Raw genomic sequence first — 68,114 nt, 5'->3', positions numbered from 1 at the left:
TAACACCAACTCAATCATATAAGATACATATAAAGTAAAGTTACATATAAAGGTCTGTACAGGTCTGTTATAAAGAATGATTAACTTTGGTCGGCAATAGAGGAGAAAAAGGGAAAAAAAAAATTGTTGAGAGAAATTGGATGTTGTGCCAGCCTCCTCGGTTATTGCTATTTTGCAGTATTTGCATTCTGCATAGTGCTCCCTTTTTATTTGATTTCTTGACAGAAGGGATTTTAACAGATCTTTATGTTTTCACATAAAAATACTTAGTGATGTTTGTTAACAAATTTCAGGAGGAGCTCGCGCAGATAATTAACACGGCCAATTCTCCATCAGCAATCACACTCCCTATCTAATCACTACAGTCCCTTTAAATAGCCAAGCAGTCTTACTAAATTTTTTTAAAATGAACTATTAGTTTAATTAACTATTATAATTGAGTTCTCTCAGCTTGGTTTTTTTTTTGTTTTGTTTTTGTTTTTTGTTTTTTGCTGAACAACTTAAGTTTCATATAAATTATATGGAGACAAATACTTAAATGTTTTCCTCAAAAAACGACTGAAGAAAGAAAGGCATGAATATCTTGGATGACAAGGGGGTAAGTACATTATCTGAAAATTTTTGTTCTGGACGTGAACTAATCCTTATACATGTGCTCATATGTTCAGCAAACACATGCCTGTTTATCATTGTCAAAACACAACAGTATATGCATTTAGGAAAATTCTTTAGGAAAATTCTTTCTTTATGCTGATTTCATCCCCACAGGAAACAGACTTTTCAAATAGAAATCCAAAATGCCTCTCATCACTTTTGAATCAGATTATTATCACCTCCTCTTAATGGAATTTATATTTGTTTAATACTTAAGAATAAAAAGGAGGACACACGATGATTGCACTGTTTTAAAAAAAGACAGCCACAGAGAAGTATTTACATACATTTAGAAACTATGGTGTTACAAAATACAGGAAATAATAGTAGGCTACTAATCTATGTATAAGAAACTATGTCTTTCTTACTCTATTGTTCAATTATGACGCCATTTTATTGCCACGCTAAAAAATGAAAAGAAAGTATAAACTTTCCTTTTATTATTTTACTATTTTAACACCCAACAAGTAGAATTAAATACAGTGTATTGTAGTGTACATTTGCTCATAACAGGTCAACAGAGGATTTAATCAAAAATTAATTAGTTGCATTTGGAAATTCTGCTCTTACAGCACCTGTTAGCAAAAACATACTAGATGTTTCAGTTCATACCTCTTATTTTACTTTGTCCAGCAAGAAAGATCTCAAATGAAAATGATCTGCGTGACTATCTCTTTGCACTCTGTCTTGTCATCACAAAAATCAACATATCATTTGATTGTGTTTGACCTGCATGTATAGGCAAATGCATGTAATTCTATAACATCTAGATGTAAACATTTTAGTCTTTTGGCATCAGAGAATATAACATGTTTTGGTGAAGACTGATGATCTTCCTCATCTCATTGTGTTTGGAGGGGAAAACATGTTTGAAAACAAGCATGTTAAATAGTTATTCAAAGAGTTGTATTGGTAGCTAGAAGCATTAACACATCTGTCAAAACATCCAATATACAAATCTGCCAGGGGATCTGTAAGGCTAAATAGATAAAGGTCTGGTAAACCCCCTAACTTAGACTGTTTAGAGGCGATCACACTTTTTCATGTCCGCCATCCTCCTCGGCTGTCATATTGTTAGTAACACTGAATATTCAATATTGCACAAGATTATGCTATTTAAATTGATGTGCTAAATGAGTTAGGTCAAAAGAATCTAAAAAAAGGGGGGTTGGTTAGTTTGTCAAACAAGCTTTTATATGTGTGTGTGCCTACACTCCGAAGAACCTTTGTTTCACAAAAGGTACTTTGTGGTGAAAGAAGGTTTTTTTTTGTTTGTTTGTTTTTTGTTTTTTGCTGTAATGAAGATTACTTGGTTGAACATTTTGTTAAGCAAAGCGTCAGAGTCTCTTCAAGTTAATCTGTTTAGGGTGAGATGTTCTGACCAGTGACAACATGCAAAGCCATTATATTATGGTGCAAACTGAACCTCATTTAATTTAATTCTAATGCTCATTCTTAAGTTTAAATGTTAATAGGAATGCAATTCATGCAATAAAAGCAAGTCATTGGTGCATGCAAGGGACAGGATTTGTTAGACTCATTGGCTGAAGGTCAGGTCGAGAGCTTATTCTGTTCTGGCTGAGAACTTTTAAGGGTGTGTTTATTGAAATATGGCGTGATCTATAACATCATTAGTTTAACCAATTAGAAACTAGATAAAGGGTTAAAATCACTCCTTTTCATGTCCTCATGTGACAGTAGCAGCTTGAAGTCTCCAAATCATTTACAGGGAAAAAAATTAATTTGAGGTAAGCAATTAAAATATCACATCTAGCCATAATTTGATCATGATCATATTAAAGGATCTGAATCTTGAATTTGATGCAGAAAAACCACACTTGTATTTAATCATTTCTTCAGTGTGAGCAGTCATGGACGGGAGTCTGTTTGTGCTGCTTCTGTTGTCAGGTTGGTGCACTCATTTGTAACATGTATTTATAATGATGTGTTCATGTATAAATGGTTTAACATCTGAATGTTAACAGGGCTCATCTGGAGACTTCAGGGCTCTACTGCTCTTTCTCGTCCGTACCACTATATAAATACAAGAATGTCGTGGCCAGTGGCTCAGAGTTACTGCAGAGAGAGATTCACTGATCTGGCAACTGTAGACAACATGGCTGATGTGAACAGGCTGGTAAATATAGTGGATGCTGGATACAATGGATCAGTGTGGATTGGACTGAAGAGGGGGACAGAGAAACGCTGGGGTTGGTCTAACGGAGATGATACAGTTGCACAGTTCAGTAAATGGTACGGCGGTCAACCAAAGAGTCCAAACGAATGTGGTCTGATTGGAATTACTAGTTGGACAAGTTGGCCATGCTCATATTCCACTAACTTTTCATGCTACAATGGTGAGTTAAGAGTTTATGTGAATAAAAACATTGTTTAGCTGAAAATAAAGTTGAGAAACGATTGTAATTTTTCCACTTCTTGATAGAAAGCATAGGATTCATCAGGATACCGTTGAGGAAAAACTGGACTGACGCTCAGAGCTACTGCAGAATGTATCACACAGATCTGCCCACCACCCGCAACCAGGAGGAAGTGACTCAGATAAGTCGACTTATTATATATCCAGAGACTCTCTGGTTTGGTCTGTTCCTGGACTCTTGGGAATGGTCTGACAACTCAAGCCGCTTCTTCAGACACTGGGCAGCAGGTAAACCATCCAAGACTGCAGGATCTGGTGACTGTGTTGGCATGACAAGAAATAATTCTGGGAAATGGGCTCACTACAGCTGTGATCTACACCAGCCTTTTGTCTGCCATGGAGGTGAGTTTCTTCAGTTCACAGAAAGAAGTTATTCAAATGAAAGGTTTGTAGATGACTCTTGAAACAAATATTACAAACAACTTTGATATCAGTTGATGTTTTCATGTATTCAGGTATTTTATATGATAAGAATGACTTTAGCTCTGTATTTCTCCAGATGAAAAGTTTGTGAAAAAACAGGATGTCAGACCGAAATTTTCCTGTAATGGAAAAATGCGCAGTGAATGATCGTTCACTACAGACGGTTATTCTGAATGAGGTTTGTATCTGCCTTTGACACTCATTGTGTGGGTTTTAGGAAAACAATAATGTGTTAAAATACATTACATTACAGCTAACCAGCACTACTCATATCATCAATATGTTTGCTGTTGTTGTCATTTGAGCTTAATGTTGATATGTAGCCTGTAAGTCTGACATGACTTTTCTTTCTAATTGATTTTCTTGCTGGTCTTCCAGATAAATGAAAAGCTGAAGAGCATGGGGCTGGGAAATGACACCAAAATAAGCTGGAGAAAGGGTGAAGGTGAAGAGGCGTTTCAACCGTATGGCCAATTTTAACAATAAATGTAGAGGACCATAATCTTCATGGTAAATGTTTTAAAGAATAGACTTAAAGAATATAAAGTAGTTAAGTTTGAACTATATTGTTTAGAGGGAATGGGAAATAGTAGAATTGCTCATAATGGAAAAATCAGATTATGCAAGTTCTAGATCTAGTTTCTAACTTAACTTTAAGTACAAACAGTTGTAGTCTTGCAATTTGCAAGTCTTGCAAACTTTTCTTTTACAAAATGTATCATTTAATGCTTTACACTCTTAGCCTGAATTAGTAGATTTTGCTAGAAATTTGCATTAAGGTAAAACTAAACAGCCTTAGTTTAATTAAGTTTATGCAGTAGACAAATCAAGTTTACTTTGAAAGTCTTTAATCAGAAGCATTAGTTCACATTAATGATTATTATTTGGAGTATGGGTTGTATGAAATAACTATTTCAAGTTAAATGTGTGTGTGTGTGTGTGTGCGTGCGTGCGTGCGTGCGTGCGTGCGTGCGTGCGTGCGTGCGTGCGTCGCAAATAACATTAACAACTGTTTTTAAGTAAGGTAAAATTGTTATATTTATGTCATGTAATTAGATAGCTTTTGAAATTTACTGTATTGAACATTCTGTTTCAAATTAATTGGAAAAAAAGAAAATAAACAGATTTCAATGCACCAATGTTTTTTTTTTTTTTTTTTTTTTTTTTATTGTTCACCAAAGAAACGGTAATACTACAGTGCATTAAATTTGTCAGCCACAAGACAAATATTAAAATTACGGTTTCCGTTGATTGCTTTATATCAATCACCAAGGACCAAGCTAAGAATCTTCTTTAAAGTTTAAAATTTCATTTTTGGGTGAACTATCCCTAAAATTCTATTCCAAAAACCAACTCTTAAACAGTGATGGGCAAGCTACTTGGAAAATGTAGTGAGCTAAGCTAACAGTTACTCTTCATTAAATGAAGCTTAACTACACTAAAGCTACAGCCTTTGGTAATGTAGCAAGCTAAGCTACAGCATCATGGCAAAAGTAGTTCACTACATCTAAGCTATTTTTTAAAATTTCATTTTTCTATTGAACCAACATCATACAAAGTCAGTGCTCTCTCAGTGATCAATTAAATTGTCAGTCATACAGGCATGCAAGTTCAGTTTAATTGTTTATTCAACCACTCTTCCAAACCAATTTGGCAACAAAAATCTGTATCATGTACAGGGCTGGATTTATCTCATATTCTGGGGGGTTGAATTCTTTCTTGAAAAAAATAAAAACAAAAAAGCAATGGCACCAGTCTCACAATATTAAACGAATAAAACAGGGAAAACACAAAATTTGTAAATAAAATAATTTTATACATATTATTGAATAACATAGTCTATATATGGATGGGTGTTCGTCAACTGATTGCATGTCGTCAGAGTTTACAGTGTTGACAGCTTCGTAATAAATAGCCTAAAGGAAGCGCTGTAGATTTGTTGTATATAGCGACTAAAATATGACAGACCGCACAAAAACAGCACTTTAATTTACTGCCGTGTTTGAACAAAGATAGTGATTGATTTCATGAATACAGGAGCCTGATTTTTTTAATTGTCAGAATCTATAGTACATAACAAATACAAAAATAAAAACAAATCACAAACTTTTGCAGTCAAGACTGTGAATAAAAGACAAGTGTGGAATGTAAGCCAGATTTGGCCCAGACTCTGTTACTATCTGGGAAGCAAAGCTAAATTCTATTGTAAATTTGTTAACTGACAGTAAGAATATATAACCGAATCAAGCGGCTATTTTCGTTTGCAGAAGGTAAAATGCATTAACGTAAAAATTTAACCGACAGGTCACAGCGGCTAGGCCTATAAGTCACATTTGTGACCCTGGACCACAAAACCAGTCATAAGGTTAAATTTTACAAAACTGAGATATATACATCATATGAAAGCTCAATAAATAAGCTTTCTATTGATGTATAGTTTGTTAGGATAGGACAATATTTGGCCGAGATACATCTATTTGAAAATCTGGAATCTAAGGGTGTAAAAAAATCTAAATACTGAGAAAATCACCTTTAAAGTTGCCCAAATTAAGTTCTTAAAAATGCATATTACTAATCAAAAATTACATTTTGATAGGTTTACAGTAGGAATTTTACAAAAAATCTTAATGTAACTTGATCTTTACTTAATTTCCTAATGATTTTTGACATAAAAGAAAAATCAATAATTTTGACCCATACAATGTATTTTTGGCTATTGCTACAAGTATACCCCAGCGACTTAAGACTGGTTTTGTGGTCCAGGGTCACATTTTATTATATTCTGAAATAAACAGGCCTACAGCATAATGTTATGACATTATTTCCCTCACTCCACAACAAATCCTTTAACTTTAATCTTATTCAGAACAGAACAATGATGAAATAAATAAATAAATAAATTTGCCTAAACAATCCAAAACAAATTAAATGTGAAAGTAAAGATGGGCTTATGTAGACTACCTCTCTTGCCACAAATACAAATGTTTCCATATCTGCAATGTATTTGAAGCAAAATTATTATGCATTGGGTAAGCTTTGTACTTCATGCACGTCGACGGAAAATATCATGATGAGCAAAAATGTGCCACAGGACCGGTGGTCATGCTGAACTGCATGTTATACACACTATTTAAATTGACTAGTGTAACTTTTGGGTGACTGTGTTTTATTTTTCAAATGAACATAGTGTGCAGCGCGACCAAACAGCTGAATATCATATTCTGTCATGTTGGTCATAGTAAAGGCATAATTTGCTACTGCAAAGTCCAAAGCAGTTTGAAGTATTCAGAATATTAGCAAAGATTATTATAATTCGTTTAGACTAGAACACGGTTTCATTCTTATTTTGCTATGGAACCTGGACGTTTTTTGTTTGTTTGTTTTTACTAACGAACCGAAATATTTTGCCTTTCGCCATGAATTTGACACCCACTCTCTGCCCATCTTGTACTTCTGAGTTTGAGATCTTCCCAGAGCACTAGCCTGCTTCAAATACTAAAATCAAGGCGCCCATCACTAGCATTGCAGATTATACAGTTTTCTGTTGCTATGTGGGCGCTCAGTTTTTTTTTGACATTTAGCTAAAATATCGACAACAAAAGTCTCGACAACCAGTGCTAGACTAAGACACACTTTTCTCATATCTTCGAATGCAAAAAAAAACAAAAAAAAACATTAGCCTTTATAAATGTACTTTCAATCAACACTTCTTTATTTACCTCAAGTCTGCAAACACGCTGAGATGCTTCAAACTGCGTGCCGCACTTCATTCACGAGAGAGGCGGGAGGAATAATACGGTTTGACTGACAGTTTAATGAGCCAATGGCATCACGAGGTTTAGTGGCGGTGGCGTCGCTTACTGACCCAGGATCAGTGATCCGTAGCAGTTATATTTCCGATTTGAGCTTAAAGTATAGAACAATATATAGCTTGTAGCTTTTGTTGACGCTACCGCGTTACTTGATCAAAATAATAGCTTAGCTACTGAAAAGCTATTTGATTCAGAAAACAGCGACGCTACCACCACGCTACTGAGAAATGTAGTTAAGCTAGTAGCGTCACTACTTGTAGCGACGCTACTGCCCAACACTGCTCTTAAATTAATTCTAAAGGGTTTGTAACAACATGAGCAACATGAGCAAATCTTTAATGAACTAACCCTTTAAATAAACAGATCACCCAGAGAGGTTAAACGAGCTATTAAGTTAATGGTTTAAGCTTTATTCTCAGAGGTTTTATAAAACACAGGAGCTATCAATTAATGGTGCAATGATTATTTGTCCTTTTAGATATTCTGAGAGAAAACAGAGGCTACTTACAAAGCATACTTTGTAGAAATCTGTAGGGTTGTTGCAACAGACAATAGGAAGCCCTCTGCACACCTGAGACATAGCATCTGCTTTCACAAGAAAGTAGAACTAATCAAGCAATATTTTGATTGACAGTTATGGTTGTATAATACAAAGTTTTTTATTGCATTTTATTACATTACTTAATCTGTGAAAAGACACTGCAATGCAAGTCTATAATGGATATGAACCAGTCTTGATTTGTTGTGTTTAGTAATTGCAATGTTTTTTTACAAAAACAAGACAGGATAATTAATGATGACTAAAAACTTTTATTTAAAACATGTATTCTTCTAAAATCATTAAAAATGAATGGCTTGCTTAGTTGGGGACACTTTCCAGCAATATCGTATACTATTTGAACTGAACTGGATGATGGTATCACTGGATTCATTGATGAACTGCCTTTAACTTAAAAATGATTATTTACAATAATGCGTTACTTACACACTATTGTACTGTTTAAATACTGTGCAGTTGCTTTGACACAATCTGTATTGTTAAAAGCGCTATATAAATAGAGGTGACTTGACTTGACTTGTATGTTGAGTTTCTTGATTATACTCAAAAGGAAAATCTAATTTGCATTGTAAAATAAGAACTAAAGGATTGTCTTTTCATTACAGAAGTAGAACTTTTCAACTACTATGCAATAGTGAATGTATGTGGGAAGGTGTTTCTAAATATTAGGATTCTGCCCAATAAATTAGGCTACTATAGCATGGAGCATGAAATTATTTTAGATTTACTTAAGGTTAGATTATTCAGCATAAAAATATCTTCAAGATGTTCTACCCAGCAACAAGATGCAAAACTGTCTTGAATAAAAAGGAGATATTTGAATATTAAAATGAATCACGCCTTGTCGTCAAAAAAATCAGCATATCATTTTATTATGTTATACCTACAAAAGCATTAAATGCAACAATGTTCACTGGGTAAACAAATAAACATTTTAGTTTGCTCTCCTGTTTCATCAGACTTATATTTTTTGCATTCCTTTTACATTTGAGGGATTTTTTTTTTATTTAGATGTAAAAGCTTGAAAGTAAGTTTCATAGGGAAGGGAACGAGACGCTGCATCGAAATGCTTTGGGAACGCCTCCAGCATGACCGCGCTCTGAATATGTGTGAAATATGGATGGCGGAAGTATGGGCTCGAGACGCAGCGTCTCGTTCCCTTCAGGCAACATACGTAACCCAGAGGCGTTCCCTTCCAGGAACGTCGAGCTGCGTCAAAACGCTTTGGGAACGAGATGCCCACGCCACCATACTGAAGAAGTGTCCCTGCCCAAAATTATGGTGAGAGAACGAAGGAGCCGGGAGAGGCTTGGAAATCTAGGCTGTAGAACCTAACAAAGGTTAGGGGCGTGGACCAACCCGCGGCGTTACAAATCTCCTCCAGGGAAAGTCCCGAGAAGAAAGCTTTCGAGGCAGATACTGAAAAGGAGGAGGATGAAAAGCCTGTAGTACAACAGGCCGGGGTGCAACCTTGGGGACCTTGGGAAGGTATCCCGCCTTGGGATACAGAAACGCTTTGGCCATACCAGGCGCAAAATCAATAAAGGAAGGAGCCACTGAGAGGGCTTGAAGGTCCCCGACCCTCTTAAGAGATGTGATGGCCAGAAGAAAGGCAGTCTTAATAGTCAGAAGGCGATCAGAGATCTCTTCTAGGGGTTCAAAGGGAGGCTTACACAAAGCCTCTAGCACCACAGCCAAGTCCCACGTAGGAACACGAGAGCATACTGGAGGCCTCAACCTCAGTGCACCGTGGACTAACTAACTAACTAAGGGGTCTCTGCCCACAGAAGTGCCACCGAGAGGGGCATGGTAAGCTGCTCTGGCCGCCATGTAAACCTTCAGGGTGGAGTGGGTTAAACCTGCGGAGTGACGGGCCTGTAAGAACTCCAGCACTGTACCAATTGGGCAGTTAACTGGGTCAAACTGGCGGTCTCCGAACCAAGAAGTGAAGAGCCTCCACTTCAAGGCGTACAGTTTCCTCGTGGAGGGAGCTCTGGACTGGAGAATGGTCTGCTCTCAAGTTGGAACGCCCAGGGATGTGAACTGCTCTCAGCGAGAGGAGTCTACCCTGGGACCAGACAAGGATCTGGTGCGCCAGCTTGTACAAGGGGCACGAACGCCGACCTCCTTGGTGGTTGATGAAAGAGACCACCGCCGTGTTGTCGGTGCGCACCAACACATGGCAGTCTCTTAGGTCCGGAAGAAAGTGTTTCAGTGCTTGAAACACGGCCAACATCTCCAGGCAATTGATGTGCCACCTGAGATGAAGACCCCTCCACAGACCTGGGGCCGAGCGGCCACTCTTGACCGCTCCCCAACCAGTAAGGGATGCATCCGTCGCAAGCGTGACACGGCGACACGGAGCTCCCAGCACCGGGCCCTGAGTCAAGAACCAAGGTTTCCTCCACATGTCTAAGGCACGAAAGCATCGCCGCGTGACCTTGATCATGCGAAGCGGGTTTCCCCTCGGGGAGAACCCCTTTGGTTTTGAGCCACCACTGAAGGGGTCTCATGTACAGCAGGCCAAAAGGAATCACGTTGGCGCAGCTGCCATCAGACCGAGCAGTCTCTGGAACCGCTTTACAGTGAGTGACCGGCCTTCTTTCACTCTCGCGACCTCGGTGAGGATCAAATCAACACGAGCGGGAGACAAACGTGCCCGCATCGTGGATGAATCCCACACCACGCCTAGATAAGTGGTCCTCTGAACTGGAGAAAGTACACTTTTCTTGCCATTTAGTCTTAACCCTAGCACTTTCATGTGAGACAGAACAACATCTTGATGTTGAAATCAGCCAGTCGTCGATATAGTTTAGTATACGGATGCCCTGAAGTCGCAGAGGAGCCAGAGCTGCATTCACACACTTCGTGAAAGTGCGGGGTGAGAGTTCAAGGCCGAAAGGAAGAACCCGATATTGGTATGCTTCGCCCCCGAAAGCAAACCTCAGGAACCTCCTGTGATGAGGAAGGATGGAGACATGAAAGTAGGAGTCCTTCAGATCTATTGTCACAAACCAGTCCTCGGACCTGATCTGTGACACCACCTGCTTGATCGTAACCATACGAAATTTGAGGCGCATGACTGTACGGTTTAGCAAGCGTAGATCTAATATGGACCTGAGGCCCCCTTCCTTCTTTATATACTATTTAACCTAAAATGCTCGTTTTGTCTCATCTCTGCGATGCGCATTCATAGTCTCTGTTATCCGCGTCAATACAGTTAAGGTATGTCAAAAAACTCCCATATCGTTTGCATCTTCAACTTCAAAATCGTTATCTATCATATCTGTCATACTCTAACTGTATTGACCCAGATCACACAGATTATGCATGAGCATCTCAGAGACAAGACGAGCGTTAGGTTAAAAAGTATATAACTTGTAAATTTATTTTGAAAATAACCAAACATTTTGATAGATAACCCAGAAAACACGTAACGTCAGAGTGACGTTCGAATAATGTCTGTTTAATGTCTGTCAGTGCAGAACCACTTTTAGAAGTCTACTGGACGTGCAAATCTGGTTCAGTATCTAAACGTCTAACAGGAACATTTTTTGTATGTCTGTTGACGTGCAAATCTGGTTCAGTATCTAAACGTCTAACAGGGACATTTTACGACGTCTGTTGACGTGCAAATCTGGTTCAGTATCTAAACGTCTAACGGGGACATTTTTTGGACGTCTGTTGACGTGCAAATCTGGTTCAGTATCTAAACGTCTAACAGGGACAGTTTTTGTACGTCTGTTGACGTGCAAATCTGGTTCAGTATCTAAACGTCTAACGGGGACATTTTTTGTACGTCTGTTGACATGCAAATCTGGTTCAGTATCTAAACGTCTAACGGGGACATTTTTTGGACATCTGTTGTTGTACAAATCTGGTTCAGTATCTAAACGTCTAACGGGGACATTTTTTGGACATCTGTTGTTGTGCAAATCTGGTTCAGTATCTAACGTCTAACGGGGACATTTTTTGGACGTCTGTTGATGTGCAAATCTGGTTCAGTATCTAAACGTCTAACAGAGACATTTTTGGATGTCTGTGGATGTGCAAATCTGGTTCAGTATCTAACGTCAGACGGGGACATTTTTTGGACGTCTGTTGACATGCAAATCTGGTTCAGTATCTAAACGTCTAACGGGGACATTTTTTGGACGTCTGTTGACGTGCAAATCTGGTTCAGTATCTAAACGTCTAACAGGGACAGTTTTTGTATGTCTGTTGACGTGCAAATCTGGTTCAGTATCTAAACGTCTAACGGGGACATTTTTTGTACGTCTGTTGACATGCAAATCTGGTTCAGTATCTAAACGTCTAACGGGGACATTTTTTGGACATCTGTTGTTGTACAAATCTGGTTCAGTATCTAAACGTCTAACGGGGACATTTTTTGGACATCTGTTGTTGTGCAAATCTGGTTCAGTATCTAACGTCTAACGGGGACATTTTTTGGACGTCTGTTGATGTGCAAATCTGGTTCAGTATCTAAATGTCTAACAGAGACATTTTTGGATGTCTGTGGATGTGCAAATCTGGTTCAGTATCTAACGTCAGACGGGGACATTTTTTGGACGTCTGTTGACATGCAAATCTGGTTCAGTATCTAAACGTCTAACGGGGACATTTTTTGGACGTCTGTTGACGTGCAAATCTGGTTCAGTATCTAAACGTCTAACAGGGACAGTTTTTGTACGTCTGTTGACGTGCAAATCTGGTTCAGTATCTAAACGTCTAACGGGGACATTTTTTGTACGTCTGTTGACATGCAAATCTGGTTCAGTATCTAAACGTCTAACGGGGACATTTTTTGGACATCTGTTGTTGTGCAAATCTGGTTCAGTATCTAACGTCTAACGGGGACATTTTTTGGACGTCTGTTGACGTGCAAATCTGGTTCAGTATCTAAACGTCTAACGGGGACATTTTTTGGACGTCTGTTGATGTGCAAATCTGGTTCAGTATCTAAACGTCTAACAGGGACAGTTTTTGTATGTCTGTTGACGTGCAAATCTGGTTTAGTATCTAAACGTCTAACGGGGACATTTTTTGTACGTCTGTTGACATGCAAATCTGGTTCAGTATCTAAACGTCTAACGGGGACATTTTTTGGACATCTGTTGTTGTACAAATCTGGTTCAGTATCTAAACGTCTAACAGAGACATTTTTGGATGTCTGTGGATGTGCAAATCTGGTTCAGTATCTAACGTCAAACGGGGACATTTTTGGACGTCTGTTGACGTGCAAATCTGGTTCAGTATCTAAACGTCTAACTGGGACATTTTTTGGACGTCTGTTGACGTGCAAATCTGGTTCAGTATCTAAACGTCTAACTGGGACATTTTTTGGACGTCTGTTGACCAGGCCTGTGCACAATTCAGAATTTCAGAATTGGCCGCCATTCAACTCATGATTTGGAATTTGAATTGAATTGACTCCGCCCCACAGGAAGTTGAATTTGAATTGGCGTTGGAATGACAGGAAGTGGAATTGAATTCATGGCAATTCAAAGACATTCCACACAGTCATACAACAGAATGAATTTGTTGAATCTCACATGCAATTACATTAATTTTGTAATTTAATAGCATAATTTCATTACACATAACTAGTCACTCCTCAACCCTGCATACATTTTGTTCCAACATATAGATAATAATCAAATTCTTGAAATAAATTACTCCCTCAATGTTTGATTAGTTTTGTTCAAAATGTTATTTTCATTTCAAAGTAATTAAATAACACAATGTAATCTGTACAAGTAGTTCAAACTAATATCATTTATAGAATATGTAATGAAATCAGATCTGACATATATTGTAAAGCTTCATTGTTAAACACTTCACTTATGTATATGAATTTCTTTGAATTTGTATTGAATTGCAGTTCTGCTTCCTTTAAGTCAAATTCGAATTGTAAGTCTAGATCCTGTTTTTGACATCAATTCAAATTCAAGAACTGAATTGGAATTTAGGAGTCATTTTCAATTCAATTCTGAATTGTGCACAAGCCTGCTGTTGACGTGCAAGTCTGGTTCAGTATCTAAACGTCTAACGGGGAAATTTTTTGTACACCTGTTGGCATTCAACTTTAGTCCAATATCTGAATCACTAACAGGGACCCTCTTGGATGGCTTATGGATGTACAAAACTGGTTCAATATCTGAACGTCTCACTAGGACTCTCTTGGATGTCTTAAGGGTATATAAACTTTTAGTAATAATTCTCATCCAGGACACATATGTGTGTTGTGCTCTTCTCCCTGTAACGCACATCTACTGACCCCTCTGTCAAATTGACAGATGACATCACACTAAGCCTTATTCAGAAAAAGAAAGTCGGCTTAACAACAGAAGTTTGAAAAGCTAGCTGTAAAGTCTGGTGGAGTCACAACAACCTGGAGCTGAACATGCTCAAAACAGTGAAGATGATCTAGGACATCAGGAGGAATAGCTCAGCACTCATCATCATGGACAGCACTGTAAGTGGAGACATTCAGGTTCCTGGGCACCACCATGAAGTGGGACATTCACATTACCTCCATTGTGAAAAAGGCCCAGCTAAGGTTGTACTTCCTTCGCCAGCTGAGGAAGTTCAATGTGCCACACTGATCTATGCTGCAGTCATCGAATGTGCAACTACCTCAGCTACCAAATCAGTCCTTAGGAGATTGCAGTGCAGTCCGGACTGCTGAGCAAATCACAGGTATGACCCTACCCACTCTCCAAGAACTGTACTAATCCAGAGTGAGTAAAAGGGCTGGCAAAATCACACTGGACCCCTCACACTCAGCACACTCCCTATTCAAACTGTTGCTGGGCTCTGAGCACCAGAACGACTGAGCACAGGAATTTTTTTTCCATCAGGCAATCAATCTCTTGAACAGTTTTACAATAGATAACGCTTTATTACAGTGTATATATAATGCCGAGTTCAGACTGCATGATTTTAGTCTCGATTTGGACTCGCCAACAGGTTCTGAGAAATCGCAGACAAATGCCCGAAATCACAGGCAAATCGGTGCTCGTTCAAGCGAGTGACAATCACACAGTGTGAACTATCAAAGATGCGATCTGAGAGATTCAAAATCATGCCGTGTGAAAGGTGATCGGACTGAAAATAACATTGGCGATTACCTACAGCAATGAGACAGCGACATCCAGGCCAGCGGGAAGTTAGGGGAGTTATGAAGGTATAGACCACAATATCAACAAGCATAGCTTCGCCGCCTTTTCTTTTCGCTGCAAATGAGTGTATATGCAATTTGTATGACAAGCTTCTTGCGGGCTGCCATTTTTTTATAATAATCCCAGTCTCACGTGAGAACTTGCACGCCTGACCTCGTATTGTTTCCATGTCACTTCTCGCGTGTGTTTGGTTGTGAGACGTAGTTTGCGGACCGGGACAAAGTTGTCAGCAATTCTTACTATTGTAAAGTCATGCAGTGTGAAACCCCCTGTCGCCGATCCATTGTGCAGTGTGAACACAGCAGCGACGGAACGCTACCCCAGATAGTCATGCAGTGTGAAAAGATCTGTGACGTGATTGCTTTGAAAATCGTGCAGTCTGAACTCGGCATAACACACATTATTTACATTTCCATGCATATGTACTTAATATATTGTGTTTTCTATTTTGCTTTAAATATTTTTGTATATATTGTAATGCACTTATTTTTATTATTTTTTTATTATCTGTAAATCATCTTGTCACTGTCATTCTGTTTGTGGAAGCTTCTGTCACCAAAACATATTCATCATATGTGTAAACATACCTGGCAGTTTACTTCTGTTTCTAGCCTAAATGTCAACACCCTTCATTAATTCCCATGGAGTCCACCTGAATATTTCCAAAATTGTGCAACCCTATGTAATTACTTATTCATATAAGACCCGGATTATAGAAGACATGAACAAAAGTGTTATGCTGCAAGATGTAGGTGTAGCGTACAATGACAGAGGGACGGTGCCACACAAAGAAAGAGTGTAAAGATGATTTAACGAATCTAGTGGAACAAAACAGGTAAATCAAACTATATACATCAACAGAAAAAACACATAAAAATGACAACAGGATTCACAACTCTAACCGACCAATAACTGAACAAACAGACAGACTTAAATAGTGGAGGATAACAGGGATCAGGTGCGGGACAAATGAACTGGGGATTGCAAACAGGTGTGGGGCAAATCAAAGATGGTGGGAAGCAATACAAAGGATCGTGGGAGATGAAGTTCGATTAAAAGTCCAGAGGGAAAACAGGGTAAACAAACAGGGGAATGAACAGAAGTGTTACAGTAGGCCAAATGTCCCTGGTATGATTTACAAGACAAGAAAACCTTTCTTATCACAGAGTAATTTTCAGACAGTGATCCATGCCTTTGTAACAACTCGATTAGATTATTGTAATTCTCTCTATTTTGGTGTTTCTCAGTCCTCTCTTTCTCGTCTACAGCTAGTGCAAAACGCTGCTGCTAGACTGCTCTCTGGCACCCATAGGTATGAGTCAGTAACTCCTATTTTATTCTCACTACATTGGCTCCGTGACCTCAGTGCCATCGTTGTTTTATTACTCTTTTTATTTTGATACCTTTTTGTGTGTTAATTTTATGTTTGCAAATTTATTATTCTACAATGTGGTCATTAGCACTTTGCCATAGCACTTTGGTCAACTCTGGTTGTTTTTAAATGTGCTTTATAAATAAATATTGTATTGTATTGTATTGTATTGTATTGTATTTTCTAACATGACAGGAATATTACCCCCTCTCTTTAAAGGTGTTGCAACTTGCAAGAATTGGAAGGAAAGATGTTAGGGATTGTGTCCACAAAGTTCTTGACAGGTATTTTCAACAGTATCCCTACACACAGAACTTGACAAACATGTTACATTTCTTCTCACAGTTTGTCTTTTTTTGTGGGGAAGAAAAAAAAAATTAAGTGTGGGTAACCAAACAGCTAAAAGGGGAAAAAAATACTAAGGAAATCACTAAGGACCAGCAACTGTTTGATTACCTACATTCTTCAAAATAACTGTTGAGTCAAGTCACCTTTATTTATATAGCGCTTTAACAATACAGATTGTGTCAAAGCATCTGCTCAGTATTTAAACAGCACAATAGTGTGTAAGTAAAGCATTATTGTAAACAATCAATTTTCAGTTAAAGGCATTTCATCAATGAATTCAGTGATCTCATCGTCAGTTAAGTTCAAATAGTATACAATATGTTGTTGGTTTAGATGTGGTGATAAGTTTATTTAATTCTTCCTGTTCTATAGTTGTAAAGCACTGCAGTTTTTCTTTGGGTGTAATGAATAATGTTGAAGTACCAGTTGCTGTAGTATCTATATTTGTTATTGTATTTCTGATGTTCTCTATTTTATCAGTAAAGAAATTCATAAAGTCGTTACTATTAAACTGTGCAGGAATATTTAGGTCAGGTGGCGTTTGGTTATTTGTTAATCTAGCCACTGTGCTAAATAAAAACCTTGGATAATTATTATATATATATATATGTATGTGTATATATATAATATATATTTTTTTTTCTATGAGTTGGTTGATGTACTCTGCTCTATCAGCTTTTAAAGCCTGTCTATAGCTGGGCATACTGTTTTTCCATGCAATTCTCAAAACTTCGAAGTTAGTTTTTCTCCATTTACCCTCAAGATTTCGAGTTTCTTTTTTTGAGAGAATGGGTATTACTGTTGTACCATGGCGCAGTACATTTTTCGCTAACCTTTTTTAGCTTGATGGGGGCAACAGCTTCTAATGTATTAGAGAAGATAGTGCCCATGTTACTAGTCATTTTGTCTAGTTCATGTGTATTTATGTGTACGCAGAGCAGTTGAGATAAATCAGGCAGGTTATTTGTGAACTAGTCTCAGCCTCAGACGTCACGCCCACGGAACGTTGGCTAAACGTCTGATGCATATGGTACACTTAACTGGAAACACTTCAGGAATGTCGAAGTCGTGATCTGATTAGTTGAATTTGATCGGATTTCCGGAACACGCGAGTGTCGCGTTTATTTTCGGTCCGCCGGGAAACAAAGCGCAGACTGATTTACTCGCGTTTTGCTAAAAAGTGCTTATGCAGACGCCGTTGTTGTTATACACATTTGCGACGTTCGCGAACAAATTACTGACTTACTGCTTGTTCTCCCTCTTCTTCGTTAACTTTCAATGCTGGTTATTTCAGTGACTGACTTGTTGCATGCCCGTCTTTTGTTGTGGGGGCATTTCTACGCCCCGAAACGTGACGCTGAACGAAACGAACTGTGATTGGTTGTTTTACATGTCGGTCATACGGCCTTATGGGCGGGCCTTGGCCAATGAAAGCTGCCATGAATACCAGACCTTCAGCCGTCAGTCTGAAGGTCTGGCTACGCGAGACTATTTGTGAACCTAACTTTGGTAGCAGGAACAATAGTTTTGCCCAGACGATAGCGCGGAGCTATATAGTTAACATCAGTAATACACAGCATGCACGATACAAGGAAATGATCAGTAACATCATCGCTTTGAGGTACGATATCTATAACATTAAGATCAAGTCCGTGCGATATAATTAGATCTAGTGTATGATTAAAACGATGAGTGGGTCCGGTGACGTTTTGCTTGACTCCAAAAGAGTTTATCAGGTCAGTAAACTCAAGTCCTAACGCATCATTTGTATTTTCAACATGAATGTTAAAATCCCCAGCAATTAATGCTTTATCAAAATTAACCAATAGGTCTGAGAGGAAATCTGCAAATTCTTTTAGGAAATCTTTATACGGCCTTGGAGGTCTATATACAGTAGCCAGAGCAAGAGATAGGAGAGATTTCTTTTGCATATCTGACAGAGATACAGTAAGTAGAAGTACTTCAAATGGATTAAACCTGTACCCTGTTTTCTGAGTAACATTGAAAATATCACTATATATTGTTGCAACACCACCGCCACGACCAATCTGACGGGGCTCATGCTTATATGAGCGTTGTGGGGCAGCCGTGGCCTAATGGTTAGAGAGTCGGACTTGTAACCCAAAGGCTGCAGGTTCGAGTCTCAGGTCCAGCAGGGATTGTAGGTGGGGGGAGTGAATTACCAGCGCTCTCTCCACCCTCAATTCCACGACTGAAGTGAGTCCCTTGAGCAAGGCACCGATCCCCCAACTGCTCCCCGGGCGCCGCAGCAATGGCTGCCCACTGCTCCGGGTGTGTGTTCACGGTGTGTGTGTGTTCACTACTGTGTGTGTGCACTTGGATGGGTTAAATGCAGAGCACAAATTCCTAGTATGGGTCACCATACTTGGCCTTACTTCAACTCCTTTCCTTTCCTTTCCTTATAACAGTAGTTTGGTGGAGTAGACTTATTGAGACCAATATAATCGTTTGGTTTTAGCCAAGTTTCAGTTAAGCAGAGTACATCAAAGCCATTATCCGTGATCATTTCATTTACAATAAGTGCTTTGTGTGCGAGTGATCTAATGTTTAGGAGCCCAAGCTTTAAAAATTGTTTTTGTTCATTTATTGTGCATTTTCTGGTTTAATCACGATAAGATTTTTTCTAGATCCTGCATTAAATTTTTGTTTTGACCTCACTAATCGAGGAACAGACACAGTCTTTATAGATTGGACAGCACCAATACTATTGTTTAAATGTGCATAACAAAAGCCATCATCAGAACTATTTGAAGAATTGCTTACTAGTCAAATGGAGCGCAGCGTCCTAGAGATGTTGTCCGACAGGAGTTCTGCTTCGACTCTGCTGGGGTTCAGGCCATCAGCGTGGAAAAGCCTAGGGCGCTCCCAGAAAAGATTCCAATTATTAACAAAGAGCAGTTTCTGTTCTTTACACCATGACAACAACCATTCATTTAGAGCAAAAAGTCTACTGAACCTTTCGTGTCCACGTAGATACGTGGGAAGCGGTCCTGACACGATGATCTTCGTCGCGGGCGATGTGGTGCGGACAGAGCTTCAACTCAAGTCATGCACTATACGACAAACAGGAAGTGACGTGATACAGTGACTATGTTCTATTGAACTGTCATGTTCAATAGAAAAAATAAACTCATTTCAAACTACTTAAGACGAAAAAGATGAGAATCGTATAATTTTTGGGTGAACTATCCATTTAATGTTAATTTAAATGCATTTGTTTTTTTAGGCTCTTTACCAACCAGTTGATGGCAAAATTCAATATGAAGGGGAAGGGAAAGAAGCAGAAACTTCTTCTCGAGACGACTAAAACTTATAAAGCAATTAAGGGTACTCAGCATTTTCCCCATTTTAACCATTTTCCCCATGTCATTTTAACACCAACTCACTCATATAAGATACATATAAAGTAAAGTTACATATAAAGGTCTGTACAGGTCTGTTATAAAGAATGATTAACTTTGGTCGGCAATAGAGGAGAAAAAGGGAAAAAAAAAATTGTTGAGAGAAATTGGATGTTGTGCCAGCCTCCTCGGTTATTGCTATTTTGCAGTATTTGCATTCTGCATAGTGCTCCCTTTTTATTTGATTTCTTGACGGAAGGAATTTTAACAGATCTTTATGTTTTCACATAAAAATACTAATTGAACATTCATACTGCAGTGAAATGTACACTGGTTTTCTTTACATTTTTGTAATTTTTGTTTTCGTTCTATTCTTGCAGCTGCAGTCATGACATGGAACAAAGTTACAGAGGCTACAATAAAGCATCATGCCTCAGAACATCTTCCTCCAGGGAGGAATGGTGGTGGATGGCATACAGGGGTGGACACTAACTAAGGACTGTTGCATGACTTTACACTCCCTCCCCTCTCCCCATGTCAGACCAAATTTTTTTTAAATGAACTATTAGTTTAATTAACTATTATAATTGAGTTCTCTCGCTTTTTTTTTTTTTTTTTTTTTTGCTGAAGAACTTAAGTTTCCTCTTGTCAAAATTGGGGGAACCATACATATAAATTATATGGAGACAAATACTGAAATGTTTTCTTCAAAAAACGACTGAAGAAAGAAAGGCATGAATATCTTGGATGACAAGGGGGTAAGTACATTATCTGAAATTTTTTGTTCTGGACGTGAACTAATCCTTATACATGTGCTCATATGTTCAGCAAACACATGCCTGTTTATCATTGTCAAAACACAACAGTATATGCATTTAGGAAAATTCTTTATGAAAATTATTTCTTTATGCTGATTTCATCCCCACAGGAAACTGAAAGACTTTTCAAATAGAAATCCAAAATGCCTCTCATCACTTTTGAATCAGATTATTATCAGCTCCTCTTAATGGAATTTATATTTGTTTAATACTTTAAGAATAAAAAGGAGGACACACGATGATTGCACTGTTTAAAAAAAAAAGTATTTACATACATTTAGAAACTATGGTGTTACAAAATACAGGAAATAATAGTAGGCTACTAATCTATGTATAAGAAACTATGTCTTTCTTACTCTATTGTTCAATTATGATGCCGTTTTATTGCCACGCTAAAAAATGAAAAGAAAGTGCAAACTTTCCTTTTATTATTTTACTATTTTTATACCCAACAAGTAGAACTTAAATACAGTGTATTGTAGTGTACATTTGCTCATAACAGGTCAACAGAGGATTTAATCAAAAATTAATTAGTTGCATTTGGAAATTCTGCTCTTACAGCACCTGTTAGCAAAAACATACTAGATGTTTCAGTTCATACCTCTTATTTTACTTTGTCCAGAAAGATCTCAAATGAAAATGATCTGCGTGACTATCTCTTTGTACTCTGTCTTGTCATCACAAAAATCAACATATCATTTGATTGTGTTTGAACTGCATGTAGGCAAATGCATGTAATTCTATAACATCTAGATGTAAACATTTTAGTCTTTTGGCATCAGAGAATATAACATGTTTTGGTGAAGACTGATGATCTTCCTCATCTCATTGTGTTTGGAGGGGAAAACATGTTTGAAAACAAGCATGTTAAATAGTAATTCAAAGAGTTTTATTGGTAGCTAGAAGCATTAACACATCTGTCAAAACATCCAATATACAAATCTGCCAGGGGATCTGTAAGGCTAAATAGATAAAGGTCTGGTAAACCCCCTAACTTAGACTGTTTAGAGGCGATCACACTTTTTCATGTTCGCCATCCTCCTCGGCTGTCATATTGTTAGTAACACTGCATATTCAATATTGCACAAGATTATGCTATTTAAATTGATGTGCTAAATGAGTTAAGTCAAAATAATCTAATGGAAAAAAAAGGTTGGTTAGTTTGTCAAACAAGCTTTTATATGTGTGTGTGTGCCTACACTCTGAAGAACCTTTGTTTCACAAAAGGTACTTTGTGGTGAAAGAAGGTTTTTCAGATTATAAAAAGGTAAGAAAGAGAGAGTTCTTTGAAAAACCTTTGACTGAATGGTTACTTGTGGAACCAAAAACAGTTCCTCTATGGCATCACTGTAAAGAACCTTTTAATGCATCTTTATTTTTAAGAGTGTAGTATATGACTAGCATGGAGCATGACAATTTTATATATATATATATATATGTATATATATGTTTTTTTTTTGTTTTTTGCTGTAATGAAGATTACTTGGTTGAACATTTTGTTAAGCAAAGCGTCAGAGTCTCTTCAAGTTAATCTGTTTAGGGCGAGATGTTCTGACCAGTGACAACATGCAAAGCCATTATATTATGGTGCAAACTGAACCTCATTTCATATAATTCTTATGCTCATTCTTAAGTTTAAATGTTAATAGGAATGCAATTTATGCAATAAAAGCAAGTCATTGGTGCATGCAAAGGATAGGATTTGTTAGACTCATTGGCTGAAGGTCAGGTCGAGAGCTTATTCTGTTCTGGCTGAGAACTTTTAAGGGTGTGTTTATTGAAATATGGCGTGATCTATAACATCATTAGTTTAACCAATTAGAAACTAGATAAAGGGTTAAAATCACTCCTTTTCATGTCCTCATGTGACAGTAGCAGCTTGAAGTCTCCGAATCATTTACAGGGAAAAAAAATAATTTGAGGTAAGCAATTAAAATATCACATCTAGCCATAATTTGATCATGATCATATTAAAGGATCTGAATCTTGAATTTGATGCAGAAAAACCACACTTGTATTTAATCATTTCTTCAGTGTGAGCAGTCATGGACGGGAGTCTGTTTGTGCTGCTTCTGTTGTCAGGTTGGTGCACTCATTTGTAACATGTATTTATAATGATGTGTTCATGTATAAATGGTTTAACATCTGAATGTTAACAGGGCTCTTCTGGAGACTTCAATGCTCTACTGCTCTTTCTCGTCCGTACCACTATATAAATACAAGAATGTCGTGGCCAGTGGCTCAGAGTTACTGCAGAGAGAGATTCACTGATCTGGCAACTGTAGACAACATGGCTGATGTGAACAGGCTGGTAAATATAGTGGATGCTGGATACAATGGATCAGTGTGGATTGGACTGAAGAGGGGGACAGAGAAACGGTGGGGTTGGTCTAACGGAGATGATACAGTTGCACAGTTCAGTAAATGGTACGGCGGTGAACCAAAGAGTCCAAACGAATGTGGTATGATTGGAATTAATAGTTGGACAAGTTGGCCATGCTCATATTCCACTAACTTTTCATGCTACAATGGTGAGTTAAGAGTTTATGTGAATAAATACATTGTTTAGCTGAAAATAAAGTTGAGAAACGATTGTAATTTTTCCACTTCTTGATAGAAAGCATAGGATTCGTCAGGATACAGTTGAAGAAAAACTGGACTGAAGCTCAGAGCTACTGCAGAATGTATCACACAGATCTGTCCACCACCCGCAACCTGGAGGAAGTGGCTCAGATAAATCGAATTATTAAATATCCAGAGGGTATCTGGTTTGGTCTGTTCCTGGACTCTTGGGAATGGTCTGACAACTCGAGCCGCTTCTTCAGACACTGGGCAGCAGGTAAACCATCCAAGACTGCAGGATCTGGTGACTGTGTTGGCATGACAAGAAATAATTCTGGGAAATGGGCTCACTACAGCTGTGATCTACACCAGCCTTTTGTCTGCCATGGAGGTGAGTTTCTCCAGTTCACAGAAAGAAGTTATTCAAATGAAAGATTTGTAGATGACTCTTGAAACAAATATTACAAACAACTTTGATATCAGTTGATGTTTTCATGTATTCAGGTATTTTATATGATGAGAATGACTTTAGCTCTGTATATCTCCAGATGAAAAGTTTGTGAAAAAACAGGATATCAGACCGAAATTTTCCTGTAATGGAAAAATGCGCAGTGAATGATCGTTCACTACAGACGGTTATTCTGAATGAGGTTTGTATCTGCCTTTGACACTCATTGTGTGGGTTTTAGGAAAACAATAATGTGTTAAAATACATTACATTACAGCTAACCAGCACTACTCATATCATCAATATGTTTGCTGTTGTTGTCATTTGAGCTTAATGTTGATATGTAGCCTGTAAGTCTGACATGACTTTTCTTTCTAATTGATTTTCTTGCTGGTCTTCCAGATAAATGAAAAGCTGAAGAGCATGGGGCTGGGAAATGACACCAAAATAAGCTGGAGAAAGGGTGAAGGTGAAGAGGCGTTTCAACCGTATGGCCAATTTTATCGATAAATGTAGAGGGCCATAATCTTCATGGTAAATGTTTTAAAGAATAAGACTTAAAGAATATAAAGTAGTTAAGTTTGAACTATATTGTTTAGAGGGAATGGGAAATAGTAGAATTGCTCATAAAAAAAGTCTGATTATGCAAGTTCTAGATTTAGTATCTAACTTAACTTTAAGTGCAAACAGTTGTAGTCTTACAATGTGAAACTTTTCTTTTACAATATGTATCATTTAATGCTCTACACTCTTAGCCTGAATTAGCAGATTTTGCTAGAAATTTGCATTAAGGTAAAACTAAACAGCCTTAGTTGAATTACGTTTATGCAGTAGACAAATCAAGTTTACTTTAGTAGTCTTTACTCAGAAGCATTAGTTCACATTAATTATTATTTGGAGTATGGGTTGTATGAAATAGCTATTTCAAGTTAAATATAAACGTGTGTGTGTGTGTGTGTGTGTGTGTGTGTGTGTGTGTGTGTGTGTGTGTGTGTGTGTGTGTGTGTGTGTGTGTGTGTGTGTGTGTGTGTGTGTGTGTGTGTGTGTGTGTGTGTGTGTGTGTGTGTGTGTGTGTGTCGCTCGCAAATAACATTAACAACTGTTTTTAAGTAAGGATAAATGTTATATTTATGTCATGTAATTAGACATAGCTTTTGAGATTCACTGTATTGAACATTCTGTTCCAAATAAATTGGAAAAAATAAAATAAACAGATTTCAGTGCACCAGTGTTTTTTTTTTTTTTTTTTTTTTTTTTTTTTTATTGTTCACCAAAGAAAACTACAGTGCATTAAATTTGTCAGCCACAAGACAAATATTACAATTACGGTTTCCGTTGATTGCTTTATATCAATCACAGAGGACCAAGCTAAGAATCTTCTTTAAATTTTCATTTTTTTGGTGAGCTATCCCAAAAAATCTATTTAAAAAACCAACTCTTAAATTAATTCTAAAGGGTTTGTAACAACAGAATCTTTAATGAACTAACCGTTTAAACAAACAGATCACCCAGAGAGGTTAAACGAGCTATTAAATTAATGGTTTATGCTTTAGGTTTTATAAAACAAAGGAACTATCAGTTAATGGGTCAATGATTATATGTCCTTTTAGATATTCTGAGGGAAAACAGAAGTTACTTACAAAGCATACTTTGTAGAAATCTGTAAGGTTGTTGCAACAGACAATAGGAAGCCCTCTGCACACGAGACCTTGTATCAGCCTTCACAAAAAAGCAGAACTACAATTTTGATTGTATTATACAACCATAACTGTCAACTTTTTTAACACTGCAATGCAAGTCTATAATGGATATGAACCAGTCTTGATTTGTTGTGTTTAATAATTGCAACGTTTTTTTACAAAAACAAGAAAGAATAATTGATGACAACTTTAATGACAACTAAATTTTTATTTAAAACATGTATTCTTCAAAATGTATTATTTTCTAAAATCATTAAAAGTGTATGTTGAGTTTTTTTTTTTCATTATACCCAAAAGTATTTGAGGAAAATCTAATTTGCATTGTGAAATAAGAACTAAAGGATTTCATTACAGAAGTAGCACTTTTCAACTAGTATGCAATAGTGAATGTATGTGGGAAGGTGTTTCTAAATATTATGATTCTGCAAAATAAATTAGGCTACTATAGCATGGAGCATGAAATTATTTTAGATTTACTTAAGGTTAGATTATTCAGCATCAAAATATCTTCAAGATGTTCTGCCCAGCAACATGATGCAAAATGTCTTGAATAAAAAGCAGTTATTTGAATATCAAAATGAATCATGCCTTGTCGTCAAAAAAATCAGCATATCATTTTATTATGTTATACCTACAAAAGCATTAAATGCAACAATGTTCTTTTGGTAAACAAATATTTTAGTTTGCTCTCCTGTTTCATCAGACAGACTTATATTTTTTGCATAGCTTTTACATTTGAGAGATTTTTTTTTTATTTAGATGTAAAAGCTTGAAAGTAAGTTTCATAGAAAACTCCTTAATTTATTAGTATTTAAGTACAATTGTTGACTACCTAAACAATGCACGTTGCTTATTTCATTTTAAGGGCAAACAAACCATAATGGCTACTAAAGCAGTGCTGTGATTGTCTGGACCTTTGATACAGTACAACAATCGTTTAGAAATTATTTTTTATTCATAGTAGTCATCATAATCTCTAAGTTTTATTTCAAAATATACCTTCTAGAGGAGCTTTTGGGTGCAAGATGTTGCAAACTTGCAATCATCAACAACATGCTGAAACAGCAATGAAAATGAGCTATTTGAATATCAAAGTTACTCATGTCTTGTCATCACAAAAACCAGCATATGATTCACTGTTAAACAAAAGCATTTAATTCTACAATATTTTTTACACAAACAGATACATATTTTAGACTTTCACTTTCAGAGAACAGTAACACTTTATGGTGAAGAGTATTTCTTGTTTTAGGGGTGAGGTGCTAAAGGTCTAGTCCTCATTGCATTTTAGTCTGTTCTGGCCAAGAACCTCCCACTTAGACTGTTTAGAGCTGTGTTTATGTGAAATGGACTGAAGAGAGAGGGAAGGGTTGAAATATGATTTATAACATCATTGTTTAATCAATTAGAAATGAGATGTGGTGGTGAAATTATGTGATCAATGAAAGCAAGGTTTTCAGAAATAGAAAACAACGGTCATGGATCGAAAAATTATGAGCGTGAATCATATAAACATTTAAAATCATATTGCACAAAACTAAAATATTAATGCAAATTTATCCTACTTGCACACAAAATCATGTTCAAAACTGAATGAATAAATAAATAATGCAGAGTTAAAAATGTTTTATAAATGTATGAAGGAATATAAAGTTAATGATACATCTGTGTCTGGATTAGTTCACTTCCAGAACAATAATTTACAGATAATGTCCCCCCTTTTCATCCAAAATGGTCATGTCTTTCTTTCTTCAGTCGTACTCGTAAAGAAATTATGTTTTTTTTTTTTTTTTGAGGAAAACATTTCAGGATTTCTCTCCATATAGTGGATATTTAAGGTGTCCATGAGATTCAACTTCCAAAATGCAGTTTAAATACAGCTTCAATGGGCTCTAAACGATCCCAGCTGAGAAAGAACGACGATTTTCTAAATAAATTGACAATTTATATATTATTTAACCAAAAATGCAAATTTTGTCTCGTCTCTGCGATGCGCATTCATAGTCTCTGTAATCCACGTTAATGCAGTTAGGGTATGTCAAAAACTCCCATATCATTTTCGTCTTCAACTTCAAAATCGTCCTACAATGTTGTTTTACCTTTTTCTTTTGTAAAGGGCGTTTGATCTTCTTTGTATGTTTACTTTGTGAACAGTGGGTCGGATGTAGCGATGTAGGATGATTTTGAAGTTGGGGAAGAGACGAGATGGGAGTTTTTCGACATACCCTAACTGTGTTGACCCGGATCACACAGATTATGCATGAGCATCTCAGAAACAAGACAAGACGAGCGTTTGAGGTTAAAAAGTAAATAACTTGTCAATTTGTTTTGAAAATAAATGAACATTTCGATAGATTAGACCCTTCTTCCTCAGTTGGGATCATTCAGAGCTTTTTGAAGCTGCATTTAAACTGCATTTTGGAAGTTCAAAATTGGGGGGACCATTCATATCCATTATATGGAGAGAAATACTGAAATGTTTTCCTCAAAAAACGACTGAAGAAAGAAAGGCATGAACATCTTGAATGACAAGGGGATGACATTATCTCAATTTTTGTTCTGGACATAAACTAACCCTTATACATGGACTCATATGTTCAGCAAACACATACATACCTGTTTATCAATGTCAAAACGATTTTGTCAAAATGTCAAAATGATTTTTCCGGTTGAAGGGTACGCTGGCGCGTTTTGGCTGCCGCTCCTCTCTTCCCTTTATTTTAACCTATTTTAAGTTTGATTTTACGTCGTTTTGTGATTTAAGAGCCAGTGAGTGAAGACTGCCTTCGTCTCTTTATTTTAGCGTGATGAGTAATCGTGTTTCACTCGCTGGATTTCTGCTTTTATCTCTGAGTGCCGTTTGTTGGAATTTACTCTCCTGTTACCTGGCTCAGGATTTACACCACTGCGAGGCTGTTGTTGGTGTGGACTCTGCTCGTATGGCTCTCAGGTACACTTCTCGTCAGTTGCTGAACTTGAAGGGAAACTTTCTCCTGCCGAATGACTTGCGTGCTCTCTGCAGTCGTGTTGGAATATTGCAACCTAAGCGTTACATACATCGCTCGTCAAGGCGTAGTTTATTATGCTCAACATCAAAAACTGTTGCTCTTCCATCATTCCTGCGCAAATCCCAAAGACAGCTGTTTAGACCTACAGGGGTAAGTTCTGATAACCTGTCTGCACTAAAGCGTGCTGAGGTTGCCCCGGTTTCATCTGCTTCACCGCGTTTGCTGAAATCAGCTCTGTTCAACGCGCGGTCTGTCAACAACAAAGCTGCTATTTTATCTGATATCATTTTAGAACAAAAGCTGGACCTTGTCTGTTTAACTGAAACATGGCACAAAGAATCCGACGTCCTTCTTTTTAATGAACTAACTCCAGCTGGTTATGGATTATGTGACCTACCGCGCTCCTCCAGAAGAGGTGGGGGTATCATTGTGTTACATAATCAACAGTATAACATGTGTCCTGTGGCTGTTCCCAAATTTGACTCATTTGAATGCCTTGTTTTGAGTGTTTCAGCGCCTCTATCTACTGCAGTGGCTACAGTCTACAGGCCTCCTAAGACAAATAAAAACTTTTTATCAGAATTTTCTGATATATTGTCTTTGCTTTGCCTCAAATATGAGAGAATCCTTCTCTTGGGGGATTTTAACATCCATATGGATATAAACGACTCTACAACAACAAAAGACTTTTTGTCCTTATTGGAGTGTTTTGGTTTGATCCAACTTGTAGACTGTCCTACACACGATAAAGGCCACACATTAGACCTTGTGATTACAAATGGTTCATTTGTGTCTCAGCTGTCAACTTCAGATTTGGGACTGTCTGACCACCAGGCTGTCTTTTTTAACATGGAACTTCCTGACATGATCACTCTGTCCTCTCGCATCATTAACTATCGTAAATGGAGATCTATTGATCCCATTGATTTTTCAAACTTTATTGACTCTCCTTTAAGTTGTGTTTCTCCAGCTGATGATTTGGATGATAAAGTTTCTAAGCTGAATTCTGTTCTCTTGTCTGGTCTGGACATGTTGGCACCTTTGAAATCACGATCTGTTTCTTTTGTACGCTCCGCTCCTTGGTACAATGATGACCTGCGTGCTATGAAGGCTCTGTGTCGGAAAATGGAGTGCAGGTGGCGTACATCAGGGTTATCTGTTCATTACCAGGCCTGGAAAGACAGCTTACTTGAATATAAGGCTGAAATTGGGTCAGCTAGATCTGGCTATTTCTCCCAGATTATTATCAGCAATCAGAGAAACCCTAAACAACTGTTTCACTCTATCAATAGGTTGCTTAAAAAGCCCAGCCTCTCTAATGTTCCTGCTTCAACCCACCTTTGTAATAGGTTTTTGGAGTTTTTTAGCACTAAAATTAATGTCATACGCAACCACATTATCACTTCTACTTCAACTGCTTCTTCACCAAACATTTCTGTATTTTCTGGAATTCCTCTCTCCAATTTCATTATTCATGATTCCCAGTCACTCTGTAATGTGGTTTCAAAAATGAAAGCTACGACTTCCAGGGTTGATCCGGTACCTTCTTGTCTGTTCAAATCTTGTTTTGATTCTTTATGTCCTGTTGTTTTGAATATTATTAATGACTCCTTGTGCACTGGTGTTGTGCCAGAAGCACTTAAAACTGCGGCTGTCACCCCAGTACCAAAATCCAACAATACACACTTTGATAACCTGCATAATTTTCGTCCCATTTCTAATCTTCCATTTCTTGCTAAAATTTTAGAACAAACAGTGGCTTTACAAATGGTTTCTCATCTGTCTTTAAATGATTTATTTGAGCCACTTCAATCTGGATTGCGTAAACTCCACAGCACTGAAACAGCATTAGTTAAGGTCACTAATGACTTGTTGATGGCTTCTGATTCTGGTTGTCTATCGATATTGATTCTTTTGGATCTTAGTGCCGCTTTTGACACTATAGATCATTCTATTTTAATTACCCGTTTAGAGACTGTTTTTGGAGTTTGTGATTCTGCATTGAAGTGGTTTAAGTCTTATCTTTCTGATCGTAAGCAGTTTGTTGTGATGGGTGGGTTCAGATCTGAGGTTGGTGTGGTCCAATCTGGTGTTCCTCAGGGATCAGTTTTGGGCCCTTTACTTTTTAGTATTTACATGTTTCCACTTGGTCAACTTTTAAGAACCCTTGGCCTTAATTTTCACTTTTATGCAGATGATACTCAGATTTATATTCATTCAAAGCCTGACAATATCAAAGTGGCTGTGTCTTCTCTTTCTCAATGTCTTACTGAGATTAAAAATTGGATGTCTGAAAATTTTCTCTGTTTAAATAGTGACAAAACTGAAGTGATGCTTGTCGGTTCTCCTCACCAATTGCGTAAAGCTGAGTCCGTTACCTTAAGTGTGGATGGCTCTGCTCTACAATTTCAAAATAAACTAAAAAATCTGGGGGTGATATTCGATTCCAGCTTAACATTTGATCTTCATGTTCGTAATACAGTCAAGACATCTTTTTTTCATCTCAGAAACATTGCTAAATTACGTCCCATGTTAAATTTTTCTGTTGCTGAAAAGTTAATCAACACATTTGTATTTTCACGTATTGATTACTGTAATGCTTTGCTGGGTGGAGTCTCAAAAGCTACCCTTAGTAAGCTTCAGTTGGTTCAAAATTCAGCTGCAAGAATTCTGACAAGGACCAGTGTAAGTGAGCACATTAAACCTATTTTGGAAAAATTGCACTGGCTTCCGGTCAGTTATCGTATTGATTTTAAAATTCTTATGCTGACCTATAAGGCCTTGAATGATCTGGCTCCCCAATATTTGTCAGAGCTTTTAACCCCATATACCCCCTCTCGTGTTTTACGTTCTTCTGCAGCTGGACTGTTAAATTCTCAAACAACTCGGTTAAAAACTATGGGTGATCGGGCTTTTTCCTCATTGGCTCCCAAATTGTGGAATTCCCTGCCCCCTGAGATTAGGAATGCAGAATCTCTTGAGATTTTTAAAGTATCCCTTAAAACTCACTTTTTTAGGGTAGCTTTTGATGTGAATTAGGTGACCGTTCTGTTTTTCTATTATCTTATTTTTGTATTATTGTTTGTTTTCACTGCTTGTATTCTGTGTGTGCTATCTTTTATTTATTATTATTGTCTTGTACAGCGCTTTGAGATGCCTCTTTTAAAGGCGCTTTATAAAATAAAGTGTATTATTATTATTATTATTATAAAACACATACAGTATATGCATTTATGAAAATTATTTCTTTATGCTGATTTCATCCCCGCAGGAAACACCCTTTTCAAATAGAAACCCAAAATGCCTCTCTTCTCTTTTAAATCAGATTATAATCACCTCCTCTTAATGGAATTTTTATTTGTTTAATACTGAAGAACAAAAAGGAGGACACACGATGATTGCACTGTTAAAAAAAAAAAGACAGCCACAGAAAAGTATTTATGTGAACTTTAATTCAACAACAAACAATCATGTCATAATGAAGTCTCAAGTAAGGAATTCACGTGACTTCCAAATGATTCAAAGGTTTAAAAGCTTTATTATTATTGCTGTTTGGAAATGTTCAATGTTTTTTACTGTTACTCAGCTTTTCAACTGTTACTATTATAATGATGAACTGAAATTAAATATTGCATCGCTGTTTGATATTCCTGTACAATGTTTTACAAATGAACTACTTTGAACTAAACAAATAATCAAATAAAATATTTAATGAAAAATAAAAACGGTTGAATTATCATTTTTAAAAGTATTTTAGATTTGCAATTTATTGGTTAGGCAGCTTTATAGGATTACGGATGGGTGTACAGTTGGAACAAAAAAGCTTCTTGTATTTATGAGCTAACTTTGGCAAATATGACCTATGGATGTTGATAATTATTATACTATGGCTGCTGAATGCCTGAATCTGATTGGCTGACGAACATTCTAAGGTGTACATTTTTTCAGTGAAATGCATGGCAAATGTAGTTCCAGCGAAAAGCTTCAGCTTTATATCATTTTGCCACAGGATTTTAGTTATTCCAAAGGTCAAAATTATCAGAATTATTAAAACTCATTACAATACTGGCCAAACAAATAAATACAGTAAACAATAGGATAAATACAACAGATTATTCCCATGTTTTGGGGAATAATCTGGTTCATATTTTTCCCACTCTCTCCCTCACACACAGATACAGTTTGCACACACATTAACATAATGTTGCTAGTGCCGCTCTGATGATTAACAACTTAAAAACGATATGACATTTCTCACAAGAGATAACAACAGGCTTTTCCTGAAGAAAATGAACTTAAAGTTTCACTTTAACTCAGACTCAGACTCAGACTCAGAGAGGTTATTCACAAGCTTAGTCTCTCTCTCTTTTTCCATCTGTCTGTCTAAAAACTTAATTATTAACTGCAGTCTGCTATCAACAGCTCAAGTGTCGTTACTAGGTCTAAAATGACGTTTTGTAATTAGGCTACTCACAATAGAGGTTTAAGGACATAAACCGGATGAATGGCCTGAAATATATCATCTGATTGATGTCTTGAGGTATGGTAACTGTAGTATAAGTGGAATAATTGACTTGGAATCCGTTGAATTCCTCTAAAATAATCTGCTTTGCATCGTGGTCACCACCTCCGGTGTGTATTATTTTCTAAGAATTCAACGGCCATCAATTATTCAATTATTCAACTGCCAATTGTCAATTATTCCTTACTTACAGTAATATTTTAGTATTAAAGGAAATGTCATATGAAAAATCACTTCTTTACAGTCCCTTTGGTGTGATAACAGAAAAAGCAAAAAGTGTACCAACTGTTTACCCCAAATGATGACAAAATGTAAATTTTTTGGGTGAACTAGCTCTTTAAGGGGAGACACTGCAGGCAAAAGTGCTGTTTTTTCATGCACCTATATCAAATTTGAGATTTTGGGCTTTTTGGTTTTTCATAAAGTGTTTTTTCAGACTAGTGGAAAGAAAACATACAAAAGAAACGGTTAAATGTTTCTTTTATAACACTTTATCTATTTGTGTCAATAGATTTTAGTTACAATACATATTTTTAAAGATTAGTTTTTTCTTCTACACTGAGCCATAAATCTCCAGTAGCACACCAAACTTTACATTTTAATTCCTGTCTATATCCTGAAGGTTTTTACAGAGGGATTGTTCATAATTTGTTTGATTATATACAACATTTTATTCCACCCAAAATTTTGAAAATATATTGTTTTTTTCAATTGCTAACAAGTTATTTCAATACTGAAGCCACAATTCCAAAACTGTTCACACATTCAGCAATACAGAAGTCTATGCGGACCAAACTGTGAATCATTATTCATTGCTTTCAGACAAAATGCATACAATGATTACATTTTTCAAAATCCACAAACACCGTGTAATGCAATAAATGTTGCAAATATCAATGTAATCAGTCAACTGGGTAAGTATAAGGCGATAACTATTAGTTATTTTTTTTTTACCCTATTCACCTTGCTTCATTTCATAGAAAGACACACCAAATCACAGCACTCTCTGTATTTCTTTACGTTGTCTATAGGATGGCACAGACGGCGGAGTGCTCTTGTTTCCTATGGACCGTCGTAGGGTGAGACCAGCACCTCCTCCCGGGACGGGTGTTTGCAGGACAGGGCCCTGTGTATCCCGCCGACTCTACGGAACTGCTCCGCTGGATTCGGTGAAGAACAATCCGGTAGATTCCGGTGAGTGGGCTTCGGGAATCCAGCACCGCGTTGTTCCTGAGGTGAATCTCGGTGATTCCCAGCTCCTCGAGCGCGAGTTTAACAGAGCGTTCTTCGACGGAGAGCGTCCGTGATGCATCAGCCAGGTGCGCAGGTGTGGGAGGAGCAGGTGTGTACGGCTGCGGGTACTCGATTCCCCTCAGCCACGCACTGGACATGATCTGCGCCAGGGATATGCGGTCAGCAGGTACCAGCCTCAACGCGCCTTTAATAACATATTGACAGACATCAGGGACGTACGCAGGAATGGCATAGGATCCACTGAGGATGCAGAAGCGCAGTCGTCTCAGACTCGAGCCGTTAAAAGGGAACGTAGCCGTCACCATGAAGTACAGCAGGACGCCCAGAGCCCAAATGTCCACCGGCGGTCCGATGTAACCCTTGTCCCGGAAGAGTTCGGGGGCAGCGTAGGGCGGAGAGCCGCAGAAAGTGGTGAGGATGTCGGTGGGTTTGCATTTAGCACTGAAACCGAAATCCCCCACCTTGATGCAGTATGTGGTGGTGTAGAAGACGTTTTCAGCCTTCAGGTCTCGGTGGATGATGTTGTTGTCATGCTAAAGGTAAAACACATGTTTATAATTATTTGCAAAACATTTTGGCGTGCTAACTGACTACACAATGTGTTTTTTTTCTGTATGCAATGCATGCAAGCCTACTTTAATGAATGATGGGTTTTCTTTTCTAGTGTTGTGAAAGTCTAATTTAGCTGGTATGTTTATTTAGCTGGTGATTTTATCAGACTGCTTCAACCCCTGACAAAAAGTATGGAATCACCACACTTAGATGTTGTTTACCCATTTTGTTTAATTCATAGAAAATAAACAAATTACAGAAGGTTCCATCTTGCAAAGCTGATCTGTTAACTGCTATTCAAGAAAGTTAAACCAGCTTAATGAAGAATATTGTTTTTTTATTAGTGAAGTCCATGCCCTAAAGAATTCAGGCCATCATAAATGCCAGAAGAGGAGCAACAAAGTACTAATTGTGTTTTTTGGCTAATGATTCCATAATTTTTACCTCAACATTGAATGATTCCATATTTTTTTTCTGTACCTGATATGGAACATAATTTTCCATTAATTAAAAAAGCTTAATCTCATCTGTTTTAGGTATGTTTCACATGTTTTGCAAAAATTGCTGATTTTTTATAATAATTAAATAATTAAATGTAGTATTTCATCATGATAATTGGTATTGTTTAAAAATGCAAATATGATTTTTTTTTTTTTTTTTTTTTTTTTTTACAAATATATTATATTAAAAGAAATATTCAAAATATTAAAAAAAAATATGAAAAGGTTTATTATATGTTACCATGGACCACAAAACCAGTCATAATAGCACGGGTATATTTGTAGCAATAGCCAACAATTCACTGTATGGGTTAAAATTATTGATTTATTTTTAATTTATGCCAAAATCATTATGATATTAAGCAAAGATCTTGTTCGATGAAAATATTTTGTAAACAACAACCTATTTTGTGGGACAACCTCATATTTTGTAATAGGGCCCAAAATTGCGAGCGGCACCCCTGGTAATGTGCATTGCTAAGCACTTTATTTGGATAACCTGAACTTGATTTTGTCAGTATTTAGATTTTTTTGCACCCTCAGATTGCAGATTTTCAAATAGTTGTATCTCGGCCAAATATTATCCTAAAAATACATCAATGGAAAGCTTATTTATTCAGATGATTAAAAACCCATATGACTGGTTTTGTGGTCCAGGGTCACATATTTCAGAGAAAAACAGAGAATCAGTTATGTAAAAATAAAATTATATTTTACAGTACAACTGTAGTCACATTTCATTTTGCAGACATTGTGATTTCTGTTTTATTGCAATTAATCATGCAGCCCAATGGGGTTTTTTATTTATTTATTTATTTATTTATTTACTGTTTAAACACAAACTATAAAGGATAGACTCATAGGTGGTGGTCAGCACAGTGTCTCTCACCATGTGTTTGACAGCAGACAGTATCTGAGAGAAGATCATTTTGCTCTCCAAATCAGACAGGCGTCCTCTGGTGGCGATCCTGGAGAACAGCTCTCCTCCAGGCGCATACTCCATCACTAGATGAAGCTTGCGAAATGTGTCCACCACCTCATACAGACGCACGATGTTGGGGTGAGACAGTCTCTCCATGCAGCGTATCTCAGACAAGAACAGCCTCTGTGAGCGCTTGTCCAAACGCAACTTATCCAGGATCTTAACAGCAACCCTTTCTGAGAGAGAGGAATCAAAGAGGAAAAAAGGGAGAAAATGCAACACCAGTGTCACATGGGTCAGTTGTTCATGTTAATCAGAGTAAACCAGGGTTATTATAGTTAACTAAAACTAAAACTAGAATTAAAACCATGATTTTTTTTCAGCTAGTTGCCATAACAACATTTATTTTTATTTCAGTTCAACTTTAATATAGTTAAAACTCAAACTCAAAACAAAAACATGTAACTAAAATTAAAATATACTTGACTATTTACATTTCAATCATTAGAAAAAATAATTTAATGAAAATGATTCAAAATCTATAGCAAATATAATAGAATCTCAATTATACTATATACAGTTAATACTAAAAATAATAAATAAATAAAATAATAATACAAATATCTAACATCAAGGTTAAAACATACTTTATTACTATTATAATTATTATTATTTTACAAATACTATTCACATTTTTATTGTCAATGTGTGACTTAAAAAAACTTTTTTTAACTTCTAGCCCCACAGAAATGCATAATATAATATAATATAATATAAAATAATATAATAATAAATTTCAATAAGAACACTTTAAACATATTTGTCATAGAAGAGGTGTATTTTATGAAAAACTATAATAATATCTCAATTATACATTATACAATTATAACTGAAAATAATAAAATAAAAACCATAAAAAATGATGCAAGTATCTAACATCAAGGATAAAACATACTTTATTATTATTATTGTACATATACAATTTGCATTTTTATTGTAAATTTGTGACTTCAATTTTTTTTTACTTCTAGTCCCACAGAATTACATAATATAATATAATATAATATAATATAATATAATATAATATAATATAATATAATATAATATAATAAAAAATAATAATTATTGATAAAAATAATAAAAAATAATACAATAATAATAATAATAATAATAATAATTATAAAAATATCTCACATCAATGATAAAAACAAATAATATTCACATTTTTTGTCAATTTGTGACTTAAAAAAAACCTTTTTAACTAGCATCTGTAGTGGATTGATCCAGAGCATCACAAAAATATATAATTTAATAATACATTTCTATTAGGATGGAAACATATTTGTCATAGAAAATTTGTATTGTTGGAAAAACTGTATTAGAAACTTATACTATATACAATTATTACTAAAAAAATAATTAAATATAGCTAAAAAACAATAAAAAATACAAATACAAATATCTAACATCAAGGATACTTTACTACTAATATTATTATTAATATTTTACAAATACTATTCATGTCTATATTATCAATTTGTGACTTCAGAAAAAAACTTTTTTAACTTCTAGCCCCACAAAAATAATATAATATAATATAATATAATATAATATAATATAATATAATATAATATAATATAATATAATGCATTTCAATTGTAATGGAAACTTTAAAAGTATTTGTCATAGAAAAGGGATATTGTTGGAACAGCTATATTAGAATCTTAATTATACTTTATACAATTATAACAAAAAATAATAAATTATATATATATATATATATATGAAAGTGACAAAAAAAATTAATAGATCTGGACACAAAAATGAGCGTTGACACAAATGCACATCTGAAACAAATCATAAAAAAAATTAATAACTGACCACCCATTCACCTTCTACTGTTTTACTTCTTAACAGACACCATTGGGATGGTGACAGGACAGGTTATTCAGAACATTAGGGTGGGCCTCCAGGGGGGTTTATAGAAACGAACACATCCTGATGAAGATTAATGATAATCTTCTGGATTAACCCAGATTCGACTCCCCCCAGATTTATATGTGACGTCATGAACACGTGTTCAATTACCGTCCACAACACAAGAAAGTTTGAAGTCAACTTTAGGAAATTTTGCATCAAATGCAGCGACTCTCGGACATTTTAAATGAACACAGAAAGTGTCTCTCACCTTTGGTCAGGTCGTGAATACCGAGTTTGACCTGAGAGAAGTTTCCGCTGCCTATTTCCTCGCGAAGCTCATAAAAGCCAATCCGTTTGCCGAAGGTGACGTCATTGACAAGCTTCTCTTTGTGTCCGAGGTTATAGACTGCTCTCTCGAAGGGCGTCTGCTTTATGTTGATCTCTGGACTCACGACTGCAAGTTTTCTGTCCAGTGCTTGAATGCTCATCTTCTTTTCCATTGTTTTCTTGACCTCCATCCAGGCCAGCTGAGGCACAAGCTCTTTGTGGTGAGACGGCATCGTCTGCTGGGCCACCTGCCCTGTATGGAGAAACAGATCTTGTTATTCTCTTAATTGTTTCTTGGAGAAATCAGCGAGATTAAATGGATTTGTTTTTCTGTAAAACACTCTTAAAAAGCTTTAGAAGAACCATTTTGTCTAAAAGGTTCCATAAAGAACCTTTAACATCTGAAGAACCTTTCTGTTTCACAAAAGGGTCTTTGTGGCAAATAAGGTTCTTCAGATTATAAAAAGGTAAGCAAGAAATGGTTCTTCTATGGCAGGGTTCACCACACTCAGTCCTGGAGGGCCGGTGTCCTACAGAGTTTAGCTCCAACCCTAATCAAACACACCTGAACCAGCTTATCATGGTCTTAATAGGTATACTGGAAACTTCTAGGCAGGTGTGTTGAGGCAAGTTGGAGCTAAACTCTGCAGGACACCGGCCCTCCAGGATCAAGTTTGATGACCCCTGCTCTATGGCATCGCTTGAAGAACCTTTTGAAGCACCATTATTTTTAAAAGTGTAGTCTCATCCTCCTTCAGATGTTTCTCCTGGAAAAAAAAGACCTCACACGTATCTCCTATAGAGTTTCAGAAGAGATCTCAATGTCAATGTCTGGATTAGTTTATGAGCAATTAAGAGATTAAATGGAGATTTTTTCTGAAGTGCCTTCATTGCAAGTGTTTCTCTTAAGCAATAAACCCCAGTAATGTATTTACAAGATTCCAACAACAGATTTACAAGATTACTGGCTTTTTTTCTCAAGAGAAACACTACGGATGAAGCTAAAGTCCCCATTTGATTTCATGACTGTTGTCTAGGTGGAAAAAAATCCAGATATTATAGAGATTTAATTGTGAGATTTTCTTGACTATGGGAAGATCAATATGAACTTGTTTCTCGTCATCAGATGTGTCCTAGTCCAAATAATCTTAGTGGTCCTATACAAAATTAATAGATTTAAATGTATTTTCCAAGTCTTCTTTAGTTACTTCTACTAAGAAATCTCAGAAGAACATTTGAGACCTGTCTCATGTTTCTCAGATCTCTCAGATCTCTTCTGAATTTCCTAAGGAGACTACAGTGGTCTTTTTCTCAATAGATTTGTCTTTGAAAATTCCATATGAGATAAAATGCTGTCATACAGTTCGTTTGAGGACTTTGGAGAAACGTATGAGTTCTTACTGAGATGTTTTTGTGATCTTGTAAGGATATTACTAGGGTCTTTTTCTCAGGAGAAACACCTGAGATGGAGGACATGCTAGAAAAGGTCTCCATTTAATCTCACATTTATTGTCTAGAAATCCAGGAGTCTATGTGGCTCATGTTTCTCCTAAAGTTCCATATCAGAAATAAAATGAGTCATAGCTGTCATACAGTTCATTTGAGAACTTTGGAAAATCTTTTAAGTTCTTATTGAGATATTTTTGAGATCTCTTCTAAATTTCATAAGGATATTGCTGGGGTCTTTTTTCTCAAGAGAAACGCCTGAGATGGAGGAGATGCTAGAAAAGGTCTCCATTTTATCTCAAATTTATTGGCTATTGTCTAGAAATCCAGGAGCCTATGTGGAGATCTCAATATGAACTCAAACATCTCTCATCAAATGCTTTCAAATCCAAATATTCTGAGTGATGCTCTACACAAATAATAGTTTTAAATGTTTTTTCATGTCTACTTTAGTTATTTCTACTAAGAAATCTTATGAGAACATCTTAGAACTCCACAGAGTTTCATGCGCTATAAAAGAGCAAAATCTGAGTAATAACATAGTCCTTGTTGACCTGAAAACTCCAATAAGACCATTCTGGATTTAAAATTGAGTTTTTAAACTTGCCTATATAAGTATCAACTTTGTTTCTCTTAAATTTCCATATGAGAACAGCTGTCATGTAATTTTTGGAGAACTTTTGGAGAAAGGTATGAGTGCTTATTGAGATATTTTTTAGATCTCCTCTCAATCTTGTAAGGATATTAATATTATAAGAGTCTTTTCCTTAAGAGAAACACATGTGATGGAGGGGGCTCTAGAAAAGGTCTACATTTAATCTCACATTTATTGTCTATTGTCTAGAAATCCTATAAATGAGCTATAAAAGGGCAAAATCTCAGCAATAACATTGTCCTTGTTGGCCTGAAAACTAAAATAAGACCATTCTGGAATTAAAATTGAGTTTTAAACTATCCTAAACTAAACTACTATTTTAAACTATTGAGTCAATAGCTGTCATGTAGCTTTTTGGAGAAAGATACGAGTTCTTATTGAGATATTTTTGAGATCTTGTAAGGATATTACTAGAGTCTTTTTCTCAAGAGAAACACCTGAGATAGAGGGGACTAGAAAAGGTGTGCATTTATTTTCACATTTATTATCTATTCTCTAGAAATCCAGGAGCCGATGGGTTGATCTCAATATGAACTCAAATGTTTCTCATCAATTTTTTTCATATGAGAAATAAAACGAATCAATAGCTGTCATGGAGTTCTTTGGAGAACTTTTGGAGAAATGTATGAGTGCTTATTGAGACATTTTTGAGATCTTTCAATTTTGTAAAGGATATTACTAGAGTCTTTTTCTCAGGAGAAACACGTGTGATGAAGGGGGCTCTAGAAAAGGTCTACATTTATTCTCAGATTTATTGTCAATTGTCTGGAAATTGACTTTTCATGAGCTATAAAAGAGCAAAATCTGAGCAATAACATTGTCCTTGTTGACTGAAAAACTGATATAAGACCATTCTGGATATAAAATTGAGTTTTCAAACTTTTCTATTTTTCTCAGTGAGAAATGACATCAAAGTATAAACTTTGTCTCAGATGTTTCTCTTATAATTCCATGTGAGAAATAAAATGAGTCAATCATACAGTTCATTTGAGAACTTTGGAGAAACGAATGAGTTCTTATTGAGATTTTGTTGAGATCTCTTCTCAATCTTGTAAGGATATTACTAGGGTTTTTTTCTCAAGACAAACACCTGAGATGGAGGGGACTCTAGAAAAGGTCTCCATTTAATCTCACATTTATTGTCTATCGCCTAGAAATCCAGGAGCCTATGTGGAGATCTCAGTATGAACTCAAACATTTCTCATCAATTGCTTTCTCATTAAAAGCTTTCATATGAGAAATAAAATGAGTCAATAGCTGTCATGTAGTTCTTTGGAGAACTTTTGGAGAAAGGTATGAGATATTGTTGAGATTTCTTAAGGATATTTCTGGGGTCTTTTTCTCAAGAGAAACACCTGAGATGGAGGGGACTCTAAAAGAGGTCTACATTTAATCTCACATTTATTGTATATTGTCTAGGAATCCAGGAGCCTATGGGGAGATCTCAATATGAACTCAAACCTTTCTCATCAAATGCTTTCATATAAGAAATAAAACGACTCAATAGCTGTCATGTAGTTCTTTGGAGAAGTTTTGGAGAAAGGTATGAGTGCTTATTGAGATCTCTTCTCAATGGCGTAAGGTTATTACTAGTTTTTTTTTCCTTAAGAGAAACACCTGTGATGGAGGGGACTCTAGAAAAGGTCTACATTTAATCTCACATTTATTGTCTATTGTCTAGAAATCGAGAGAGAGGTTTTCATGAGCTATAAAAGAGCAAAATCTGAGCAATAACGTTGTTCTTTGTTAACCTGAAAACTGAAAAAAGACCATTTTGGATTTAAAAATGAGTTTTCAACTCTTTTATTTTTCTCAGTGAGAAATGACACTTAAGTATCAACTTTGTCTCAAATGAAGTTCTTAGCAATGCATATTACTAATCAAAAATGACGTTTTGATACATTTACGGTAGGAAATTTATAAAATATTTTCATGAAACATGATCTTTTCTTAATTATCCTAAAAGAATACGATGTATTGTACAAATATACCTGTGCTACTTAAGATGGTTTTACAAGGTTTTGTGGTCAATGTGTTACATTTGTGACCCTGGACCACAAAACCAGTCTTAAGTCGCTGGGGTATATTTGTAGCAATAGCCAAAAATACATAGTATGGGTCAAAATTATTGATTTTTCTTTTATGCCAAAAATCATTAGGAAATTAAGTAAAGATCATGTTCCATGAAGATTTTTTGTAAAATTCCTACTATAAATATATCAAAATGTAATTTTTGATTAGTAATATGCATTGTTAAGAACTTAATTTGAAGAACTTTAAAAGTGATTTTCTCAGCATTTTGATTTTTTTGCACCCTCAGATTCCAGATTTTCCAATAGATGCATCTCAGCCAAATATTGTCCTATCCTAACAAACCATACATCAATAGAAAGCTTATTTATTGAGCTTTCATATGATGTATATATCTCAGTTTTGTAAAATTTGACCTTATGACTGGTTTTGTGGTCCAGGGTCACATTTGAGATCCCCATAAAGTTTCCTCAGCTATAAAGAAGCAACATTCAATCAATTCAACAATTCAACAATTCAATTCAAACATTTTCTTCTTTATCCTAAAAATAATAGCATTCAAACCAAAATAGCATTCAAAATAGCATTTTCAAACTCACACAGAATGTGTCCTTTCCCTTTTTTCTCAGTCTTTAGTGGTAAAGTCCCGCTCATCATATTTAAAAACATCCTCTACGTCTTCTGGTTTCAACTCACAGTCTCAGATATGTCCAGTAAACAGTTCAAGATCCCAGTATTGTTGATCATACATATGAAGAACAATCTTATTAAATCAGGCAGGTATTATTTAATAACGCTCTTCTCAGTATACTAGAATCTTTTAGTGAGACACACGCGGTCCGCTTGTTCCCGTCACACAGAGTGCCACTCTCTGTTTCATGTCTATGTAATCCCGTCTCACACGCTCACCTACAGACAGGTGACTCAACTCTGACCCCTCCTGCCGGGGGATTACAGCGTCCAGCTGTCTGTCACTCGCTCCACGTGCAACCAGAATTTAGGTTTGTGTGTCTGGCTCCTATTTTGCATCACTATGGAGTTCGAAGGTGTTTTGAGTGGTTGCTTCAACAATACTAGGTGGTTCTATTCTATTCTTAGTTGTTTATAGATGTTTTCTGTGTTTTTCTGCATGCTTGCTGGGGTCGAAAACACACATAGTAGTTTACTTTTTTAACATCTATTTCTTTAGTTCTCTCCTCATACAGGAATGAGCAGTGTAGAAGTCAATTATGTGTTATAACTACTGCATAATATGACCTAATTATACAAGACTGTTTTTCTCTGATGGTTGTAACAGGGCGTCTCCTTGAGCGCCTCCAGACCAAAGGATAAACCGACAGCCACAATCTCCATCAGGACCAGACGTCTGGCATAAGAGAGAGCTGGACGAGTCTGTCTGTCTGATGTCTGTCTGTCTGTCACAGAGAAAATGACTCACATCTGATCCGCTGCAGTTCGTTCTGCTGACAGAAGAGGAGTCTTGGCAGGTAGATGTTTTCATATATGAAAGCATAAAAATTATAGTTAAAACTGGTTTAAAATATTATTAAGGCTGTATTTTGCATTACATTCTAGATTATTAAAGGACAGTAGGATCAGAACATGCTTTTAAAATAATTACATTTTTTAGAACACTCATAAACAACAGCAGTGATGACCGCAGTAAAAAAAACATTTCAATATCAACTCTATATATAATATATATATATAGTTTATATAAAATACTTAAATTATTATATCCAAAGAGAATTTGCTCCTTAATGAAATGTAATATTTTGTCCATAAAATCATGAAATTAACTACTATAGATCTGGATCGTAGTGAAATGTCATGTGAAGTTTCAAAATACTAAAACCAGCGTTTCTAAGATTGCGAGTTTAAAGTCATAATATTTTGAGAATAAAGTTGAAATATTTTAAGAATAAAGTCAAAATAACAAGAATAAAGTTGAAATTTTCAAGAATAAAGTCAAAATGTTTCGAGAGTAAAGACAAAATATTTTGAGAATAAAGACAAAATTACAAGAATAAAGTCTAATTGTTTCGAGACTAAAGTCAAAATATTTTGAGAATAAAGTTACAATTATGAGAATTAATTTGTAGCAATAACAAGAATAATGTTGTACTATTTCGAGAATAAAGTCAAAATATTTGGACAATGAAGTCAAAGTGTTTCGAGAATAAAGTCAAAATTATGAGAATTAATTTGTAGCAATAACAAGAATAAACTTGTAATATTTCGAGAATAAAGTTGAAATTACGAGAGTAAAGCCGAAATATTACGAGAATAAAGTCTAAATATTTCAGGAATAAAGTAAAAATTATGAGAATTAATTTGTGGCAATAACAAGAATTATGTTGCAATATTTCGAAAATTGAAATTACGAGAATAAATCTGTAATATTACGAGAATAAAGTCGAAGTGTTTCGAGAATAAAGTTGAAATGTTTCAAGAATATAGTCAAAATTATGAGAATTAATTTGTAGCAATTACAATATTAAAGTTGTAATATTTTGAGAGTATATTTCAGCCTATTGTGTATTCAAATGGTCCAGACTGCAGCACTGGTGGCCTGGCAATTTCTCCCAGTGCTCCCAATCCAAGCCACTTGCACAAGCAGGCTATACTCTTAAAATATTAATTAATTAAAATATTACTAATTGCTACGATTTAATTCTCGTAATTTTTACTTTATTCTCGAAAAATTTTGACTTTTTTTTCTAAACATTTCGACTTTATTCTCAAAACATTTCGACTTTATTCTCAAAACATTTCAACTTTATTTTCCAAATATTTCAACTTAATTCTCAAAACATTTCAACTTTATTTCCAAACATTTCCAACTTAATTCTCAAAACATTTCAATTTTATTTTCCAAACATTTAAACTATTTTCTCAAAACATTTTGTCTTTTATTCTCAAAACTTTTACACTTTATTGTCATAACATTTCGACTTTATTCTCAAAACATTTAGACTTTATTCTTGAAGCATTTAGACTTTATTCTCAAAACATTTCAACTTTATTCTCGTATTTTCGACTTTATTCTCGAAACATTTCAACTTTATTCTTGAAAATTAGACTTAATCTCTAAACATTTCAAGTTTATTTTCCAAACATTTCGACTTTATTCTCTAAACATTTCAACTTTATTTTTAAAACATTTTGACTGTATTCTCGAAACATTTCGACTTTATTCTTGAAATTTAGACTTAATCTCTAAACATTTCAAGTTTATTTTCCAAACATTTCGACTTTATTCTCTAAGCATTTCAACTTTATTCTCAAAACATTTTGACTTTATTCTCAAAACATTTCAACTTTATTCTCAAAACATTTCAACTTTATTCTCAAAACATTTTGACTTTATTCTCTAAACATTTCAACTTTATTCTCAAAACTTTTTGACTTTATTCTCTAAACATTTCAACTTTATTCTCGTATTTTCGACTTTATTCACGAAACATTTCGACTTTATTCTTGAAATTTAGACTTAATCTCTAAACATTTTCCCCCGGTTTCACAGTCAAGGCTTAACCTAGTCTAAGACTAAAATGTAAGTCTGAGCTGTTTCAACTGAAAGAAATTTGCACTGACTAATCTTAAATTATATCAGCGCCTTTGTTTTGTCTCAAGATGCTCACCAGTAATGTTTTTTTTCTAAGCATTTTTATAAATATTACTTAAATGTCCTAATTGAACTAGGGGCTAATCCTGGCTTAGTCTAAGCCCTGTCTGTGAAACCAGGCCTTCAAGTTTATTTTCCAAACATTTCAACTTTATTCTCAAAACATTTTGACTTTATTCTCTAAACATTTCAACTTTATTCTCAAAACATTTTGACTTTATTCTCTAAACATTTCAACTTTATTCTCCAAACATTTTGACTTTATTCTCTAAACATTTCAACTTTATTCTCAAAACATTTTGACTTTATTCTCAAAACATTTTGATTTGATTTTAAAAACATTTTGACTTATTCTTAAAACAATTCGACTTTATCCTCAAAATTTCAACATTCTGCATGTGCTTTATCTCTATAAACTCTCTGTTTTAAAGGTCCATTTCTCTCCCCTCATTGCTAACATTATTGTCGAAGCAGCTTTCTTTCTTTAGAAATGGAGGGCCTCCAACATCCGAGCTTCATTCATCTCTGCTTTTCTCTTTGAAACTTTCCCTCAATTCATATGCTTCATGTGGAGGAGGGTCTTGGATCTCTCTGAATGCATTATTATGGAAAATGGCTGCTTTTGAGGTCAAAGCATCCTATTTCATATTCACGTATACTGTTGCATGTGTCTAAACATCTGATGGATGTAAACAGCACAGCAAACAGTACGCTAGTAGAAAGCTAATCATGACTGATTAGTTGTGATTTACTAGTTTCTTTGACCAGATTAGTGGGTTAATCAGCGGCAGTGTTGCCGTAATCAGTTGGCATTGGTCTTTGTAGTGCGAGGTGAAACCTGTTTAGTGATTGTAATGATTGAAGTGTAAACAGCTCAAAAGGAGGAAACATCAGAGCAGAGAAACACACCCAATACACATGAAGTAAAATAATGCAGGAAATGCAACATCAACAATATAATATAATTATACAATAGAGCTGAGATTGAAATGTGTGTTAGTAAGTTTTCACAGGAAAATGACCAGTTGATGGATTCACACTTTTGATAATGATTTATATTTCCTAATAATGTGTTCAATTAACTTTTTAATAGCAGATAGATAGATAGACTTTAACTTTGGCAAATTTAAGTCAATATCCAACAAAACACAAAAAACATATCGCAAAAATATACACAGTGCTATAAACAATTATAACCAAAACAGCCTACAAAAATCTATAATCCCATAAATAATTGTATGTTTATAAATTGAGTTCATGTGAACCACTTTTTACATTTATTTATTTATTGTAAAATTTTTGAGCTATATTTAAATTATCTAAATATAATGTATAATTTTAAATTATGTATTTTTATTTTTATTTTTATTTTATTTTTACATTTTCTGAGCTATATTTCAAATATTTATTATATTTAAATATTATATATAATATCAATATTATATATTATATAAAATAATGCATTTCAAATTATAATAGATGATGTATCTAATATTATATTAATGAATTATGTATTTATATATAAATTATACAAAGAGAAAGGAATAGATAGATAAACATTTTAGTTTTAGAGGGGTTATTTATTTAGTTAGTTACTTAAAATTTTTGAGCTATATTTAAATTATTTATTATATTTAAATATTATTAACAATTATACAAGAAACAGCTTACAAAAATATATTATGTTTTTGAGGGATTATTTATTTATAAAAAATCATTTAGAATAATTTATTTTTATTTCTGAGCTATGTTTAAATTATTTATTATATTTAAATATTATATATTTATTATAAATTATGCCTTTAACATTATATTAATAAATTATGGATTTATATATAAATTATACATTATATATTTATAAAGAATAAAGAGAAAAAGATAGATTTAATTTTTTTTTTTTTGTTTTAGAGGGATTAATTATTTATTTAGTTATTTATAATTTTTATCTAAATATTATAAACAATTATACAAGAAACAGCCTGCAAAAATCTGTATGTTTTTGAGGGATTGTTTTTTTTTTTTTTTTGGAGCTATATTTAAATAATTTATTATATCTAAATATTATCTATAATCATAAATTATGTATTTCAAATTATAATTAATTATGTAATTGATATTGTATTAATCAATTAGGCATATATACATTTTATATTTATATAGAATAAAGTGATTAGATAGATAGATAGATAGATAGATAGATAGATAGATAGATAGATAGATAGATAGATAGATAGATAGATAGATAGATAGATAGATAGATAGATAGATAGATAGATAGATTTTTTTTTACCATTTTTGAGCTGTATTTGTATTTAATTATTATATCTAAATATTATATAAAATAATAAATTATGTTTTTAATATTATAACAATAAATTGTGTTTTTGTATATATATGTATTTATATAAAATATAGTAAAAAGGGATAGATCATAATTTTCGGATGTTTTCCAGAACTTTAGTATAAAAGTTAGGACTTTAATAAACTTTCAATCTTTAATAAACATGAGAAATAAAGATATAAAGAGAGAAGACAGTCTTGCACTTTGAAACAGACTGACACGCACCATTTGTCCCGATGTGGAATAAACACAAAGGTCCCGGGCCGCTCTCGACAGGGGGCAGGGGCCCGTTTACATGCTTTGAGCCCATTTTGTTTTAAGTGGAGGTGCTAAACACCTTCCCCCTGAGATAAAAGATGATTAATACCTTTGAAAGAGGGCCGCTTAGTAGCTCAAAGTCCCTTAAGTACTTAATTAGTGAAAGGATGGGTCTGAGCTGAAGAGGTGTGGAGGAGATGCTCTTTGATCTGCTGCCCTCCTAACAGCAGGCATTAGAGTCATGGAAATTAGATTAGTTCTCTGCCATTCACTTAACATGCTGCGTTTGTGGATGCAGGTATAAATATCCCAGAGGAGTGGGACTGAAGGCACAGACCTGACGTGGTGCGTGTTTGAGGAACATTACTATGGATTTACTGCCGCTGCTGCTGTTTCTTCTGCTCTGCGTCGTCCATCAGACCTGTGAGTGATTTTATCTTTTATCAGATGTCTTATTGTACAAGATCATCTTCTTTTAATGGAGCGTGTGAGTGTAATATAGTCTGTTTTGACTGAATGCAATCAGTCATGTGATTGATAAAATATGATGCTATAAGGTTAAAATGACACTTTTGGTACATATGTTATGGAAAGACCATGTTTTGTAGTTCCTTTTTAATGCATTGGTTTATAAATATGGTAATAATTCACCATCATGATATGTTTCATGTGCAATGGCATCTGATACTATGGTACTGCCACAGTCATTTATGACAGATAATGTACCATGATTTTTATGTACTGCATTTTATTTTTGAATTCTACTAGATTTGTATTTATTTTTATATTTTCTACTTAAAGTTTTTTTTTTAATAGGTCTGTTTTTAGTGTGTTTTTTTGTCAGTTTTAGTAATCTAAGTACCATAGATTAAACTGACCAAAATAATATTGTTTTTATTTTTATGTTGTTGTTGGATGTTTTTGTCATATGTATGTTTTAATATGTCTATAATGTATTTTTTTTTAATTTCTGTTTTTATCCATTTTCAATTTTCAATTAGTTTCATTTTTATGTTTTTAATGTTTAGTTGTAGCAATTTTTATTCCAGTTTTAGTAATCTTTGTACTTCAGACCAAAATAAGTCATTTTTTATACAAATTTTATTTTAGTTTTAAAGTTTTTTTTTAATACCTAAACTTAAAAATAGATTAAACTGACCAAAATATTTTTTGAATTTGTTTTTATTTGTATGCTTTTTAATTTTAGTTAGTTTTAGTAATTTTGAAGGGTGTTTTTGTCATGTGTATTTTTTTAATATGTCTATATATAGTATTTTCTTATTAATTTTTTTCTGTTTTATCTCAGTTTTCAATTTTGAATTTGTTTCATTTTTATATTTTAAATTTTTAGTTGTAGTAATTTTGTTATGTTTTAGTCATTAGTATTTTTTTTAAAAATAGGTCTATATAGTTTTTATTCCTTTTTATTTCAGTTTTAGTAATCTTAGTACTTCAGATTGAACTGACTAAAATAATATCGTTTTTATTTTTGTTTTTAATTTTAATTTTAGTGATTTTGTTGAATGTTTCTGTCCTATATATTTTTTAATGTTTATATAGTATTTTTTTTTCTTTCTTTTAATGCCAGTTTTCAGTTTTGAATGTTTCATTTTTATACTTTTAATTTGTAGTTGTAGTAATTTTGTTATGCTTGTCAGTTTTAATTGTCAATTTAAAGTTTTTCTTTATCTTATTTCAGTTTAAATTTTACTTATTTTAGTACTTAAAAATACATTAAACTGACCAAAATAACATTTTGAATTAGTTTTTATATTTATGTTTTTAATTTTAAAGTGTAGTTAGTTTTAGTAATTTAGTTGGATGTTTTTTGTCACATATATATATATATATACACACACACACACACACACACACACATGCTTGTCATTTTAATTTATTTTTTTTATACAAAGTTTTAATTAATTTTTTTTTTTCGTTTTAATTTTAATTATTTTAGTATTTAAACTTAAAAACAGATTAAACTGACCAAAAGAGTATTTTGAGTTAGTTTTTATATTTGTTTTTAATTTTAAAGTTTAGTTGTTGGATGTTTTTGTCATATTTATTTATATATTTGTTTTATAATATGTCTATATAGTATTTATTCTTTTTATTTCAGTTTTATCTCAAGTTTTCAATTTTGAATTAGTTTCATATGTATATTTTTAATTTTTAGTTGCAGTAATTGAGTTATGCTTTTCTTTTTTTTTATTTCAGTTTTAATTTGAATTATTTTAGTACTTAAAAAGAAATGTTGCCTTGACCACTGGCTTAAATACATTTTTTATAAAACATTTTTTTTTTTTTTCAGTTTGTTTATTTATTTATTATTTTTTTTTATTATTATTATTATTTTTTTTTTTTATTACCAATAATATCCCTGGTCACATTAGTCTTTATATTGACTGTATTAGAACAATTTGCCAATTCCATGTAAATGATGCTTTTTCTCAATCTAAGTTTAAGTTTAAGCTAATATCACTTATTTGTGTCATTCAGTCACAGCTGTTTTAGGTAAAAACACAGAATCCAGAAATTTGTTCACAGAGAGAGCCTGCTGCCGACGTCAGAGTCACGTCATCTACATCGGCAAAGGTTTGATTTAGTTATTTTATATTTTATAAATAGATGAATAAAAACACTTTAAATGCTGTCTGTCATGTTGTTAAATCTTGCTGTTTAAATAGTAGTTTTTTATGACTGTAACTGTCACTTAATTTCTATTATTTTTATGTGACAGATATTTCTGGCAGTCCTGTGAATGTTGATGTGGGCGTGTGCAGAACGCATTGTGGCCAATCAGCACGTTCTACATTATTGGAGGCGGGGCTAAGGACCAAATATTCCTCAATGCTAGATTTCCTGCGACACAAAAAGGTAAAGCAATTCTACAGCTAACCACAAGATGGCGACATTTATCGAGTTGAAAACAAACAACACTCTTTTAAAAAAAGAGTACATATAAATATACACATTCACGTCCATTTATTTAACTAATGCGTTTTTGAGTGGTGATTTTATATTATTTAATTATTATTTAATTACATAAATAATATTAATAATGTTATAAATGAATACAATCAGTGTATAAAATATGCATCATATATTTATATAAATCATATATATATATATATATATATATATATATATATATATATATATATATATATATATATATATATATTAATATGTAGTATTATTTTACAATTATGAATATATATATATGTGTGTGTGTGTGTGTGTGTGTGTGTGTGTGTGTGTGTGTGTGTGTGTGTGTGTGTGTGTGTGTGTGTGTGTGTGTGTGTGTGTGTGTATGTATATATATGTATGTGTGTATATATATAATTTAAATAAATATAAATTAATTATAAAAAGTATATACTTTATATATTTACATATAAATTACACATACATTTATACAAAATACATTTAAGTCAAATTTAATTCCTCAAATAAGTGTTAAATTCATTTAATTAATGCTTTTTGAATGGTGATTATACATTAATAAATTATTATTTAATAAAATAAATAATAATAATGCTATAAATTATTACAATCAATATATAAAATATGCACCATATATATTTATATAAATCATATATTTATAATTATATTATATATAATAAAAAATAAAATGTATAATAAAAAATATTTTGAAATTATAAATATTTTTATTTATATATATATATATATATATATATATATATATATATATATATATATATATAAATTAATTATAGAAAGTATATACTTTATAAATTTAGATATTTACATATAAATTACACATATTTACACAAAAACATTTTTAAGTCAAATTTGATTCCTCAAAGAAGTGTTTTCATTTCAGTGTAAGTATCTACAATAATGCATTATTCATTATTCATTCAAGCCCAATTTAACATTTTTTCCATAACCACTATAGATGAGGCGTCTGGATCCATCCTCCTCCTCAGGAGCGGCAGACTCCATCAGCGGTTCCCCTTCCTGCGGCTTGAGCTCCACCTGTGAGCCGTCCGGGGTGCGTGTGGACCGTGTGATGCTGTATGAAGGTCTGCGGGAGGTCGAGATCATCGAAGACTGTCACTGCGAAGCCAAAATGAGCCAGTGTGTCCGAGCACCATCACTTAAAACATACTACTCTGAGACGCCATACGAGACCGTCATAGACGCTGGCAAATGTGTCGGATCAAAAGGGGCACCAGGTAAGAAAAACAAAATAAAAGTCCCTCTATAATCAGTGTGCATTGGAATATACCTCTAATAATCAAACCTATTAACTAATATTTTCATTGTGCATTAAAATTAATCTCAATCAATCAGTTTGATTAAGATTAATTGGAATGCACAAAAAAAAACATATTTTTTATATATTTGATATATTGTAAAATGCAATTGATTTCTGTGATCAAATCTGAATATTCAGCATCATTACTCTAGTCTTCAGAGTCACATGATCCTTCAGAAACCATTCTGATGTACTGAATCGCTGCTTGATTAATATTGTTGCTCAATTATTAATAATGGTATTCATTAGTATCAATGTTTTGCTGCTTAATATTTTTTTGGAAACTGATATATTTATAAATAGAAAATACTAAATTTTTCAGCATCATAATAATTCTAAAGCTGAAAATTCAGCTTTGCATCACTGAAATAAATTACATTTTAACATATATTCAAATAGAAAAGTTATTTTAAATTGTATTTTTTTAATTATTGCTGTTTTTACTGTATTTTTTTAATCAACTAAATGCAAGCTAGATGAGCATCATAATAATCCTAAAGCTGAAAATTCAGTGAAATAAATTACATTTTAATACATATTCAAATAGAAAACAGTTATTTTCAATTGTAATATTTATTCAAATTATTGCTGTTTTTATTGTTTTGTTTTTTCAAATAAATGCAAGCTAGATGAGCATCATAATAATTCTAAAGCTGAAAATTCAGCTTTGCATCACTGAAATAAATTACATTTTAACATATATTCAAATAGAAAAGTTATTTTAAATTGTATTTTTTAATTTAATTATTGCTGTTTTTACTGTATTTTTTATCAACTAAATGCAAGCTAGATGAGCATCATAATAATCATAAAGCTGAAAATTCAGCTTTGCATCACTGAAATTAATTACATTTTAATACATATTCAAATAGAAAACAGTTATTTTCAATTGTAAAATGTATTCAAATTATTGCTGTTTTTATTGGGGGGTTTTTTCTTAAAATAAATGCAAGCTAGATGAGCGTCATAATAATTCTAAAGCTGAAAATTCAGCTTTGCATCACTAAAATTATTGCTGTTTTTATTGTTTGTTTTGTTTGTTTTTTCAAATAAATGCAAGCTAGATGAGCATCATAATAATTCTAAAGCTGAAAATTCAACTTTACATCACTGAAATAAATTAGATTTTAACATATATTCAAATAGAAAAGTTATTTTAAATTGTATTTTTTAATTTAATTATTGCTGTTTTTACTGTATTTTTTTATCAACTAAATGCAAGCTAGATGAGCATCATAATAATCATAAAGCTGAAAATTCAGCTTTGCATCACTGAAATTAATTACATTTTAATACATATTCAAATAGAAAACAGTTATTTTCAATTATAAAATTTATTCAAATTATTGCTGTTTTTATTGGGGGGTTTTTTCTTAAAATAAATGCAAGCTAGATGAGCGTCATAATAATTCTAAAGCTGAAAATTCAGCTTTGCATCACTAAAATAAATTACATTTGAACACATTCAAATAGAAAACAGTTATTTTCAATTGTAATTTATATATATTTTTTTACTGTATTTTAAAACATGATTTTTGAAAATTGCTAAAAATTAGTTGTTTTTGCAAATGAACTCTTCATATGCCTACTGATTTTGCATCATTTTCTAATCAAGATTGTTCATCTATTTTACCTTACAGAGGGATTTTCATGCGTACCGACTAAGTTTGATTCCACTCTCATTGAAACTCCAAACAAAGTGGAGTTGATCCAAACGGTGGCTCAATGCAAACTAATGGAGGGATGTTACCGAATCCCATATGTGGAGTATCATTATGAGATTACATACAACGATTACGGAGTCAAAGTAGAAAGTCTGAGGGTGAGTTAGCAAGCAAACAATTGCATGAATTGCATTTTAACTGAGTTTTTTGTGACAATTTCCAGGATTTTCAACCAATTTCTAAATGTGGTTCATTAGTTTCATGGCCTTTTAACACTTTATTCTAAACCATTTCATTTGTCTGATTTGGTTGCTTCAGCCATTAAATGTAAAAACTTCAGCCATTAAATGTAAAAATGTAAAAAAAAAAATTATATTATTACATATTACAGTGGTCAGCGGGTTAGTTAAAAAGTTTAGTTAGCCTAAGAGCCTCTGACAGGACCAACTAATAACTAGTCTTTACTGAAATGCAATGAAGTCATCTAATGCTAAACCACCAGGAAATGCTGCTCAGAAAGGAAATTAGTCATTTCCATGTGATCCTTGTTTTCTCCATTTGTTAGACTTAAAGATCAGGATCCTGATCCATTTCCCCCTCCAAACATTTCCAGTTCACATTTCCATAATTGGACAGCATTGAACTCAAATGTGGATATGCATGAAGATGTTAAACACTAAACAACTACTTAGTGATTAAAAAAACCTTTAGCACAGCTTGCAATTAGATAACACACAAAACAAGTGTGCATGGTCATTGCATTTCATTAAAAATGACACTAGAAATTATTTTAACAGGCAAAATGGCATGAAAAAGTCACAAAATGTCCCAATATTTAAAACGCAGAGACCTGATCCATTTCCCCCTCCAAACATTTCCAGTTCACATTTCCATGATTGGACAGCATTGAACTCAAATGTGGATATGCATGAAGATGTTAAACACTAAACAACTACTTATTGACTGAAAAACCCTTTAGGAAAGCTTGCAATTAGATTACACACAAAACAAGTGTGCATGCTCCAAAATGTCCTTAAAAAAGACACTAGAAATAATTTTAACATTATTTCTGAGACAAAATAGCATGAAAAAGTGACAAAATGTCCCAATATTTAAAACGCAGAGTCAAAAATGAATTCTTTATATTTTTCATTATATTCTGTTTTAGACCAATGAAGTTTAGTGCAGCTTTAAAATATTTGACATGCTTGTTTTTTAAGGTTATATTTTTATTTTACTTTATACCAAGAAACGAAAAGCGCCCTTGAAAAGCAGTTTTAATTTCATATTAAGTATTAGTTTCTAAAACAGATACTAATCATATTAAATCCTCAAGTTCTGAAGTTTAATGGCAATCCTGTGTGCGTACTGAAAGTGTCTGTCGCTGCATTCGCAAAAGGTGCGAGGAGGCCACAAATGGTCCCTGCAGGTGCCAAATCAAAGCACTTAGCATGTTAAGAGGCCGTCCCGCATTAACAGCAGGTGGTGAACTGATGGCTTCTCTCTCTTGTGTTGCTAATGTTCTTACAGGAAATAGATGTTGGCAGATGTTTGGGAAGCTGCACCTCAGGGAGCCGCTGTCTTCTCAGGTACACGCCGCACTCTTTGACTTTACACACAGCTAAGCAAACACATGATCACACACTTTACAGTGCACACTAAAACACAACGCTGTTTGCTTTGACACTTCAGTCCGTCTTTAATCCTAAGTCTCTTTTTAGTTTATTTCAAATGTGATTTCCGTTGTTTTCTAAGCAATTATCAAAAGGTAACACATTTTATAATTTAAATTGCAATTATTTTGTTTAATCAGGTCTGTCTTATTTACCAAGCTTGTATTCATTTGATAAAAATCTAGGGGGGAAAATCACAAATTTATTACAATTTAAAATGTGTTTTCTATGTGAATATATTGTAAAATGCAATTGATTTCTGTGATCAAATCTGAATTTTCAGCATCATTACTCAAATGATATCAGTGCTCAATTATTAATAATGGATCTCATTAATATCAATGTTTTTTTTCTGGAAACTCATATGCTTATAAATAGAAAATATAAAATGTAAATCTTTTTCAGCATTATAAATGTCTTTACCGTCACTTTGAATCCGTTTAATTTGTGCTCAATAGCAGCACAACTGTTTTCAACACTGATAATAATCAGAAATGTTTCTTAAGCAGCAAATCGTCATATTAGAATGATTTCTGAAGGATCCTGTGACACTGAACACTGGAAAAAATTATGCTGAAAATTCAGCTTTGCATCAGTGAAATAAATTACATTATAACATACAATCAAATAGAAAACTGTTATTTTAAATTGTAATATTTTTCAAATTATTACAGTTTTTACTGTATTGTTTTATCAAATTAATGCAAGCTAGATGAGCACCGTCATAATTCTAAAGCTGTAAATTCAGCTTTGCATCACTGAAATAAATTACATTTTAACATATATTCAAATAGAAAACAGCTACTTTAAATTGGAATTATTTTTTCAAATTATTACTGTTTTTACTGTATTTTTTTAAATCAAATAAATGCGAGCTAGACGAGCTTCATAATAATTCTATAGCTGAAAATTCAGCTTTGCATCACTGAAATAAATTACATTTTAACATATATTCAAATAGAAAACAGCTATTTTAAATTGTAATATTTTTTTTTTATTAATTAATAATTATTGTTGTTTTTACTGTAATTTATATCAAATAAATGCATCATAACAATTCTAAACTTTTGACCGGTAGTGTATATAAAAGTATACATGTAATAACGTATACTTTTATGTTGGAGGGTTTTTTTTAGCTCAAACTCACTGTATGAGGTTTCCATTAACATTTAACAACTTAAAATAGCTTTTGTATATGGTAATGCACAAATGTAAAAATAGGCTGAGAGACAAAAGGTTCTTGGCTTAGTGAGAAATAATGCTATTTTATATACTACTTCACGTAAATTTGTAATATGCATTGCTAAGAACTTCATTTGAACAACATTTTCTCAATATTTAGATTTTTTTGCACCCTCAGATGCCAGATTTTCAAATAGTTGTATCTCGGCTAAATATTGTCCTATCCTAACAAATGTCAATAGAAAGCTTATTTATTCAGCTTTCTAATGATGTATAAATCTCGTTTTCAAAAAATTTACCATTTTGTGGTCCAGGGTCAGATATATTTAACCTCCTTTTTTAACTTTTTTTTATCTGTTGCTTAATTTTTAGTGTTGAAACACCTTTTTACAGTGCAATTTTGAACCTTTTCCATTGCTTTATCTATGTTTAGTGAACACTGACTAACAGACTTGTGTGTTTCTGCAGGAGTGCATCTGATCTTGGTGAATGTCTGCTGTGGGCTGAAGGACAGGGCAACGCTTGTGTTCCTCAAGACTACGAGAGCCACACTTTCCTCAGTCAACACAGCCAAATCCGCACCGTTCTAGCCATCACTTCCTGTCTATGCCAGTCTTAAACTTGGCGTCCTCTACTGGAAGTCTTCAGCAAGTACACTTGAAGTTTCCCTCATGGATCACTTGCATGACTGTAAAGTCAGGTTTGGAGATGTGCATTTATGGACAGTGTTTTTAAAGACATGATGCAATGGTGTCGTTTTCTGTAATATATGTAAATTATGTAAAAAGTATTTTGTAAATAAAATCTATGTCAGAAAGTGAAGAAACAGCCTCTCAGTCCATTTTTGGATTACATGACAATATGCACAGAGCAACTAAATAAAAAGTTGAGAAAGAAAAATGCTAATCATTTCTCAGCCCCAGTTTTAAATCACGTTACAAATCAACCAATAATTAAGGTGTTAATGAGAAATGCAAATGACAAAGAGGTGTCGCATATGCAAAATAACCTATGAAATACTGTAATCCCCAATAGGTCATTATAGAGAGGCAATTAAAAGTTAATACAAAGTGCAATAATAAAAAAAAAAAGCAAATGTCATTATTTCTAAATTATAACTATGAAATGTAAAATTCACAATTTATACACAAAGTATATAATAAAGAGCCTTTGTAAATAAAAACTTGTAAAATAAATTATAACTTATTTGAATTATAACTTATTAGAAGGGTCATTAACTGGGGACACAAAAGGCCGAATCCCAGGAATGATATTATTGCCTTAACATTTTAAATAACATTAATTTTAAAGTTGCCTTTGACATAAATAAAACCTTTTGAACTTTAAGCATATTTAAGTTTTTTAATAATTCTCAAAAATTTACAGTATTTTAAACCACCAAATAACACCATTTTCCTATGTCCCCAGGCCTGTGTCTGCCATTTTAATGATGAATACAACACTTTGTTTAGATTTGTTTCACATTGTTTGGTATATCAGTAATAGTTTTCTTTAATGTGTGTGTGTGTGTGTGTGTGTGTGTGTGTGTGTGTGTGTGTGTGTGTGTGTGTGTGTGTGTGTGTGTGTGTGTGTGTGTGTGTGTGTGTGTGTGTGTGTGTGTGTGTGCGCCTGGTATTCATCACGTTGTGGGGACCAAATGTCCCCACAAGGATAGGAATACCAGTAGATTTTGACCTTGTGGGGACATTTCTCAGGTCCCCATGAGGAAACAGGCTTATAAATAATGCACAATGAGTTTTTTGATGAAGTAAAAGTATGCACAATCTCCTGTGAGGGCTAGGTTTAGGTGTAGGGCGATAGAAAGTACGGTTTGTACAGTATAAAAACCATTACGCCTATGGAATGTCCCCATAAAACATGTAAACCCAACGTGTGTGTGTGTGTGTGTGTGTGTGTGTGTGTGTGTGTGTGTGTGTGTGTGTGTGTGTGTGTGTGTGTGTGTGTGTGTGTGTGTGTGTGTGTGTGTGTGTGTACATCAGGCCTGGGGACATAGACAAAATTGTCATATTTAGTGGTTTAAAAATGTTTATAATTATATTTAAAATATGCTTTAACATGCCTGAAGTTTAAAATGTGCTGTATCAAAGACAACTTTAAAATTGATGCTGTTGAAAATTTTAAGGCAATAATATCATTATCTTTACTGGGGACACAAAAGGCACTGAATCCCAGAAATGACTCAGGAATATATAAACTTGTGTATTAAGATCTGCATGTATTTAAAGAGATAAAAGACAATTTATTACATTTTTGGAAATTATTATGTACAAATCACAATAGAAAAACAATTGTTCAGAAATTAAATGTGCAATTCAAAACATTATAAAATTATAAAATGTAGCCTATATAAGAAGCATCCTACAAAACCTGTAATCCCAAATAAATAATTCTAAGACTCTAAATGTATAAACTTTTTTTAATTTTAATTTGCACGTATAGATAGATATTGTCAGACATAGAACTTTATTGTCATGTTTATAGTTCCTGCACAGTTCAGGTGCTATCACTATTTGTGATTTGTGACATAAAGGTGAGTAATCTGCAACATCCAAAACACAGATAGCATTTGCACAACAGATAGTACATAATGCTTCAATTGAGACACCTACTTTCACAGTCAACAAATCTGAAAGTAGAATAACTGATTGCAAAGATTGCAACATCAATCTCCTTCAGCATTAATATAACAAGAGCTCATGCCATCCATTAAGATTTTGCGACCCATTCGTATTAAGAAATCCTCGGATCAACACACTGTAATGAGTCCCTAATGAAAGCAAACACTTGCAGATGAGAAATTAAACTAGTCAAAGTTACTCGCACTTACATTAACTACCTATTGAGGCCATTTATACAAATTAATGCTCTCATTAACATACGAGCCGTGCGAGATTGTAAATCCAATGCAGCGTGGCGTTAAAATGAGGCGATTTTAATTCGCTCAGAGTCAAATCTCTGTTTGAGCAGGTGTGTTTGCCATTAACATTAAAACACAGGGCACATGCTGGAATCTTCTCACGGTGTTTGTCGAAATAATTGTTGTTCCTGTATCACATTATCCTCCTTTGTTTCAATTAATGGATCCATTCTGAAGGAAGTCAACCGCCCGCGGTGAGCAAACTTCGCGCCAAATCTACCTCAGTCCATTTGAACAGACAAAACGTAATATAATTAAACATTTAAACTATAATTGAACTTTTTTATTTCTTAAATCGACATGTACATGGGTTATGTACAGCATAGTACAGTAGATAAACACTCATTTCCTCTCAGGATCTCCCAATAGGACCACCAGTCCAGTTCGCACCTTGTTAACACCGCCATTAGATTTGCTTTACATTCGCTGATTGTTGATTTACATTTGCGACTAAATAGCAGCTCTTTATGGCTGTTGACCGAAGACTTTGCCAACATCATATAAAGCCCTGCTAATCTGGCAGTGCTTCATTCAACCCAGCTCCAGCTACCAAAGAACATCTCTTGAGGATCAGTGAACATGTTGGCCGCAGTGATCTGGATCTCCATGATGGGACTCGCCATCAGCAGACCGTCATTGAATCATCTGGAAAACGAGTCTAAAGAAGTGCGCTCGGAGGCTATCAAGAGGCTTTTGGAGGTGTTTGGGATGGAGGATCCTCCTGCTGTTCTAGTTCGAGGACACAAACAGCCTCCTCAATACATGCTGGACCTGTACAACACCATCGCGGATGTGGATGGAGTCACCAAAGACCCGACGCTCCTGGAAGGAAACACCGTCCGAAGCTTCTTCGATAAACGTAAGATACAGATTTCTTTATTGATTTATAGCGGGATAGGAACAATAAACGCACATTTGGGATGGTAAAATGTTGGGAAGCAGTTGTCTTCTTTGGCATTTCTTGTACACTTTTTTTGTACAAGACACATTCTCTCAATATAATTGTTGTTTTTCAAGATTTGTAGACCAATAATCACGGAATCAAATTTGATACGTTTTTAATGGAATTAAAATAAATGAATGGAAATAAAAATGGAATTATATATCATAGTATGTACTTAAAAGTATGTTTTAGTATTTAACCTCAGGCAAACAATATTCAAGATTGGAGATTAAATACGACCATGATCCAGTTTCATTTTTTGAAACTGAGCTTTATACTTTTATACATACATTGAATAAATAAGCTTACCGTGGATGAATGGTTTGTTAGGATAGGACCACATTTGATCGATATACTACTATTTCAATATCTGGAATCTAAGGCTGCCAAAAAAAAAAAAAAAATATATTGAGAAAATCGTCTTTAAACTTGTTCAAATATAGTTCTTATCTATACATATTACTAAACAAATATTAAGTTTTGATATATTTGCGGTAGAAGATTTACAAAATATCTTAATGGAACATGATCTTTACTTGAAATCCTAATGATTTTTGGCATAAAAGACAATTTTTTTTTTTTAATATACCCGTGCTTGTTAAGACTGGTTTTGTAGTCCAGGGTAACAAATTTGAATTAATTATTATTATTATTAATAAGTACATTTTATTTCATGTTTCTTAAAAAATAGTTATATCTACAAAATTAGTTATACAGAAGTGTTTACTGTCTTAAAAAAATCACGAGAAGCATTCAGTAAACTAAAAATTTTCCAAAAGTTATATTTTATTTATGTTTTGAAATATGGAATTGTTTGAGCATAAGAGTGTTTAATTAAAAGTCTAAGTGTAATTGTATGTTTAAGTGTTAAGTTTTGTATTTAAGTATGTACTTAAATATTCAAGATTGTCAGACTCAATGTAAAGATTTGTGAATGGCTCATTAAGACTCATATTGATCAGCTGCTAATCTGAATATTGAAATGGGGGATGGTGTGAAATATGTATAAAGTATGCGTGATTGTGTCATTTCTCACCATGACTTTTCTTTTTAGTGCACAGCGACCAAATCGAGTATCTGTTCAACATGTCCATGGTGGCCAAGAGTGAGAAGATCCTCACGGCTGAGCTTCATCTGTTCAAGCTCAGACCACAAGCGTCTCTGACGTTCAACAGACATCACTTCTGTCAGGTACAGTATTTACAGTCCAAAACTAAGTGATGCACTTTTAAAAGAAAGTTATCCAGGTTAATCATTTCAGTGGTGTTTTTATCCAGGTCAGTGTCTATCAGATTCTCGATAGCAGCAAGAAGAACATCTCACAAGGGAAAAAGCTGCTCTCATCTAGACTGGTGCCCATCCACTCCAGCGGATGGGAGGTTTTTACCATCACTCAAGCTGTAAGTACGAATAAAATCACACTTTCTCAGAGGTTTTCTACGCTTGTGTAGAGTGATTCAAACATTAGGTTGTGTTTGAGTTAAATGCTGCCTTGAGAGGGAGCTGAATAGGTTTTGGAACACACCCAAAGAGCTAATTGTGCAAATTGTCTTTAATAATAAATGTTTTATATCTTAAAGGTGCGCTCCTGGATGTTAGATGAGGGCAGTAATCTGGGTCTTCTGATCTCGGTCAGGACTTTAGCAGGTCTTCAGACGGATCTGAAAACTGTGCGTTTCGCATCAGGACGTAACCACCATCATAGCAAACAGCCCATGCTGGTGCTCTTCACTGACGATGGCAGACGGGCATCTTCTCTGGAGATCGTACCTAAAGGTATGTCATATACGTCTCTTTAATAGACTGCTTCTCAGATGTTTTTCTACAGTAATCTCAAGTAAGAGATTATGAGAAATTAAAAATACAATGTTGTATAAATAATAAAAAATTAATGAATTAATAAAAATTGAATCAAAATAAATAAAATGAAAATAAATAATAAAATAAATAAAAACAAATAATTTTTTGAACTTAATGTAATAAATCGAACATTACAGCAGAAAAGTAAGCAAAATTTAGGGAGTAGGCAAAATGTAGTAATATAATAGAAACGGTTATAACTAACTAAATACAAAAGTAAAACAAAATAAAATAAAAATAAAATAAGCAGTGTGAAATGTAGGAAATAAATAATAAAAATAAGTAAATCACAAAATACAGTGTTATAGTAAATAAAAAAGTTTTTAAAAACAAAATAATTTAAATATATAAAATAAAAATACAATGTTGTATCAATATTTTTAAACAAAACAAATTAATTAAGTTAAAATTAATAACAATAAAATAAATTTAACAATTTTTATATTTTTTTACCTAATAAAAATTCATCTAATTTTACATCAGGAAAAAAATTAAATAGGGAGTAGAAAAAAATGTAGTAATGTAATAGAAACAAGGTTATTACATTTAATTGAAAGTAAAACAATAAAACCATTTTCATTGCTTGAAATACTGAAATACTTAAACTTAAACTAAAATAAACAGTGTAAATAATAAAATAACTAAATAATAAAATACAGGGATATGGTGAATAAAAAAAAAGAAAAAAAAGAAATAATTTAAATATTTAAAATAGAAATACAATGGCTAAAAGAGAAATACAATGTATAAAAATTATAAAAAATAAAATCATAATTCTTTACTTAGTAAATCTAACATTACAGCAGAAAAGGAAGCAGAAATAGAATGGGGAATAGAAAAAACTTTGCAATGTCATAGAAAGAGGGTTATTCTAGTTAACCACAATTAAATAAAAACATAAAATCATTTTCATTGCTTGAAATACTGAAATACTTTAATATACTAAATTGTAAAAACTTGGAAAGTAAAAAACTAAAAACAGTGTATAGCAAAATAGCACATAAATATATAAAATATGCCCAATAATAAAATAATAAAATACAGTGTTATAGTAAATAAAAAACTAAATTATTTAAATAAAAGTGCTTTCTTCTAAAACATAACTAGTACAATGCATTTATCAAAATCTAGTAACTAAAAAAAATTAAATAAGAATTTAAGAATAAGGAATAAATGACAAAAATAGCTAAACTTTAGAATGTAAATAACAATACAAAAATCAAAACTAATTTAAAATATTAGTATCTCAATGATACTGAAGTAACATTTAAATCGATTTCTTTTGAGAATAATTCTTTTATGACTGAGGGTCAATGACAAATGAGAGTGTCCGAGATAAAGAAAAGGTTAAAACTTTTTAAAATCTAGTTTAAAACACGTCAGTCGACCGCATTCAGTTATACAACGAAACTGAAAATCATACATTTTCACATAATTTGTCTTATAAAAATAAATGTAAAATTCTATTACATTATTAAATAAATCATCTATTTCTCACAGTATAATTTGGGTCTTTTATACATGAAAATATATAACTGAAATTAACATTTTGCACCCATGCACTGGCGGTCCGTGGCATCTCAAAAATTCTCTCTTTGTCTTCAGCTTCAGATAATTCTCCTGTTGGACCCAGTCTCCCGTTTCCCAGCCTCCCTATCTCAGCAGTGGCCCGTCGTAACGCTCGCTCGCTAGACTACGACGAAAACGGAGAGAAGATGCCGTGTCAGCGACTGCCGCTCTATGTGGACTTTGAGGAGATCGGCTGGTCCGGGTGGATCGTGTCTCCTCGCGGATACAACGCCTACCACTGCAAAGGCTCCTGTTCGTTTCCTCTGGGTCAGAACATGAGGCCCACCAACCACGCCACGGTCCAGTCCATCATCAACGCCCTCAAACTGACCAAAGGCATCGAGACGCCCTGCTGCGTCCCTGACAAACTCTTCAGCATCAACCTGCTGTACTTCGACGACGATGAGAACGTGGTGCTGAAGCAGTATGACGACATGGTGGCCGGCAGCTGCGGATGTCACTGACGGACCTCGTTCATCTCTAGAGCTCTGTCACAAATCTGGGCTGGACTTTCGTTGCAGGGTGGGATTGTAAAATATGTAAATAGATATCAAATTTTAATATATGAGGAGCTTGACTTGGTCGCTTGTAAAAGATGTACATTTGTATATTGCATGTTGTGAACTATTATAAAGTCTAAATAAATTCTTACACAAAAATGATGGATAGAGTTGGGTTTTATTTCTGTGGTTGTTGCCAGATTATTCATTAATTTATATATTGCAAAATATATACTTTTTCCTTCTTCCTCTTTAAATTTTGTTGCCTTTTCCAGATTTTCTTTTTCTTTTATTTTTCATTTCATTTTATTTATTTATTATCTTACACAAAAATGATGTACAGAGTTGTTGTTTTTATAGATATTTATTTTTCTGTGGTTGCCAAATTAGTATTGCAAAAACAAACTTTTTTTTATTTTTTCCTACTTTTCTTTTTGTCTTTTTTCTTTTCAGCTTTTTTTTAATTTTCCCCTAAAAACGTTTTTATTTTTCCTACTTTTTCTTTTAATTCTTCCTGTATTTTTTCTTTTCAGCCTTTTCTTTGATTTTCCCTTTTCCTTTCTTAACCTTTCCCCCTTTTGTACTGACTTGTTTTGTCTTTCTGTGGCTGTTAACCGTTAACATAATTTATGTACATTCTCTTTCTTCCCCTTTGAATTTTTTACCCATTCCCCATTTTTCCCCCTTTTTTCAATCTTACACAAAAATGATGTACAGAGTTGTTGTTTTTTTATAGATATTTATTTCTGTGGTTGCCAAATTAGTATTGCAAAAATATATATATATATTTATTTTTTCCTACTTTTTCTTTTATTTCTTCCTGTATTTTTTTCTTTTCAGCCTTTTCTTTGATTTTCCCTTTTCCTTTCTTAACCTTTCCACCTTTTGTACTGACTTGTTTCGTCTTTCTGTGGCTGTTAACCGTTAACATAATTTATGTACATTCTCTTTCTTCCCCTTTAAATTTTTTACCCATTCCCCATTTTTCCCCTTTTTTTCAATCTTACACAAAAATGATGTACAGAGTTGTTGTTTTTTAATAGATATTTATTTCTGTGGTTGCCAAATTAGTATTGCAAAAACAAACTTTTTTATTTTATTTTTCCTACTTTTCTTTTTGTCTTTTTTCTTTTCAGCTTTTACTTTATTTTCCCCTACAAACTTTTTTATTTTATTTTCCCACACTTTTATTTCTTCCTGTATTTTTTCTTTTCAGTCTTTGGTTGCCAGATAATTTGTAATGCAAAAACTTTTTTCCCCCATTTTTTCCACACTTTTCTTTCTTCCTGTCTTTTTTTCAGCTTTTTCTTTATTTTCCCCTTTATGTTATGCTTTATGTACAGCAAAAACACTTTTGTCCCCACTTTTATTCTTTCCTGTCTTTTTTCTTTTCAGCCTTTTCTTTATTTTCCCCTTTTTCTTTTTAAAATTTTCCACGTTTTGTTTTTCTCTTTCAAAACATGATCTACTGACTTTGTTTTTATTTCTTTGTTTGTTGACATAATTTATGTACTGCAAAAAATAGCTTTTGTTCCCACTATTCTTCTTTTGCCCATTACTTGTTTTTTAATGCTGTTGTTTCCCTTATTTTCTTATTCTTTACACATTTTATTCTTCCTCTTATTTCCTGTTTTCCTATTTCTTTCCTCCTTTCTTTTTTCCTGTTCTCTTTTTTCTTGACACATTTTTGTATCTCCCCTTTTTCTTTCACAATTTTTCCTCCCCCACTTTTTTCCTTCTCTGCCTTTTATTTTTTTAACCTTTTTTCTTTTTCCTTTTTTCAATTTCACACATAAATTATGTACAGAGTTGTTGTTTTTTATATTTCTGTGGTTGCCAGATAATTTCTATTGCAAAAACAAACTTTTTCATTTTATTTTCCCTTACTTTTCTTTCCTCCTGTCTATTTCTTTATTTCCCCCTACAAACTCTTTTCTTGTCTTTTTTCTTTATCTCTTTGCCTTTATTTTTCCCTTTTTCTCTTTCAAAACATGATCTACTGACTTGTTTTTTTATTTCTGTGGTCGTTGTTATAATTTATGTATAGTCTCTTTCTTTCCCCATTTTTCTTTTCTTCTCTCTTCTTTTTCTTTCACAATTTTCCTTCAATTCCCCCACTTTTTCCTTCTTCCTCTTTGATTTTTTTTACCTATTCCCCATTTTTCAAAACATGATCTACCGACTTAAATGTTGACTTAATTTATGTACTGCAAAAAACTAGCTTTCGTTCCCACTTTTGTATTCTTATTTTCCCCATTTCTTGTTTTTTAATGCTGTTGTTTCCCTTATTTTCTTGTTCTTTATGCATTCTTTTCTTCCTCTTTTTTTTGTTTTCCTGTTTCTTGCTCCTTTTCTTTCCCCCCTTTCTATTTTTCCATTCTCTTTTTTTCTTTTCCCATTTTTCTTTCAGTTTTTTGTCCCCCACTTTCTTCTTCTTACCCTTTTATTCTTTTTTTA

At 33.9% G+C, this 68,114-nt stretch overlaps 3 protein-coding genes and 1 pseudogene across 3 annotated transcripts; 3 read left to right on the top strand and 1 right to left on the bottom strand.

Annotated features, from left to right (window-relative positions):
* The first annotated feature begins 2,525 nt into the window (after positions 1-2,525).
* LOC141343833 (putative C-type lectin domain family 20 member A) lies at positions 2,526-3,661 on the top strand (annotated as a pseudogene).
* A 28,648-nt stretch (positions 3,662-32,309) lies between these two features.
* LOC141344825 (serine/threonine-protein kinase NIM1) lies at positions 32,310-43,485 on the bottom strand. The gene is made up of 4 exons (XM_073849724.1): positions 43,416-43,485; positions 38,626-38,937; positions 36,405-36,673; positions 32,310-34,996 (listed from the first exon to the last, which is right to left on the bottom strand). Exons 1-4 carry the CDS (start codon positions 43,483-43,485, stop codon positions 34,235-34,237), a joined length of 1,413 nt encoding a protein of 470 aa, XP_073705825.1. The 3' UTR covers positions 32,310-34,234.
* Positions 43,486-49,411: 5,926 nt separating this feature from the next.
* On the top strand, positions 49,412-58,560 carry pnhd (pinhead). Its single transcript, XM_073848402.1, has 7 exons — positions 49,412-49,466; positions 51,543-51,638; positions 51,784-51,920; positions 52,966-53,245; positions 54,969-55,150; positions 56,523-56,581; positions 58,316-58,560. The coding sequence occupies exons 1-7, from the start codon at positions 49,412-49,414 to the stop codon at positions 58,464-58,466; spliced, it is 960 nt and encodes a 319-aa protein (XP_073704503.1). The 3' UTR covers positions 58,467-58,560.
* A 2,804-nt stretch (positions 58,561-61,364) lies between these two features.
* admp (anti-dorsalizing morphogenic protein) lies at positions 61,365-65,621 on the top strand. Its single transcript, XM_073848493.1, has 5 exons — positions 61,365-61,644; positions 62,783-62,919; positions 63,006-63,128; positions 63,309-63,504; positions 65,194-65,621. The coding sequence occupies exons 1-5, from the start codon at positions 61,365-61,367 to the stop codon at positions 65,619-65,621; spliced, it is 1,164 nt and encodes a 387-aa protein (XP_073704594.1).
* Positions 65,622-68,114: the final 2,493 nt, after the last annotated feature.

Source organism: Garra rufa, chromosome 10, assembly GCF_049309525.1.
Source record: "Garra rufa chromosome 10, GarRuf1.0, whole genome shotgun sequence".
Taxonomy (NCBI): domain Eukaryota; kingdom Metazoa; phylum Chordata; class Actinopteri; order Cypriniformes; family Cyprinidae; genus Garra; species Garra rufa.
Note: the sequence above shows the minus strand (reverse complement) of the source record. Positions and strands in the feature narration are given on the sequence as shown.

Excerpts from the sequence above, each read along its gene's own strand:
- admp (XM_073848493.1), top strand. The coding sequence starts at position 61,365 with ATGTTGGCCGCAGTGATCTGGATCTCCATGATGGGACTCGCCATCAGC. Across the intron at positions 61,645-62,782 it reads CCGAAGCTTCTTCGATAAAC|TGCACAGCGACCAAATCGAG; the intron begins GTAAGATACAGA and ends TTTTCTTTTTAG. Across the intron at positions 62,920-63,005 it reads ACAGACATCACTTCTGTCAG|GTCAGTGTCTATCAGATTCT; the intron begins GTACAGTATTTA and ends GTTTTTATCCAG.
- pnhd (XM_073848402.1), top strand. The coding sequence starts at position 49,412 with ATGGATTTACTGCCGCTGCTGCTGTTTCTTCTGCTCTGCGTCGTCCAT. Across the intron at positions 51,921-52,965 it reads ATTTCCTGCGACACAAAAAG|ATGAGGCGTCTGGATCCATC; the intron begins GTAAAGCAATTC and ends TAACCACTATAG. Across the intron at positions 53,246-54,968 it reads CGGATCAAAAGGGGCACCAG|AGGGATTTTCATGCGTACCG; the intron begins GTAAGAAAAACA and ends TTTACCTTACAG.
- LOC141344825 (XM_073849724.1), bottom strand. The coding sequence starts at position 43,485 with ATGTTTTTAAATATGATGAGCGGGACTTTACCACTAAAGACTGAGAAA. Across the intron at positions 38,938-43,415 it reads AGGGAAAGGACACATTCTGT|GGCAGGTGGCCCAGCAGACG; the intron begins GTGAGTTTGAAA and ends TTCTCCATACAG. Across the intron at positions 34,997-36,404 it reads TGTCTGCTGTCAAACACATG|CATGACAACAACATCATCCA; the intron begins GTGAGAGACACT and ends TTTTACCTTTAG.